The 60,948-nt window shown below is 44.5% G+C and overlaps 4 protein-coding genes across 6 annotated transcripts; 2 read left to right on the forward strand and 2 right to left on the reverse strand.

Annotated features, from left to right (window-relative positions):
• Window positions 1–29,635: 29,635 nt before the first annotated feature.
• On the reverse strand, window positions 29,636–36,386 carry TRIM72 (tripartite motif containing 72). Its single transcript, XM_077141154.1, has 7 exons — window positions 36,279–36,386; window positions 35,117–35,513; window positions 32,448–32,543; window positions 32,130–32,360; window positions 31,701–31,723; window positions 31,008–31,126; window positions 29,636–30,221 (listed from the first exon to the last, which is right to left on the reverse strand). Exons 2-7 carry the CDS (start codon window positions 35,504–35,506, stop codon window positions 29,656–29,658), a joined length of 1,425 nt encoding a protein of 474 aa, XP_076997269.1. The 5' UTR covers window positions 35,507–35,513; window positions 36,279–36,386; the 3' UTR covers window positions 29,636–29,655.
• On the forward strand, window positions 33,379–34,574 carry PYDC1 (pyrin domain containing 1). 2 transcript variants are annotated; one of them, XM_077141156.1, is made up of 2 exons: window positions 33,390–33,721; window positions 34,036–34,574. In XM_077141156.1, the coding sequence occupies exons 1-2, from the start codon at window positions 33,456–33,458 to the stop codon at window positions 34,037–34,039; spliced, it is 270 nt and encodes an 89-aa protein (XP_076997271.1). In that variant the 5' UTR covers window positions 33,390–33,455; the 3' UTR covers window positions 34,040–34,574. The 2 variants fall into 2 exon arrangements, with proteins under 2 accessions (XP_076997272.1, XP_076997271.1); XM_077141157.1 differs by lacking the exon at window positions 34,036–34,574 and having other exon boundaries at window positions 33,379–33,725.
• Window positions 36,387–41,568: 5,182 nt separating the features above from the next.
• PYCARD (PYD and CARD domain containing) lies at window positions 41,569–43,275 on the forward strand. Its single transcript, XM_077141160.1, has 3 exons — window positions 41,569–42,299; window positions 42,538–42,594; window positions 42,912–43,275. The coding sequence occupies exons 1-3, from the start codon at window positions 42,026–42,028 to the stop codon at window positions 43,166–43,168; spliced, it is 588 nt and encodes a 195-aa protein (XP_076997275.1). The 5' UTR covers window positions 41,569–42,025; the 3' UTR covers window positions 43,169–43,275.
• Window positions 43,276–49,787: 6,512 nt separating this feature from the next.
• FUS (FUS RNA binding protein) lies at window positions 49,788–59,630 on the reverse strand. Of its 2 annotated transcripts, none has more exons than XM_077141159.1 (15): window positions 59,506–59,630; window positions 57,901–57,925; window positions 57,655–57,809; window positions 56,832–56,973; window positions 56,497–56,681; window positions 56,099–56,318; window positions 54,468–54,502; window positions 52,986–53,018; window positions 52,141–52,244; window positions 51,596–51,725; window positions 51,300–51,401; window positions 51,044–51,167; window positions 50,559–50,659; window positions 50,285–50,432; window positions 49,788–49,994 (listed from the first exon to the last, which is right to left on the reverse strand). In XM_077141159.1, the coding sequence occupies exons 1-15, from the start codon at window positions 59,516–59,518 to the stop codon at window positions 49,955–49,957; spliced, it is 1,557 nt and encodes a 518-aa protein (XP_076997274.1). In that variant the 5' UTR covers window positions 59,519–59,630; the 3' UTR covers window positions 49,788–49,954. The 2 variants fall into 2 exon arrangements, with proteins under 2 accessions (XP_076997274.1, XP_076997273.1); XM_077141158.1 differs by having other exon boundaries at window positions 56,832–56,976.
• Between the last annotated feature and the right edge of the window lie 1,318 nt (window positions 59,631–60,948).

Below are 60,948 nucleotides of genomic sequence, written 5' to 3' on the forward strand. Positions count from 1 at the left end.
GCTAGATTAAGGGAGATGTGTCTCCACCCATTTGGGTGGGTCTTGATTAGTTTCTGGAGTCCTATAAAAGAGGAAACATTTTGGAGAATGAGGGAGATGCGGAGAGAGCAGAGAATGCTGTGGCACCACGAAGCACAGTCCACCAGCCAGCGACCTTTGAAGATGAAGAAGGAAAGCACCTCCCAGGCAGCTTCATGAAACAGGAAGCTAGGAGAGAAAGCTAGCAGATGACACCATGTTTGCCATGTGCCCTTCCAGCTGAGAGAGAAACCCTGACTGTATTTTCCATGTGCCTTCTCACTTGAGAGAGAGAGACCCTGAACTTCATCAGCCTTCTTGAATCAGGGTATCTTTCCCTGGATGCCTCAGATTGGACATTTCTATAGACTTGCTTTAATTGAGACACTTTCTTGGCCTTAGAACTGTAAACTAGCAACTTATTAAATTCTCCTTTTTAAAAGCCATTCTGTTTCTGGTATATTGCATTCCAGCAGTTAGCAAACTCTCTAAGCCTATGGATCCCCTCATCTACATTATACCAGGGCAATTCTGGCATTTTGACCTCAGGTGATGCCAGCCACCTTTTATACATATATATTTACTTTTTTATTGGCAAATCACACATATACATTCCATACATGGTGTTCAATCAATGGCTCACAATATCATCACATAGTTGTATATTCATCACCATGATCATTTTTTAGAACATTTGCATCACTCCAAAAAAGAAATAAAAAGGAAAAACTCGTACATACCATACCCCTTACCCCTTCCTCTCACCGATCACTAATATTTCCATCAGCCCAATTTATTTTACCCTTTGTCACCCTTATTATCTATTTATTTTTTATCCATATTTTTTTACTCATCTGTCCATATCCTGGATAAAAGGAGCATCAGACACAAGGTTTTCACAATCACACAGTCATATTGTAAAAGTTATATCTTTATACAACTGTCTCCAAGAATCAAGGCTACTGGAACACAGCTCAACAGTTTCAGGAACTTCCCTCCAGCCACTCCAAAACACCATAAACTAAAAAGGGATATCCATATAATGCATAAGAGTAACCTCCAGGATAACCTCTCAACTCTGTTTGAAATCTCTCAGTCACTGAAACTTTATTTTGTCTCATTTCTCTCTTACCCCTTTTGATCTACCCCCTTTCTCAATCCTTTGATGTGGGTCCCAGTTTATCCCAGGACAGGCAACCTTTTGATCCATGTTTCAGCCAAACATCTAAACAAACTATTAAATGCCCTTTCTAACCCCTTGAGCCATGACCCATATCAATAAATTCAGCTTGATCCAACTTTATATTCCTTCTACCATTATCCCACACCCTTAATAACCATTCCTACACACATATTTCCCTGATTTCTATCCATATAGATTGGAAAACTTATGCAGTTCTTTTGGAGTATAGCGTACCTTCTCATGGGTCACACTCTGAACCTCACCTTTCAGAGCCTGTTGGGATTTTAATCTAGTTATAGGTCTCAAAGAAAAGAGGGGTGGAGGGAGTGCACCATGAAAAGAAATATAAATGTCTTTCAAGCCAATTACCTCAGGGCATTCCGCTGCAATTTCATCTGGTGAAACAGGATTAGTTGCTCCGGATAGAGAAGTCAGGGCTGTTTTCTTAAGGGAGGTATACAAGGTTAGCAGGCACTGAAGGGTTAATTTCATTAGGTGGACGTTGGATGGCAGACTCCTCTGAGGAGACTGGAGGCTTGGAAGCTGTTTTCTTAAGGCAAGCTGGAGGTTGGGAAGCTCTTTCCTCAGGGCAGTCCATCACAGGTCTATCTAGCAAAGGCTCAGCTGATTCTGGTGATCCCATCTCCCCATCACCATCATTATCACGTCATACATCACCAGCTCATGTTTCAGGACCCCATTCTCCTTTTTAATCAAAGCCCTAACAGTAAACACCCAGCAAGATTGAAATTTCGGTTTATGCTGTGTATCTGCTATTCACACAATGAGGATTTGTGTCTGGATTTCAGAGATCTCAAGTCTGCTACCGCAGGAAATAAGATTTTTTTCAGGGCACACGTGGAAATTTTTGCATCATTCATATGGTGCTTAAGGTGCGAATTTGAAGCCTGCAGCTCATCCCTTTCCCTCATCACTGCGTCCAGCATATCTAGCAACAACCAGCCAACATCATTATACCACTTAATTCCACAAAACACTATAAAGATGTCAGAAACATTCTCACCCACAGCCTTGCTTCATATAAGGGTACAATTAGCAGAATCTAATGATAATATTTTGAGTATCTCTTTTGCCAACTATTGGTGTCATCTTGATTATTAGAAGCAGTCATTAGTGCCTCTGAATTAGAGTAGAAAACCAATTGTAAAAGCCCACTTTTAAGATTCGGTTTCTTAAGAACCATTCCCAGTACCAAGTTGTGTCAGTCAGGGTTCTCTAGAGAAACAGAACCAATAGAGAGATTTGTAAATATGAGATTTATAAAGGTATCTCTCGCAATCTTGGGAATGGATGAGTCCAAAATCCATGAGGCAGGCTGTGAAGCTGGCAGCTCCAAGGAAGAGTCTGGATGAACTCCTCAGGAAAGGCTCACTGGCTGAAGAAACAGTGAAAGTCTCTCTTCTTCCTTAAAAGCCTTCAACTGATTGGATTATATCATTGTGGGAAGCATGACTTAGTTGATCTCAGATGTAATCAGTCATAGATGCAAACAACTCACTGCAGATTTAACACACCAGCCTTCCTATTTATCAACAAGCCACGAAATATTCTTGCAGCAACCGTCAGGCCAGTGCTTGCTTGACCAAACAACTGAGCCTCATTACTTGGCCAAGGTGACACCAGAACTTAACCATCATGCCTGGTAATTAACAATATCTAGCCGAAGCTAGTGTAAGAGTAGCCTTCAGAACAACCTCTCAACTCTACTTGAACTCTCTTAGCCACAGATGCTTTATTTTGTTACATTTATTTTTCCCCTCTTGGGGAAGAAGGCATTGTCAATCCCACAGTGCCAGGGCCAAGTTTATCCCTGGGAGTCATGTCCCACATTGCAAGGGAGACTTTTGCCCCTGGATGTCATGTCCCACATAGAGGGAGAGTAATGATTTTACTCACAGAGTTGGGTTTAGACAGAAAGAGAGACCGCTTCTGGGCAACAAAAGAGGTTTCCTGGAAATGACTCTTAGCCGTAAGTACAGGTAGACTTTGCTTCTCTGCTACATAAATAAGCTTCACAAGGGCAAGCCTCAAGATCAAAAGTTGGCCTATTGACTTGGGAGTCCATAAAATTTGAGACAGTGTCAGGGTTTTCCCCAGTGGTAAAAATTAAGTTTTATATTTTTTCTCCCATCCCTCAAGGGACTTTGTCAGTACTTTTTAATTATCTGCCCAACATACTGTGAAATGTTTCTGGGAATTACATTAAGCTATACAGAATTACAAGCTATCATTCCCATTCTGGGCACCATGTGTTTAGGTTGCTTAAATGAGCTATCCAGACAGGTTGAGTTAGATTATGTGACACAGAAAAGTTAGGTTTTGGACAAAATAAACTCTCTTTGGTTTCATACAGCAGGTGAAGTTCTAAAATACAGACAATATCATCCTTTACCCTGTATTATAATTTACCTTAGTCCTGATCAGATTGGCCTCATTCTTATCTCTAATTGAAACCTGATCTCTTTTTTAGTTTCTTTAACTGTTGTTGTATGTAGAAATGCAAACTTTCAAAGCTGCAGAACTCCAATTCTGAGTCTTAGGTTTCACAGAGATAGCTGAAGTTCCAGGGAGATACCAAGTTATACTTATATAGCACAGCATCTCAAGATCTAGAAATGACATTTACAGCCCCGGACTAAATATGACTGCTATAAGAGCTTACAGTCTAGGCCCCAATATTCTTATAGGTATTTCCTAAAGGAGACCATACAATATCTGTTCTTTTGTTTCTGGCTTATTTTGCACCACATATTGTCTCCGAGGTTCATTCACCTCATTGCATGCCTCACTACTTCATTCCTTTTGGTAGCCAAACAATATTCTATCATATGTATACACCACAGTTCACCATTCTACTTCTGGGTCAATGTATCCTTCAGCCATTTCCTTCCATTCAGCATCATGTAGAATGGCCACAGTCGACAATCCAGTTCTCACATTATCCTCACTTAGTTGTACAACCATAAAAAACCTCAATTTTAGACAATTTTCACTGCTCTAAAGAGAAAAATAACAAGCACACACTCACCAAATAGAAAATCTAAACTTCCCCTTAACGCTTGTCCCTGGCCCCCAATTATTTACCCCTGATGTTTCTGTAGTACTGTTGATGTCTTCCTGTTAAAAATAAACCATAGCTGTATGTTGTTTTATTTTGTTTCTTTATTTTTTGATTAATAAATAATTTTTTTAAAAAATAGACCATAGCCTGCAATAGTAGTTTTCCCCCTATACTCCTTTATTATTTACTCTTTGTACAGTTGTCATACCTTTGAAGTAGTTCATGCAAGAACTTATTTATATTTGTAGTATTAGTCACTGGGATATGGCTCTATACAATCCATTTCTATCATTAGAGCTACTTTTCAAAACACAGACTTGAACATTATAACCTATGGCCCAGCTATTCCACTCTTAGGTGTATGCCCAAAATAAATTTCAGCACACAGGCACCAAGGGACAAATCAAGCTGTCCACAATGGCAGAAAACTGAGAACATCCCAAATGTCCATTGACAAAAGACTGGACAGAGACAATGGGTAAATAATTATACAACCAAATGAGATACCATAGACGAATCCTAGTAATATCATCATAAGTCAAATCAGTAGGTCCCTGACATTGGAAGATGCTAAAGAATTATTGTTAATTTTGTTAGATATGATAATGGTATTGTGGTTATGTAAGAAAATGTCAACTGTTGCTAGAGATGATACTAAAGTACATGCAGGTGAAATGATAGAATTTGTTTTAAAATATTACAGAGAGAGAAAAACATGACAGATGTCTTAATTTTCCAGAGCTGCTATCACAAATTCCACAAACTGGTTTTGGCTTAAACAGTAAGAATTGATTGGCTTGCAATTCTGAAGGTAGTTGAAGTCCAAAATCTTGATATCTGCAAGGCTTGCTTTCTCCCCAAAGACTGTAGTGTTCTGGGGCTGGCTTCCAGCAATCTAAGCTCCTTGGCTTTCCCGATACATAGCAATAGCCTCTCCTTTCTGTTTCCCACTGACTTCCAGCTTCTCCCTGTGGCCTTCACTAACCCTGGCTTCCAGTTTGTTCTCTTTATAAGGCTTCAGTTCTGGATGCATGGGTGGTTCAGTGGTAGAATGCTCACCTTCCATGCAGGAGACCCGGGTTCAATTCCCAGACCATACACCCTCAAAAAAAAATAATAATTTAAGACTTCAGTTGGCCACACCTTAACCAAAAATAACATCTTCAAAAGGTCCTAATTACAATGGGTTCACACCCATAAGGGCAGAGATTAAGATTAAGCACTTGTCTAAATTCAAGCACATAGATTCCCCAGAGCCCACCCTAATCCAAATGTCTGAATTAAAAACTTTAGGGATCTGTCTTCCCACAGAAGCTTTTTGCAACCAGAAAAAACTAGCACAAACATCTTTCTCAAAGTTAAAAAAGCAGCTAAAGGACTGCAGTAACAAGGCAAAAGCCAAATCAAGAAAAAGACAACTTAAAAGCAGGTCATTTGGTGTAAATCCACAACTGTGTGATGATTCTATGAGCCACTGATTATATACTTTGGATGGGTTGTATGGTGTGTGAATATATCTCAATAAACTTGCTTTAAAGAAAACAAATACAGTTCATTATATACTGATAAAAGGGCCAATTCAACAAGAAGACATAACAATTATACATACATATGCACCTAATAGCAGTGACTCAGAGTAGATGAAGCAAATATTATCAACAGCCCCTTTCAACATGAAAAAGTTAGAATGGGCGTAGCCCAAATATCCCTAAAAATTGGGAGAAAGATCAAAAGAGAAAGGGAGCACTAGAGACAGATAGGAAAAGACAGGAGAGAGAGGTGTGGAGAAGAGTGTAGAAATGAAGACTATCAGTAAAGGTAAATAGAAGAAAAATTAGATATGACATATAAAATCTAAAAGGCAAAATGGTAGAAGAAAGTACTGCCCTTACAATAATAACATTAAAAGTTAATGGATTAAACTCCCCAATCAAAAGGTATAGACTGGCAGAATGGATTAAAAAACAGGACCCATCTGTATGCTGTCTACAGGAGATGCATCTTAGACCCAAGGATAAACATAGGTTGACAGTTAAAGGTTGGGAAAAGATATTTCATGCAAACAACAATCAGAAAAGAGCAAGGGTAGCTATACTAATATCCAACAAATTAGACTTCAAATGTAAAACAGTTAAAAGAGACAAAGAAGGACACTATGTATTAATAAAAGAAACAATTCAACAAGAAGACATAACAATCATAAATATTTATGCACCAAGCCACAGTGCTCCAAAATAAATGAGGCAAACACGGAAAACATTGAAAAGAGAAATCGACACATCTACCATAATAGCTGGAGACTTCAGTTCCCCACTCTTATCAATGGTCAGAACATCTAAACAAAAGATCAATAAAGGAATAAAGAAACAGAGAATTTGAATAGCAGAATAAATGAGCTAGACTTAACAGACATTTATGGAACATCACACCCCACAACAGCAGTATACACCTTTTCCTCAAGAGTTCATGGATCATTCTCGAGGATAGACCATACGCTGGATCACAAAGCAAGTCTCAATAAATGCAAAAAGATAGAAATCATACAAAACACTTTCTCAGATCATAAAGGAATAAAGTTGGAAATCAATAATAGGCAGAGTTCCAGAAAATTCACAAATATATGGAGGCTCAACAACACACTCTTAAACAACCAGTGGGTCGAGGAAGAAATTATAAGAAAAATCAGTGAATATCTCGAGGCAAGTGAAAATGAAAACACAGCATATCAAAATTTATGGGATGCAGTAAATGCAGTGCTGAGGGAAATTTATTGCCCTAAATGCCTATATCAAAAAAAGAAGAAAGAGCAAAAATCAAGGAATTTACTGTCCACTTGGAAGAACTAGAGAAAGAACAGCAAACTAACCGCAAAACAAGCAAAAGGAAAGAAATAATGAAGATTAGAGCAGAAATAAATGAAATTGAGAACAGGAAAACAATTGAGAAAATCAACAAAACCAGAAGTTGGTTCTATGAGAAAATCAACAAGACTGAGGAACCCTTAGTGAGGTTGACACAAAGAAGAAGAGAGAGATGCAAATAAATAAAATCAGAAATGGAAGAGGAGATATAACCACTGCCCCGCTGAAATAAAGGAGCTAATGAGAAGATACTATGAACAACTGTATGCTAATAAACTAGACAATGTACATGAAATGGACAACTTCCTAGAAAGGCATGAACAACCAACATTGACTCGAGAAGAAATAGACCACCTCAACAAACGAATCACAGGTAAAGAAATTGAATTAGTCATTAAGAGGCTCCCAAAAAAGAAAAGTCCAGGACCAGTAGACTTCACATATAAATTCTACCAAACATTCAAGAAAGAATTAGTACTAATCCTGCTCAAACGCTTCAAAAAAATTGAAGACGAGGGAAGGCTACCTAACTCATTCTATGAAGCCAACATCACCCTCATTCCAAAGCCGGACAAAGATATTATAAGAAAAGAATACTACAAACCAATCTCTCTAATGAACATAGATACAAAAATCCTCAACAAAATTCTTGCAAATTTAATCCAGTACCACATTAAAAGAAATTTACATCATGACCAAGTAGGATTCATCCCAGGTATGCAAGGAAGATTCAGCATAAGAAAATCAATTAATGTAATACACCATATCAACAAATCAAAGCAGAAAAACCACATGATCATCTCGATTGATGCAGAAAAGGCATTTGACAAAATTCAGCATCCTTTCTTGTTGAAAACATTTCAGAGGATAGGAACAGAAGGGAACTTCCTCAACACGATAAAGGGAATATATGAAAAACCCACAGCTAACATCATCCTCAATGGAGAAAAACTGAAAACTTTCCCCCTAAGATCAGGAAGAAGACAGGGATGTCCATCATCACCATTGTTACTCAACATTGCATTGGAAGTTCTAGCCAGAGACAAGAAAATTAATTAGACAAGAAAAGAAAATACAAGGCATCAAAATTGGAAAGATAGAAGTAAAACTCTCACTGTTTGCAGATGATATGATACTATATGTCGAAAACTCCAAAAAATCCACAGCAAAACTACTAGACTTATCGACAGATGAGTAAAACATATGGATTAAAAATAAATGAATAATAGGGGGAACAAATATTAAAATAAATTTAGTAGATTGAAATGCTAGTGATCAATGAAAGGGAGGGGTAAGGGGTATGGTATGTATGAATTTTTTCTGTTTTATTTTTATTTCTTTTCCTGAATTGATGCAAATATTCTAAGAAATGATCATGATGATGAATATATGACTATGTGATGATATTGTGAGTTATTGATTATATATCAAGAATGGAATGATCAGATGGTAAGAATGTGCTTGTATGTGGTTATGTTTAATAAATGAATAAATTTTTTAAAAAAAATACTAGAGCTAGTAAATGAGTACAGCAAAGTGGCAGGTTTTCAACACTCAAAAATCTGTAGAGTTTTAATACACTAGCAATGAACAATCTGAAGGGGAAATCAAGAAAAAAATTCCATTTACAATTGCAACCAAAAGAATAAAATATTTAGGAATAAATTTAACTAAGGATACAAAAGACCTATACAAAGAAAACTATAAGAAATTGCTAAAAGAAATCACGGAAGACATAAATGAATGGAAGAGCATATCATGTTCATGGATTGGAAGACTAAATATAGTTAAGATGTCAATTCTACCTAAATCGATTTACAGATTCAATGCAATATAAATTAAAATCCCCAAAACTTACTTTTCAGAAATAGAAAAACCAATAATCAAATTTATCTGGATGGGCAGTGTGCCCCGAATTGCTAAAAATATCCTGAGAAAGAAAAATGAAGTCGGAGGTCTCACGCTACCTGACTTTAAGGCGTACTACGAAGCTACAGTGGCCAAACAACATGGTACTGGCATAAAGATAGATATACTGACCAATGGAATTGAATAGAGTGATCAGATATAGACCCTCTCATCTATGGACAATTGATCTTTGATAAGACAGTCAAGTCAGCTCACCTCGGACAGAACAGACTCTTCAATAAATGGTGCCTAGAGAACTGGATATCCACATGCAAAAGAATGAAAATTTTGTATAGGATGTGAGCATGAAATTTTGCAGGTTTGTCCAGAGTGATGCCTCGATAAATCCCAGAGTGCTTTGAGCAATGAATAAAAATGTATTTTCCAAGTCCCCATGAGGGAATGGTGAGAAAGGGGGGAAATTCAACTTCCCCATGTGGAGAATTCCTGAAATTCTCGCAAGCAATGGGGACAACCAAAGCAATAGGTCAAGCCCTCAATCTAGGAGTCTGTTCATATGAAACTCCTACCTGCAAAGGATAATGTTCTAGTTTTCAGCTGATGGAATGCAATATACCAGAAATGGAATGGCTCTTTAAAGGGGGAATTTAATAAGTTGCAAGTTTACAGTTCTGAGGCCGAGAAAATGTCCAATTGAAACAAGTCTATAGAAATGTTCAATCAAAGGCATCCGGGGAAAGATACCTTGGTTCAAGAAGGCCGATGAAGTTCAGGGTTTCTCTCTCATCTGGAAAGGCACATGGCGAACGCAGTCAGGGCTTCTCTCTCAGCTGGAAGGGCACATGGCAGACACGGCGTCATCTGCTAGCTTACTCTCCTGGCTTCTGGTTTCGTGAAGCTCCCCTGGAGGCGTTTTCCTTCTTCATCTCCAAAGGTTGCTGGCTCATGGATTCTCTGCTTTGTGGTGCTGCAGCATTCTCTGCTCTTTCTGAGTCTCTCATTCTCCAAAATGTTTCCTCTTTTATAGGACTTCAGAAACTAATCAAGACCCACTCGAATGGGTGGAGACATGTCATCCCCTAATCCAGTTTAACAACCATTCTTTTAGGGAGATGATCTCATTACAGTTTCATATATACAGTATTGAATAAGGATTATTTTACCTTTAAGAAATGGGATTTATATCAAAACATGGCTTTTCTTAGGGGGCATATATCCTTTCAAACCAGCACAGATAGGCTAAGCCTACTTAAAATTAGGCCCAAGAGTCACCCCCAGAGAACCTCTACTGTTGCTCAGATGGCCTCTCTGTCTCAGCCAACACAACAAGCAAACTCACTCTCCCTCCCCTCTGTATGTGAAACATGACTCCCAGGGGTGCAGACCTTCCTGGCAATGTGGGACAGAAATCCTAGAATGAGTTGGGACTCAGCATCAAAGGATTGAGGAAAGCTTCTCAACCAAAAGGGAGAAGAGCAAAATGATACAAAATAAAGTGTCAATGGCTGAGAGATTTCAAACAGAGTTGGGAGGTTATCTTGGATGTTATTCTTACACATAATATAGATATCACCTTTTTAGTTAAGGTATAATGGAGAGGCTGGAGGGAACTGTCTGACAATGTCGAGCTGTGTTCCAGTAGCCATGTTTCTTGAAGATGATGGTATAATGATATAGCTTTCTCAATGTGACCATGTGATTGTGAAAACCTTGTATCTGATGCTCCTTTTATCTATGGTATGGACAGATGAGTAAAACATGTGGATTAAAAATAAATAAATAATAGGGGAACAAATGTTAAAATAAATATAGTAGATTGAAATGCTAGTGATCAATGAAACGAAATAATAAGGGGTATAGAAAAAATAGGGGAAACGAAGGCTAAAATATATTGAGTAGATGGAAATACTAACAATTAATGAGAGGGGGGTAAGGGTTATGGTATGTCTGAGTTTTTTCTTTTTCCTTTTTATTTCTTTTTCTGAATTGATGCAAATGTTCTAAAAAATGATCATGGTGATGAATATACAACCATGTGATGATATTGTGTGTTATTTATTATATACCAAGAATGGAATAATCATATGGTAAGAATGTTTGTCTTTGTATGTTGTTATATTTTTTTTAAAAAAATTTTAAAAGATCAAAGGAGAAGGAGGAGTTATATAGAGAATATAGGATTTAACAAATAAGCATGACTGCTAAATCATTACACTGATATTTCTTTTAGTCTCCAATGTCTTGTAGCAGCTAGAAAAAAAACCTAAAATTGTGGAACTGTATCCCATGCCAAACTCTGAAATCTGTTCTATAATGAATTGTTACGGTGTGCTTTAAATTTATTGCATTTTTGTATCTATGTTATTTTTCACAATAAAAGAAAAGAGTCGGAGACTTTAATATACCACTTTCAATAATGGACAGATTATTAAGACAGAAGATTAAAAAAGAAATAGGAGTTGAATAATACAATAAACAAACTAGACCTAACAGACATACCTAGAACAATTCACCCCATAGAAGCAGAATATATATTCTTCTCCTGTGCACATGAATCATTCTCCAGAACAAACCATAGGTTAGATCACAAAACAAGTGTCAATAACTTCAAGAATATTGAAATCATACAGTGTATCTTCTCTGACCACAATGGAATGAATTAGAAATCAATAACAGAGGGGGGGATGTAAAATTCACAAATATGTGGAAACTTTAAGCGATGTACTCCTAAATAACCAATGGGTCAAAAAGAAAGCACAAGGAAAATTAGGAAATATCTTGAGGTGAATAAAAATGAAAACACAGCATGCCAAAATGTATGGGATGCAGCAAAGGCAGTGCTCAGAGGGAAATGTATAGCTCTAAATGCTTACATTGACAAAGAAAAGCAATCTCAGCTCAGAAACCTAACCTCAAAACTGAGGATCTAGAAGAAGAAAAACAAACTAAACCCAAATCAAGCAGAAGGAAAGGAAACACAAAGATCAGAGTGAGGATAAATGAAATAAAGGCTTAAAAAATAGATTCAACAAAACCAAAAGTTAGTTCTTCAAAAATTTCAATAAAATTGACAAAACTTTAGCTAAACTGACAACGAAAAACAGAGAAAGCATGACTAAAATCAGAATTGGAGGGGGAACATTATTCCAACCCCACAGAAATAAAAAGTACTATAAGAGGATATGTTGAACATGTGTAGCCAACAACTTAGGTAACTTAGATGAAAAGGATAAGGTCCTAGAAACATACAAACTACCTACAATGGCTCAAGAAGAAACAGAAGATTTCAACAAACTAATAATGAGTAAAGAGATTGAATCAGTAACAAAAACCTTCCAAAAAAGAAAAACCCAGGACCAGATAGCTTCACAGGGGATTTTTACCAAATATTTCAGGAAGAATTAACACCAATCCTGCTCAAACTCTTCCAGAAAATTGAAGAGGGTACACTCCCTAACTCATTCTATGAGGCCAACATCATCCTCACATCAAAACCAGATAAAGATATGCAAGAAAATTACAGACAAATATTTCTTATGAAGATAGATGCAAAAATTCAGAACAAAATACTAGAAAACAAATCCAAGAGCATATTAAAAGAATTAATTATCTGAGATCTTCAAGACCTAGTAATAGGAGGTAGTTTTCTAAACTTTACACCCAAAGCACAAGCAACAAAAGAAAAAATAGATAAATGGGAACTTTTCAAAATCAAATGCTTTTGGGTCCCAAAAGACTGTCAAAAAGGTGAAGGGGTAGACAACTCAATGGAAGAAAATATTTGGAAATCACACAACGGATAAAAGTTTGATATCCTGCATACATAAAGAAATCATACAACTCAACAACAAAAGAACAAACAACCCAATTATAAAGTTGGCTAAAGATGTGAATAGACTTTTTTTGGCGAGCAAATACAGATGGCTAAAAAGCACATGAAGAAATGCTCATTGTCATAAGCTATAAGGGAAATGCAGATCAAGACTACAATGAGACACCACCTCACACCTATAAGAATGGCTGCTATTAAACAAACAGAAAATTACAAATATTGGAGAGGATATAGAGAAATTGGGACACTTATGCACTGTTGGTGGGAATGTATAATGGTATAGCAGCAATGGGAGACAGTTTGATGGTTCCTTAGGAAACTAAATATCAAGTTGCCCAATGACCTGGCAATACCACTACTCGGTATATACCCAGAAGAACTCAAAGCAGTGATACAAACAGACATTTGCACATTGATGTTCAGAGTAGCGTGATTCACAATCATCAAAAGATGGAAACAATTCAAGTGCCCATCAACAGATGAGTGGATTAACAAAATGTGATATACAAATATATGATGGAATATTATGCAACTAAAAGACAAAATGACATCCTGAACCACAAGACAAGATGGATAAGCCTCAAGGACATAATGCTGAGTGAAATAAGCCAGACACAAAAGGATAAATACTGTATGATTCCACTTTTATGACCATGGTAAAGGTAAAATCAAAGGCTTATAATACAGAATACAGGAGACCTAGAGATACAGGGACGCTTGAGATGGGTGAACAGGTAGTTAACGAGGTTGAACTTAATAAGCAAATAGAAGTGAAGGCGGTTCAGTAGTTGGTCTGTAATATTACCATATGGAAGGTGACCTTGATTGGAAGGGGTTGTATAGACTCATGTGTCCCACTGATTAACACTACAAATATAAATAAGTTCTTGCATGAACTACTGCAAAGGTATGGATCTTGTACAAAGAATGTATAATTTGGAGGAATAGAGGGAAAATGCTATTGCATGTTATGGGCTATATTTAATAGGAAAACCTCAATAGTACCACAGCAATACCAGGGTACATAATGGGGGGAGGGACAAGAGTTAAGGGGAGATTGGATTTTCTATTTGGTGAGTGTTCTAGTTTCCTAGCTGCCGGAATGCAATATACCAGAAACGGAATGGCTTTTAAAAGGGGAATTTAATAAGTTGCTAGTTCACAGTTCTAAGACTGAGAAAATGTCACAATTAAAACAAGTTTATAAAAGGTACAAATTTAAGAAGTGTTTTTGTATGAGAAAGAACAAAGGAATGTCATTACTGCAGGGTGTTGAAAATAGATGGTAATTGACAATTTTAAATTTTTACCTTATGTGTGAGACTAAAGCAAAAAATGTTTATTTGGTACAAAATTTATATTTTGACTAGTGCATTGCCTAATATGACTTATGTAGATAGCTTACTTGAACACCATAAGTACATGGAACCTTGAGTAGCACATGAGATTTTGTTGCTTTGTCCAGAGTGATGCCCCAATAAATCCCAGAGTGATTTGAACAGTGAATAAAAAAGTATTTGCAAAGTCCCCTTCAGGGAATGGTGAGAACGGGGGAAAATTCAGTTTCCCCAAGTTGAATTCTTGATATTCTCACAAGCAGTGTGCACAACCAAAGCTATAGGCTGAACCCCCAATCTTGGAGTTTGTTCATATGAAACTTAACCCCACAAAGGATAAGTCAAACCTACTTAAAATTAGGCCTAAGAGTCACCCCCAAGAGAACCTCTTTTGTTGCACACATGGGGCCTCTCTCTCCAGCCAACACAACAAGCAAACTCACCACCTTCCCCCTGTCTGTGTGGGACATGACTTTCAGGGGTGTGGACCTTCCGGGCAACATGGGACAGAAATCCTGGAATGACCTTCTCGACCAAAAGGGGAAAGAGTGAAGTGAGACAAAATAAAGTTTCAATGGCTGAGAGATTCCAAACAGAGTTGAGAGGTTATCCTGGAGGTTGTTCTTACACTTTAAATGAATGTCACCTTGTTAGTCAAGGTGTGGTAGAGAGGCTGGTGGGAACTGCCTGAAAATGTGGAGCTGTGTTCCAGTAGCCATGTTTCTTGAAGATGATTGTATGGTGATATGGCATTCATGGTGTGACTGTGTGATTGTGAAAACCTTGTGTCTGATGCTCCTTTTATCTACCTTATCAGCAGATGAGTAAAACATATGGAATAAAGATGAATAATAGGGGGAACAAATGTTAAAATAAATTTAGATTGAAATGCTGGTGATCGATGAAGGGGAAGGGTGGGGGTATGGTGTGTATGAATTTTTTTCTGTTTTCTTTTTATTTCTTTTTCTGAATAAATGCAAATGTCCCAAGAAATGATCATGATGATGAATATGCAACTATGTGATGATATTGTGAATTACTGAGTATATATGTAGAACGGAATGATCAAAACTTAGGAATCTTTGCATTTGTTTGGTGTTTTTTGGTATTTTAAAAAAAAATTTTTAATTAAAAAAAACACAAGTCTATAGAAATATCCAATTTAAGGCATCCAGAGAAAGATACCTTGGTTCAAGAAGGCCGATGAAGTTCTATGTTTCTCTCTCAGCTGGAAGGGCACATGGCGAACATGGTGGCATCGCTGGCTTTCTCATGGCTCTACCAAAAAGGACTCTCCAAAATGTTTCCTCTTTTAAAGGATTCCAGCAAGCAACTCCACCTTCAATGGGTGGAGACACACCTCTATGAAAATCATCTAATCAAAAGTTACCACCCATAATTGGGTGGGTCACATCTCCATGGGAACAATCAAAATGCTCCCACCCAGCAATATTGAATGAGGATTAAAGGACATGACTTTTCTGGGGCCCACCACAGATTCAAACCAGCACAGTGAGGGTATGTTTTATTGGCTATTTTTCTCTGGGGAACAATGAAATTATGTAAAATTGATGGACTGTTGACTTCAGATGACATACATAAGACCCAGCAGATGGAGGTAGCTGAACAACACACTGACTGAGAAGTAGATTGGCGAATGGTGGTGTATACATGTAATCGAACAGTGTGCTCCCACAAAAAGGAATGAAGGAAAAAAAAGGTACAAAGTTGTGAGGCATGCAGTGATGTGAATGAACTTGTGGGACATTTGGTGAGGCAAAATGAGCCAGAAACAAAAGAGCAATTATTGTATGATCTCATTTAGAAAATATTTATTTAAAAAAATCGGGGCCAAGACAGTAAGCCCTCATGGCAGTCATATCTAGTCTAGCGTGGTAATTGTTATTTCTGGATTTTGAGGGGCTGATTTATATATGTATAACCTGGTATTTAGAGATAAGGACGAAGTCAATCAGGTCAGAATTAAGGTAATTCAGAATACAGGGGTAAGGAAGACATTGTCTGTATTTTAGAACTTCACCTACTCTTTGAGACTAAAGGAAGGATGGTTTATTTTGCCCAGAACCTGAATTTTCAGTAGCACATAGTCTAACACAACCTGTCTCAATAGATAATTTAAACAATCCAAACACAGGAAGCCCAGAATAAGAATGAGAGCCTTTAATCCTGTATAGCTTAATATAATGCCTGGATACATCCCAGAGTATATTAAGCAGATAATCAAGAGGTATTGGCAAAGTCCCTTGAGGGATGGGAGAAACAATATGGAATTATTAAACTTTACCACTGGGGAGATCCCTAATACTGTGTCCAACATTAGGGACACCCAAATCAATAGGCCAAGCCTTTGATCTTGAGGCTTGCCCTTGTGAAGCTTATGTAGGTAGCAGAGAAGCTTAGCCAACCTATAGGTACGCCTAAGAGTCACCTCTGGAGGATCTCTTTTGTTGCTCAGATGTGGCCTCTTTCTCTCTAAATCCAACTCTGCAAGTGAAACCATTGCCCTTCCCCCTATGTGGGACATGAGATCCAGGGGTGAAAGTCTCCCTGGCAGCATGGGAGATGACCCCCAGAGATGAGTCTGGCCCTGGCACCATGGGATCAACAATTCCATCCTGACCAAAAGAGGGGAAAGAAGTGTAACAAATGAAGTATCAGTGGCTGAGAGAGTTCAAATAGAATCAAGAGGCTACTCTGGATGTCATTCTTATGCAAGCTTCAGTTAGACATTGTTATTATCATAACTTGCCAAACCCTGATCAAAATCATTCCTGCCAATCCTAAGAATACCTAGGGCATTATATAAGATTCTACAAAGGTTCCATGCACTAGGGTAACTTTCCAGAAACCAACAACCTCCAGATGGGTCCCTCGACCAAATAAGTCCTGAAAGGCAGAGGGGTCAGCCTTTCCAGAACATTAACTAATTCCATCTCCTTATCCCATATTATCGACAGCCCCTTCCAACATGAAAAATTTAGAATGGCCATAGCCCAAATACCCCTAAAGAGTAAGAGAAAGATCAAAGGTGATGATGTAGTTATACAGAAAAGGTCAGGTTTAATAAATGAATATGAGTGCTGAATCAGTATATTGATATTTCTTTTAGTCCCCAGTACCTTAGAGCAGCTAGAAATAAAAAGCCAAAATTATGGAATTGTAACCTATACCAAACTCTGAAATCTCTTCTACAATTAATTGTTGCAATGTACTTTTGATATTTATTGCTTTTTTGTATATATGTTATTTTTCACAGAAAAAAAAGAGAAGGAGGAGCAAAACAAAGAGGATAGGATATAACAAATGAATATGACTGCTGAGTCAATATATTGATATTTCTTCTGGTCTCAAGTGTCTTGGAGCAGCCAGAAGGAAAAATAAAAACTCATGGAACTGTAACCCATACCAAACTTTAAAATCTGTTTTATAAATACGTGTTAAAATGTGCTTAGAAATTTATTGGTTTTTTTGTATATATGTTATTTTCACAATAAAAAAAAGAACTACCCACCATGATCAAGTTGAATTTATCCAGCTTAAGGGATAGTTCAATATAAGAAAATCAATTCATGTAATACCACATTAACAGAATGAAAGAAAAAGACCCAATGATCAATTGATGCAGAAAAAGCATTTGACACAATCCAGCATCACTTCTTGATATAAACACTTAGAAAACTAGGAATAGAAGCAAACTTCCTCAACATAAAAGGCATATATGAAAAATCTGCTAACATCACACTTGATAGCGAAAGACTAAAATTTTCCCTTGATTTCAGGAACAAAACAAGGATGCCCATTATCACCACTGTTATTCAACATTGTACTGCAAGTTCTAACCCATGCAATTAGGCAAGAAAAAGAAATAAAAGGTATCCAAGTTGGAAAGAAAGAAGTAACACTTTCCCAATTTGCAGATGACATGATCTTATATACAGAAAATCCTGAAAAATCACAATATAGCTACTAAAGTTAATAAATGAATCAACAAAGTGCAGGCAACAAGACAACACCCCAAAATCAGTAGTGTTTCTATATACTAGTAATGAACAATCTGAGGGAGAAATCAAGAAAAAAAAAACATTTACAATTGCAACTAAAAGAATCAAATATCTAGGAATAAATCTAACCAAGAATGTAAAGGACTTGTACACAGAAACTACAAAACATTGTTAAAAGAAACCAAAGGGTGGGCCACGGTGACTCAGCAGGCAGAGTTCTCGCCTGTCATGCCGGACACCCGGGTTTGATTCCCAGTGCCTGCCCATGCAAAAAAAGAAACCAAAGAAGATCTAAATAAACGGAAAGATATTCTCCAATAGCCTTCTTTGCAGAAATGGAAAAGCCAATTATCAAATTTATAGGGAAGGGTAAGGAACCCCAAATAGCCAAAGCCATCTTGAAGAAGGAGAGTGACTATTGAGCCCTCCCACTTTCTGATCTTAAAATTTATTACAAAGCCAGAGTAGTCAAAACATCATGGTCATGGCACAAGGACAGACATACAGACAAATGGAACTGAACTGAGAGTTCAGAAATCAACCCTCACATTTATGGCCAACTGATTTTAACAAGTTTTCCAAGTCTACTCAATTCGGTATGAATACACTCTTCAACAAATGTTTCTGGGAAAACTGGATATCCATACACAAAATGATGAAGGTGACCTCTACTATATGCAAAAAAAAAGACGTAAATATAAGAACCAGAATTATAAAACTCCTAGAAAAAAATGTAAAAAATCATCTTCAGGACCTTGTTTTTAGCAACGGTTTCTTTGACTTTATACCAATGCCCAAAGAACAAAGAAACAATAGATAAATGGGCCTTTGTCAAAATCAAAAGTTTGTGTATCAAAGGACTTTATCATGAAAGTAAAATGACACTCTGCACAATAGGAGAAAATATTTGGAAACCACATATCCAATAACATCCAGAATACATAATAATATCCCAAATATATAAAGAAATCCTTCAACTCAACAACAAAAAGACAAACAACCTAATCACAAAGTGGGCAAAAGACTTGAGTAGACACTTCTATAAAAAAGATATACAAATAGCCAAAGAGCACATGAAAAGATGCTCAACATCATTAGCCATTAGATAAATGCAAATCAAAACCACAATTAGATACATTTCACACTCACTAGAATGGCTACTATTAAGGAAACAGAAAATTACAAGTGTCAGAGAGGATGTGGAGAAATAGGAACACATTCATTGTTGCTGGAAATGTAAAACGGTGCAGCCACTGTGGAAGACAGTTTGGTGGCTGCTCAGAAAGTTAAATACAGAATTCCTATATGACCTGGCAATCCCACGTCTATATATAAATATGTATATACCCTAAAGAATTGAAAACAGGGACTCAAACATATTTGCACACCAACGTTCACAGTGGCATTATATTCACAATTGTCAACTATGGAAGCAATCCAGGTGTGCATGAACCAACGAATGGATAAACACACATGCAATGGGATTCAGCCCTGAAAAGGAATGAAGTTCTGATACTTGCAACAACATGGACGAACTCAGAGGCACCATGGTCAGTGAAATAAACCAGACACAAAAGGACAAATGTTTTATAATCTTACTGATGTGAAATAATTAGAATGGGCAAATTCATAAAGTCAGAAATAAGAATACGGGTTACCAAGATCAGGTAGGGTGGAGGTAAGAAATGGGGTGTTAAAACTTAAATTGTACAGAGCATTAGATGAAAAAGTCTTAGTAATGGACTGCAGTGATGGTAGCAAAACATCGTGAACATAATTAAGAGCACTGAAATACGTATTTGAATGTGGTTAAAAGGGGAAATTTTAGAATGTATATATTACTAGAATAAAATTAAAAATATATATATCCATTGGACTGTACAACCCAAACAGTGAACCCTAGAGTAAACTATGGAATATAGTTAATAGCACAATTATAAACTTGTTCATTCATCAATTGTAGCAAATGAATCACACTAACACAAGGTATGTCTGTTAGGATGGTATACGAGAACTCGGTATTTTAGGTGTGATATTTCTGTAAATCTATAAGTTCTTTAATAAAAATAATTGTTTAAGTTAATATTATGGTAAAAAGAAAAGTTAATGTTATGGCAATATCATAAATGGAAAACCAGTATCACGTACTATAAACCGTAGGTATTAGTACAAATAAATATAATAAATACAATAAATACAAATACAATTAAATTGTTCCTAGAATAATTTGTTCTTTCTGAACCTGAGATTTGTTCTTTCTCTGTTAAAAAGAGTAGTAAAGGTGCACGGGTGGTTCAGTGGTGGAATGCTTGTCTTTCTTGCAGGAGAGACCTGGGTTCAATTCCCAGACCATGCACCCAAAAAAAAAAAAAAAAAAAAATTCAAAAAAGAGTAGTAAGAAAACTTCCAGAGGGTTCCTAGGCCAGATAAACCCTGAAACCCAAAGTTACCAGTCTCTCCAAGAGCATCCATTAGTTACATCCCCCTGCCCTGTAACGTCTACACCTCTTTTCAGTTAGAATGGTCATTGCCCAAATATCCCTAAAGATTGAGAGAAGGATCAAAGGAGGAGTTATAACAGGGAAGATAGGATTTACTATATGAGGATGACTACTGAATCATTATGTTGATATTTCTTTTTGGTCTCCAGAGCAGCTAGAAGGAAAAACCTGAAATTGTGGAATTGTAACCCATACCAAACTTTGAAATGTGTTCTATAATGATTTGTTAAGATGTGCTTTGAAATTTATGGCTTTTTTTGTATATATGTTATATTTCACAATAAAAAATGTTATTAAAAAAAAAAAAAGAAAGAGAGAGTAAGGGTCAGAGAGGTGCTAAGGACCTAAAAGTCTCAAACGGAGACTTCTCAACTGAATCAGGAGGTTTATGGGAGCACCGAAAAGAGATTAACGTCCTCAGGTGTGAGTCACTCATGAAAACCAATCCTGCAAACTTCATTGCTAGAACATCTCACCCAGAGACAGAATTCACCTCACGGCCCTGAGCTGTGAGCTAGAGCTGAATTAGATGGAACTAGCTTTGCCACTTCCTAGTCATGATATTGAGCATCAGTATCATTTGTTTGAAAAATAAAATATCACTGGTAAACCCTGCTTAACAGGGCTTTTTTTTATTATTACTTTTTTTTAAAAAACATAACAGCCATACAAACACAAACATTCTTACCATATGATCATTCTATTCTTGGTACATAAACAATAACTCACAATATCATCATATAGTTGTATAGTTATTACCATGATCACCTCTCAGAACATTTGCATCAATCCAGAAAGAGAAATACAAGAAAAAATCCATACATACCATACCCCTCCCCCTCCATCTCCCCAATCACCAGCATTTCAACCTACTAAATTTATTTTAACATCTGTTCCCCCTGTTGTTTATTTATTTTTAATCTATATGTTTTACTCATCTGTCAATAAGACAGATAAAAGGAGCATCAGACACAAGGTTTTCACAATCACACTGCGAAAGCTGTATCATTATACAGTCATCTTCAAGAAACATGGCTGCTGGAACACAGCTCTACATTGTCAGGCAGTTCCCCCCAGCCTCTCCATTACACCTTAACTTAAAAGGTGGTATCTATTTAATGTGTAAGAATAACCTCCAGGATAACCTCTCAACTCTGCTTGGAATCTCTCAGCCATTGACACTTTATTTTGTCTCATTTCTCTCTTCCCCCTTTTGGTCGACAAAGTTTTCTTGATCCCTTGAGGCTGAGTCCCACCTCATTCTAGGATTCAGGGTTTTTAGAAGTGCAGTCTGTGGGGCAGCTCCCTCTGAGTGCTCATTCTCCTCCCCCTGGGCCATTCGGACAGCACCAACTTACTACCAAAAATGGGAAGACTACCTAACTGTAATACGATTTTGTTAAAACACTGAATGAAGCTGCATGTGAGAATGATAGAGGGAGGAGGGCTGGGGGCAAAAATGAAATCAGAAAGAAAGATAGATGTTAAAGATTGAGATGGTATAATCTAGGAATGCCTAGAGTGTATAATAATAGAGACTAAATGTACAAATTTTAAAAATATTTTTGCATGAGGAAGAACAAAGGAATGTCATTACTGTAGGGTGCTGAAAATAGATGGTAATTAATATTTTAAAATGTCACCTTATGTGTGAGACTAAGGCAAAAAATGTTTATTTGGTGCAAGAAAAAAAAATGGGAAGACTGCTGAGAAATATAAAGAAAAGTCTTCTTTTCAGAGAATGTTTTTCTCATCCTTGCAACCACGGTGGGGATATCATTTGATATGATGATTTGTTTGCTGTTTCTCTTATCCTGAAAGCTTCCCATTTCATTAAAAATTCTTTAACAATTTCATCTCATATTATTTGGTTCACAAGTTTCACAATGGTTTAAAGGAAAAGGAAAGAAGTTTACATGGCAGAAGCTGCCTCTACACATTCAGCCCAGCCTTGTGTAACTGAGCAGGAGGTGTTTCTTAGCTCTTGAGTTCCTGAAACTCCCAGCTCCACCCCAACCTTGCTAAATTCTCTATTCACTCTCTACTCTAGGGGAAAAAACAGAAAAAAAAATATTTTTAATTAAAAAAAAACAATAACAACAATTTACACTGGCTCTACTTGCCTTCAGTTTTACTAACACAAGCCTTTCTTCAGAGGATCTCAAAGGATCTATCATATCCCCCTAGGAAATTCTTCTGAATTCTTTTAGGATGAGGATTAAATAAGACTCTGTGCGGGAGACCACACTAGGAGAAGCCAGGATTTGGAGAGGGACGGACTTGAATTCCAGGCCTGGTCCCAACACTCAGTAACTGTTGGGGAACTGGTGAGAGCCTCAGTTTTCTCCAGGAAAATGGAGACATAGTTGTGACCCTTCCCAAGAGGATCAGATGATGAGGTTGTGGATTTGAAGGCATCATGTCGTATCATAAAGCTCTACTTATGTAGACTATGATTACACTGGAATTTGGATATTCTAAATGAGTTAGGGTTCAAATTTCAAGCTCCAGTTAGAAATATTTTAGGGACTAGGAATTTTTCAGCCAGGTAGAACAGTAGGAGAGTTGATACAAAGAGCTTATGCTCAGGCATTAGAAGTCCTGTCCCACTGCTGTGAAGTGGAAATTGATAGAGAATTTTTGTTTAAAGCCTCAAAGCTGAGGACAATAGATAATAAATACAAGGTGCCTCATTCTAAAGAAAGTGCAGACACACCCTGCATTACTTCCTGGTGAGAAAGCAGGTCTGGCCCTGCAAATTTCCACCCTCATCACTCACCTCCCTGTGATAGAGAGTTTTCCCCTCCCATCCAACACAGGGGTTTCCCCCACCTCAAGACAAGTAAGGAGTTGCAACAAAATAATCCATCCTGATGAGCCTGGCCCTGGCACCATGGAACCTACAATACCTTCCTGACCAAAAGAGGGGAAAGAAATGAAACAAAATAAGGTATCAGTGGCTAAGAAAGTTCAAATAGTGTCTAGAAGCTATTCTGGAGGCTATGCTTATGCAAGCTTCAGTTAGATATTGCTAATTGCCATAGTTTGCCAACCCCCAACCAACATCATTCCTGTTAACCCTAAAGAACATCCAGGGATCTAGCTCAGATTCTACAAAAGTTGCACACACTAAATTTACTTTTCAGAAACCTAAAACCTTCAGATGGTTTCTAGGACAGATAAATCTTGAAATCCAGAGGTGCCAGTCTCTCCAAACCACTTCCATCCCTCTACTCCATGAACTTTTTTCAACATGAAAAAAGTTAGAATGGGCATAGCCCAAACATCCCTAAAGATTGGGAGAAGGATTAAAGGGGAAGGAGGAGTTATAACAGAGAAGTTTGGATTTAACAAATGAATATGACTACAGGATCATTACATTGACATTTCTTTTAGTCTCCAGCGTCTTGGAGCAGCTAGAAGGGAAAACCTGAAGTTATGGGACCATAACACATACAGTAACCCATACTGTAACTTTGAAATCTGTTCTATAACTACCTGTTAAAATGTACTTTGAAATTTATGGCTTTTTTTGTATAGAGGTTATATTTCACAATAAAAAAAACATGTTTAAAAATTTTTTGAGAAAATGAAGCAGAGATGTGAAAAAAAAAAAAAAAAACTCCTAGAGATTGGAGGTACCAATCTGGAGGTACCAATCTACCAAGCTGGAGGCTTGGTAGAGTGCAGGAACTGGAAGGCCCAAATGGAGGCCAATGAGAAGGTTCTTAAGAGAACGATATGAACAGGGAAACTAGTGGTGGCTTTCCTGATGCGAGGATTCTGGAGGAGGTACAGACTTCTTGGAAGAGCCCAAGATGCCAGGCCAGGAAATAAGAGTGTGTCCTTCTGGCTGGTAAAGGATATATGCGAAGCCCTAGGCCAAGTGAATGCCACCAAAGGGAACTGGACTCGAGGCACTGTGATTGGCCCTTGCCCAGGACAGTTGCCTGCCTTGGCAAAGGGGGGGTGTCCGAGGGTGGGGTGGGGCAGGAACTGACAAGAGGTCAACCTGAGATTATCTCCCCACATCATCTCTGAAGAACCCAAGAACATCTCCCTGAAAGCAGCAGTATTTGGAGGCCTGTCATGACACCCATGACGTGTCATTCTGTCCTTTCTCCTCGAAGTCGTCTTAACCCTGAAGGAGCCAGCAGAGCAGGGGTAAGGAGGGTTCGGGTAGAAGGTGGAGCAGAAAGAGAGAAGAATGAAAGACCAGATCTCCCTACCTGCACTCCAGGTTTTTTAAATCGGGGATAATGCTAGCATTTTGAATTTTGCTGGGTTGAACTTTTCCATACCTGAAAATGACACCATTCTGAGAGCTGAAGATGACCTGAAAAGCTATGTGATTCTCTAGAGCCTGGCTGAAATCAGTGATAAAAGATGCAAGCTTTCAAATCCAGCCACTTTAAGGAACTGGTAACACCATTAAAAATGTAAAGGCCTCAGGACACAGAAGCTCCACCATTCGGTTCCTACCCATACAGAGGCACAGAAGATGTTCGCTGTAGCATTATATTTTTGTGAAAACTCTGCCTAATCGGAGTATTCCTTGTTGGATAGTGCCCTCCTGACCCAGTCAGCGTCTCTCTGGGGATGGAGGAAGATGAAATGTGAGTAGAGAAGCCATTGCCTCCAGGACTTGCATCCCAAAGGACCAGAGCCTCCTCCTTGATGCTGGAAACCCAGAGTAACTGGCTCCCGAGGCAGTTTCCTGTACCTCCTAACTTCCTCGCATAGCACGATACACTCTCACCTGCCAAGGCCATGCTAAAACTGCAAGCAAAAGCATTGATTGAGGGCTTGTTATGTGCCAATAGCTTTATATTCAAAATCTCGTTTGACCTTACAATAGCCTTGGAAGCTCAATATTATTATTCCCGTTTTACAGGTGAGGAAGCTGTGGCTGTAAGGGGCAAGTAACTTGTCCCAGTAGCACAGCTTAACTTGAGGCTTTCATGCCGGGCCCCACTAGGCTGTGGCCTCTTACACCAGGGTTTGAGCCACCCCTGGGTGCACGATGTATCTTGGAGTATCAATTTTACACCAGGATTATTGTTGTTGATGGTGGAAAAACAAAAATCAGAAACAAGTCCCCATTAATTGGGAAATGATTCAATAAGCAATGCCACATCCAAAAAGTGGAATACTACGCTGAAGTTTAAAAGTACAAGAGATTCCCTGTGAAATACATATCACATATCTGCCTCTGTGGGTGTGTATGTATAGATACAGAAATACGTGTATGTAAGGAGACATACGAAAAAATCACAAAGAAGACTCTATGCACAAAAAAGGAAAGATCTCCTGAATGTACAGCTAAATGGAAAAAAGCAAGGTAGAGAATATGTCATACCCATGTAGAGTATGAAACCATTTATACAGAAAGAAAAACACAATATTATATATTTTCCAAGGGACATACATATGTCCAGAGAGTCTTGGAAAAGTACTTACTTCTGAGAAAGGAGGAAGAGAAGAAATCAGGACTGGGGGGGCGGGGGGGGGGACTTGTAAGATATTATGAAGTATATTCATAATATACTCATTTATAAACAAGCCTTGTTTATATTACAAAAATTAATTTAAAAAAAAGTAACTTCAGAGCTCACATTCCTGAGGGTCTAAAGGCCTGGATACAAATGTCCAGCACCGTTGCAAACCTTCATAGGCATCTCTTGTTTTATTACAATGATTCATGCACATTCTGTGCTCTCCTTAATAATACGTTTTTTTAAATAAGAACATGATGATTTTGATTTTTACTTACTGGTTGTTCTAGTTTGCTAGCTGCTGGAATGCAACACACCAGAGACAGATTGGCTTTCAATAAAAGGGAATTTATTTAGTTGACATATAGTTCTTCAGAGGAAAGGCAGCTAACTTTCAACTGAGGTTCATTCTTAGGAAGGCACAGGATGATCTCTGCAGGCCTTCTTCCGGGCCTCTGGGTTCCAACAAGTTTCTCCAGGGAGATTCCTTTCTGCATCGCCAAAGGCCCGGGCTAAGCTGCAAGTGCTGAGATGAGATATGCTGAGCTGCTTTGGCTGTGCTACGTTGAGCTCTCTCATTTAAGCACCAGCCAATTAAATCAAACATCATTCATTGCAGCAGGCACGCCTCCTAGCCAACTGCAGATGTGATCAGCAACAGATGAGGTTCACATGCCATTGGCTCATGTCCACAGCAATAGAAGTAGGCACTTACACATAGCCAAGTTGACACCTGAATCTAACTATCACACTGGTTAAATGACATCGCTTTCCCACCATCAACAACAATAATCCTGGTGTAAAATTGATACTCCAAGATACATCGTGCACCCAGGGGTGGCTCAAACCCTGGTGTAAGAGGCCACAGCCTAGTGGGGCCCGGCATGAAAGCCTCAAGTTAAGCTGTGCTACTGGGACAAGTTACTTGCCCCTTACAGCCACAGCTTCCTCACCTGTAAAACAGGAATAATAATATTGAGCTTCCAAGGCTATTGTAAGGACAAACGAGATTTTGAATATAAAGCTACTGGCACATAACAAGCCCTCAATCAATGCTTTTGCTTGCAGTTTTAGCATGGCCTTGGCAGGTGAGAGTGTATCGTGCTATGCGAGGAAGTTGGGAGGTACAGGAAACTGCCTCGGGAGCCAGTTACTCTGGGTTTCCAGCATCAAGGAGGAGGCTCTGGTCCTTTGGGATGCAAGTCCTGGAGGCAATGGCTTCTCTACTCACATTTCATCTTCCTCCATCCCCAGAGAGACGCTGACTGGGTCAGGAGGGCACTATCCAACAAGGAACACTCTGATTAGGCACAGTTCCCCACAGCATCCCTCACCTAATCAGGCATGGACAAGATCACACGGTCCTTTTCTCTCAATGCACACAGGTCAAGCCAGGGCAAGTTTATGAAGGAAGAACCTATACCGGCTGTGAAAAGAAATAGTTTCCTGACATATCTCCAATGAGGGAGGGGAATGACTGAGCAAGGGCCAATACTGAAAACCTGTGAAATCTATCACTGCACATGCACCGAGGCCACAACTCCCAGGGGCTGCTCTACCAAGAAGAGGCAGCAGCAGGCCCGATCCTGGGAGACCCAGGATTCCTCGGATGGGCTTCGTGACAGCCAAGGAGGCTCCCACCCACCCTTCCCTCCCTCTCTCCATTTGGCATCAGATCTGCGTCATGATCTACATACAGACAATTCAATACTGTGGGTGATCATTATAAAGGAGATGCTGCAGAGTAACTAACTCTACTTGGGGAATTCGGGGTCAAGGGAGCATAAGAAATAGTGGTCTTTTAGGAGAGTGGGAGGGAGGAGGCATTCCCAGCAGAGAGAGTTGCATGGGGTGGAATGGCGGCAGAGGTGCCCCAAGAGTTCAGTACGGCCAGAATGTGGCCAGGGGAGTAGGACAAGATGAAACTGGAGAATGCAGGGTGCTTGGAATACCAAACCAAAGACTGGGTGCTTTATCCTGTAGGAGTCATTGAATGGATTTCAGCGCTGAACCACCCAACCACATCTGTGTCCTTAAGATTAGCTGGGGCAATGCTGAAGGTTCGGAGGGCAATGAGGGGGCTACTGCCTGGCAACCGGCACTTGTCCCTTTACACAAATTGAACAAAAAGGAGTCAAAACACCAGCATTCTCATCAACGGTGCTGGACTTGACAACCACAGAGTCCTTTTGTTTTATTGTTTTATTTATTTTCTATCAAGAGCTACTCTCCGAGGGCCAGGGGCCCAAACAGGCCTTTCTATGCGAGACATACCCAGGAGTCCTCCACCCCCAAGACTGGGAGAACTTTCTTCCCTCACCCAAGAAATCCTTTGCACCTGTATCGCTTAGTCTCATCTCCACCATCCCCCAAGAATATCCTCGCATTGATACAACTCGCCAGGGACCACTGGGCCCTTTCATGCATTATCGCCCCTTAGGACAGGAGAGAAGGTACCTGAATCCCCAAAGGCCTCTCCCTCTAGGAAAGAGGGACCCTCCCTCCGGGCCTCAGTGGCTCCTCCAGGGCTCAAGAAATGGGCTTTTGAGCTAAAAGCAAAGGAGATTCAAACCAAGGAAGCAGTGAGGGGCCAACTCAGCAGGAAGGAGGACTTCTAGCCCCCTCAAACATCAGGGCCCAAGGTGGAGTCAGCATTAGGCTCTTTCTCTTGGTTGGCAATCTCCCCAACATCCAAGACACTCAGTAAACAGAGGCAAAGGGAATAAGTTGGGATCGCTTTATCCACTTCAGGAGCACTCAGCATAGGACCCAGCAGTTCTAAGGAGTCTGCCGATTGGAGAACTACGGTTGGGATTTTCTACATCTGGATCTACACTTGTCATCGACTAGACAGATGAGCTGCTCTGTGGCTCTTAAAGGGTCATCCCAGGCCCAGCAGCACCGGCCATCACCTGCGAATGTGCAGCTTGTCCCAGACGCCCTGAATCAGCAACTCAGCAATCTGGGCTTTAACAAGTCCTCCAGGGGATTCAGGCCCAGGTTGGAGAACCACTGAGGAAGACCTAAGTGAAAGGACTTCTAGCGTGGGGAGCTGAATTCCCTACTCTACCCCCACCCCATCCCACTCCACCCAAGGAGGGTAGACTAAGGCTGAAGATCCCCTTATTCTAGAGCTCTCTAGCTCCTCCCCTCTCTGCTCCCTTTCCCCTCCTTTCCTCCACCCGACTTTCCTCCTGGAACCTTCTATCCCCTCATTGAAGGGCTGATTTCCTCATTGACCACCCCTGGCATCTCCTTTCCCCTCTGACTCCTGGGCATAGCGTCACCCTAACCCCTCACCCAGAGCGCAGCCCACTCTTCTCAGAACTCTTGGAGAACCCCGGTCCCCTCCACCCACTCTTCAGTCCTGCAACCCACATGCCCACTTGCCCCCCACGAATGCGAGGCCTGAGCCCCACCCACCCCACCCCGGCCAGCCAGGCGCTGCAGGCCTCCTAGCCATCGTGCCCCACAAGTAGCAGCGGCTGCACGTTTTTGCCCTTGTCATGCCAGCACACGTCGAAGAAGGGGTACACGGGCCCGGGCAGGCGCTCGCGGAAGGCAAACAGCAGCGCGAGGTCGTCGGCATCGCTGGCGTCGTAGAAGGCGAGGACGCCGTCGGCAAAGCTGAGGTAGAGGCCGATGCGCGACGGCCGCGTCTCGCGGCCGTGCAGCACGCGCGGCTCCTTGGCCTCGATGTGCGCCTCCAGGATCTTGCCTTCGCGCAGCCCGAGCAGCCAGAGGCCCTGCGAGGGCACGGCGTGCAGCCGGCCGCGGCGACCAGCCTCGGCAGCGATCACGCCCAGGGCCCAGCGCGGCTTGTCGCCCACCTCCACCTCCCAGTAGTGCTCGCCTTCCGACAGCAGCTGGTGCGCCACCACCGCCACCGCCTTGTCGAACTGGCGCGGGTCCTCGCCGGCGGGCGGCGCCTTCTGTTCCGAGCACTCCACGCGGCAACCCGACGGCGAAAGCACCAGGCTCGGGTGCGCAGAGCTCGGGTCAAAAGTCAACTCCTCCAGTGCTGCCAGAGGGACAAAGGTGAGGCCCCTACAGCTTTGTCTCCAAGGAACCGTCCCCCACCCCACCCCACCTAACCTTTACTCTGCACTTATGGACCTCAGGGAGCTGAAGGCCTCACCACCTGCTGGCTGGGGCCAGAGGCTGCACTTCTCTGAAATGGGCCACAGTCTCCTTCCTCCAGTGATGTGGGGAGAAAGTTGATTCAAGGCGTTTACCTCAGCTGGTCCAGAAAAAGCCCAGGACCCGAGGTCACAGAGCAGGAGACTTGCTCCACCTGGCTGTGTGCCCTCAGCTTATCTTGCCCCAGTCTCTGGGTCCTGGTTTCCGCTCAAATAGAACCTGGGGACTCTCCATCCTCACCTACCCCCAAATCAGCTATGGCTGCACAAGCCACATGTGAATATGGGAAGCACTGAAGTCCAGAGCAGCACCAGTACCAAGGACCCCAGGAGTTCTGCAGATCCCCAGCTCCCAATTTGCAGGGGTTATCATTTTCCCTCTTCAGAGAGAGGCAGGGCCTGACCAAGGATCACACATGGTGCAAGAGGCTCACACCTAGGCCCTGGCCTCCATGCCTTAAATTTCAGCAGCAGCAGCACTGCGGGAATAAATAAAGTCTTCTCCATGCCAATCACTCATCTGTAAATCCCATACCCTCAAAGGTCTCTTTCCCCTAAATACTGCCATAGGTTACAGGGACAAAGCAGAACCCCAGAGAGAAAGGGACAATGGGCACCTTCCATGGTGCCTTCTCCAATTGGGAAAGGGTGTCAGCCCCTCCCAGTACCTGGCATCAGAGCCCGGAACATCTTCCTCCACACCTGGAATTTGAAGTCATCTGAGATGATAGGCAGCTGGATATCTAGGCGGGCAGGTGGTGGTGATTCTGCCAGAATCTTCTGCAGCCTGAAAGCGGGGTGGTAGGGGGAAGGAATCTGTAGGAGCATTCCTGGAGGAGGTGTGAGGTGAGGGGAGGCAAGAGGAAGCACCCCAAGGAAAGGAAGACAAGGGCCATGGTGTAATTCCAGGATCTGCCCACATCATCCCCAGTTTAAAACCCTTCTGTTGGGATCACAGGCAAGCTCCTCAGCCCCTCACAGTCGTGACCCCCTACCTGCCATGCCAGCTCCACCTTCCCTCCTACTTAACCAGTTGTTGCACTTGCTCTTCCCTCTACCTACAACACTCTTCCCCCAACTCTGTACCTAGCCAGTTCCTATTCATCCCTCCAGGGCCCAATTCAAATGCCCACTCTTTTGGGAAGCTTTCCCTCCACAACAGCATTGAGCACACAGTGAAGCCCATGTCCCTCCCATATCTTTCTCTAGCAGAGAGGTCCCTGAGAGTAAAGACCAGATCTAGCTCATTTCTGTGTTCGACACAAAGCCTGGTTTGGTGAAACAGCAGTGGATTAAATGGGGGAGACAGGCTAAAAGCCCAGGGCAAGTCGGGGAAAGGGACAGGGCCAGGTGGATCTCACCTGCTGGTCACCAGGCAGTATTTCTGGAGAGAGAGAAAGAAGGAGTAGAGGTGAGGCAGGCAGGGGTACACTGGAGACCCCCAAGGATAAGGTAAATGCTGAATATGAGAGAAACCAAGAGACCCAAAAGTCAAGGCCACCCCTGGCTAGCCCTTCATCTGTGTGAATTAGAAAAAAAAGGGGGCTCCCTCCCCAAGAGACTCAAATGCTAGAAGATTGTCCCAATAAATACACGCCTGTGACTTCCTTGGTGCTCACTCAGGACTAGTGTCCTTGGGCAGTGCCCAACCTAAACAATCAGAACAGTAGCCCTGGGTCCTGACCCCCTCCTCAATGTGTGACCCTGGCCCATCCCTGTCCCTTTCTGGGCCTCAGGGTCTTACAACAGGCTGAAGTCTCCTCTGGAGAGGAGGGTCATCCATGGCTCACCATGAGGAACTCGGTCTGCGGCTTGTCGGCCACCTCCTCCAGCACCTTCTCCATCTGCCGCAGCTGCTCCAGGTAAGAGCCCAGGCCCCCCAGCTCCCGCCGGAGTGCGGCCCCCGCCTCATCCTGCACACGCTCTGCCTCACGCTCCAACGAGGCCTCCAGGGTAGCCAGGAACACCCGCATCTTGCCCAGCTGCTCCCCCACTGCCCCCCGGAACCGACGCACCGTCTTCTGCAGGGGCAGATAGGCAAAGGCACTTAGCTCGGAACCCCCAGCCTGGACCCCAGTGCCTAGGCTCCGGCTCGCCATGCCTCTCACCTCCACCTCCGTCAGCTGATGCTCCAGCACAGCCTGGCTCTTCTCCTTGTGCATGCGTGCCTCCTGCAGCTGCACCTTCTGCTGTGGGAGCTGTGTCTGGGGGTGGATCGTGAAGAGGTGAGGGGGACAACGCCCCCTCCCCAGCCTCACACATCTTCACCTAAGTGTGCCCTCTCTGGCTCACGCTCGATGCCAGTTCCTCCCCAGACCCACTCGCCTGTCCCCAGGCCTGTGTCACTTTGGACGCCTGGAATGGCATATTTTGTTGACTCCTCTCTAGGCTTGCCTTCCCTCCGCCCCTCCCCTCAGCAGCCAGCAGCGTCCCCCACCCCACCCCGCCCCCGCAGAGGTCCACAAACACAGCCCTGGGGTTTCCTTACTAGACGGGCGAGCACAGGCCCTGGCACCCAGTAGGCTTTGGGATGTGTGCAAGGAGGAATAAAGCCTCCCTATTCCTGACTTTGCCCCCCATACTTAAAAGCAGAACATCAGCAAAACATGGCAGTCAGCCTCCCTGCACTCCCATCGGCTCCCATTGGGCAGACGGTTTCAACAAAGCGGGCTCTGTGCATAGGAGGCCAGCCTATGAAGGGCTGTTCCTTTGCGACTCCTGAAATGCATGTACAGGGGAGCTCCTAACAGCCCCCGCTGGAGGGGTGCAGCCCCGGCAACACGCAGTGCAGAGTTGGGTCTGCCTCCATGGCTTGCAGCCTCAGTTCCCTCCTCTGCGAATGGGAACGGCAGTCCCCACCTAGCCTTCGGTTGTGACAACTTGGCGTCCCCACCCTGCTCTTGGGAGAAACCAGGAAACCCCAGCTTGCCTCCTCGAACGGTTGTCTACTGGGCCAAGTCCCCACCCTGTCGGGGAGCCACAGAGTTGGACCCAGGGCTCCCCTGGCGGGCCGCCAGATCAGTCTCCTCCCTGGTTTGTGGGAGGGCGCCCCAGGGCGGGCCAGGTGGCTCTGTGCGCGGCTGCCCTCAGAGATTCAGAGGTGGCAGAGCTGAGACATGGGGAAGAAGCGGGACGCCATCCTGGAGGCACTGGAGAACCTGACCCCTGATGAGCTCAAGAAATTCAAGCTGAAGCTAGGGGTGGCACCGCTTCGCCAGGGCTTCCGGAACATCCCGCGGGGGTCACTCGGGCCGCTGGATGCCGTGGACCTCACCGACAAGCTGGTCAGCTTCTACCGCGAGGACTATGCTACCGAGCTGACAGTAGCTGTGCTGCAGGACATGGGCCTGCAAGAAGAGGCATCACGGCTGCAGGCGGTCGCGTGAGTCCCCAGAGCCCGGCTGAACCCCATTCAACCATTCTGAGTAGGGTGCATGAGCTCTGGTCCCAGCCTCTCTGCCTTGCCCAGTTCCCAGATGGCCAGTCCCACCCCAGCACCCTCCCTGCCTGCCTCCCTTCTCCAGGGCTTCTTCCTGGGCTTCCCCCTTCCAGAATTCTGGCCAGGCTTTCCCTACCACCAGGTCAGAGCTGATGTGGACCTGGTGGCCTGTATTCCCCTATCTCCTCTCTGTTCCCTTGAGACTCTCAGCTGTCTGGCACCTGTCCCATTTTCCCAACTCTAGTCTCTCTTCGCAGATAAAGACAAGAAGAAGAAGTCAATGAGAGTGGCGCCACAGCAAAGACCTAGAGGCCCTCTGTGCCCCCAGACAGCCACCCTCCCACCCCTGAACCGATCCTTTATTCTTTAACAACCCAATAAATATTTCATAACACCTAGCTAAACCTGGGTGGACCCATACCCGCCAGGGTCTACACGTGTGTACACACATGTCCGCCTACATTTGCCACACATGTGACAACATATGTGCCAGTGTGTGGCTGCATGTTCTTACAGGCCTCTGGAGATTTGGGAGCACGTGGCTGCCCGTGTTTGTGGCGTCTGTCTGAGGCACTTATGAGTGGGTAGGCCCAAGATAGCACACCTGGAGATATGTAGAGAGGAGCCAGTCTGTCTCTGTTTGCCCATGTCTGGGTGTCTTTGCCCCACCCCCATGGAGATCGCAAGCCCCCAGGGGTGCACCCCGGTGTGTGGGCTCTCCAGGCGTTCAGGACTACCTCTCAGCTCCAGCTAGTAAAGCAACCCAGACTTGGCTTTCGGGGCTACCCTGGCATGCCCGTGCACAGAGGTGTGGGCCCAGGCGTGCCCTTACCTCCCGGCCTCGGTTTCCGTTAAGCCCCACCTCGGGACGGCCAGGCCCGGGCGAGTTCGGCAGCTTCAGGGGCGCCTAGATCTCTGCCGAGCAACTGTGCAGACCCGAGGGCCCTTCCCACCACCGCCTGGCTACGCCCCGCACCCCAACACCTCTAGGATTATATGGACCCACGCCACGGCAGATGTGTCAGCCTGGCAGGCCGACCCCGGGGGGTCCTGGACCGCGTGGGCCGCAGGCCCTTTGCCTCGCGCTTCCTCTCGGCTTCCAACTCTAAGTGCGCTGGAGCGTCTGCGGCGGTTCCTGTAAGTTTACCGCAGACCCGGTTCCAGCCGGCTTCCCGCTACTTCAGGCGCCCACGTCCCTCTCGAAGGCTCAGGATCCAAGTAAAGGCAGTGACCATCGTCCCCCGACCCCCCAGGGCTCCGTCCCCGATCGGGCGGGCCCCACCCTCTCCAACAACCTCATGCGACCCTACCCCCGCCTCGGCCGGCGCGTTCCCGCACCTTGAGGCGCGCGTGGGCCTCGGCGGCCGGCAGCAGGCGGTGGCCGCGATGTGAACCGAGCGAGGCGCACACGCCGCACACGAGCGTGCGGTCCTGTTCGCAGTAGATGCTGAGCGGGTCCAGGTGCTCCTCGCAGTGGCCCTGCGGCACCTGCGCCAGCCCCTCCACCAGGCGCGCCAGCTGCAGGTTGGTGCTGAGCGCCTGCGGCCGCGTGGGAGCCTGGCAGCTCGGGCACAGCACGGTGCCGTCCCCCGCGGGCTCGCCGGCCGCGCGGCCCAAGCAGGCGCGACAGAAGCTGTGGCCGCACTCGGCTGTCACGGGCGCGTCGAACAGCTGCAGGCAGAGCGGGCAAGACAGCTCCTGGTGCAGGAGACGTGGCGCAGCCGACATGGTGGGCCTGGGTGGAGGAGGGGTGGGTCGGTCAGGGAGACAGAGCCAGGGCACCGCGCTCCGGCGGCCGGTCCCCAGCCTATAAAGACCTCACACACACACACACACACACACACACACACACACACACACACACGGCTCAGGCCAAACGGGAAAGGGAACTCCGTCTCGGTCCCCAGCCTATAAAGACCACACACACACACACACACACACACACACACACACACACACACACACACACACACACACACGGCTCAGGCCAAACGGGAAAGGGAACTCCGTCTCGGTCCCCAGCCTATAAAGACCACACACACACACACACACACACACACACACACACACACACACACACGGCTCAGGCCAAACGGGAAAGGGAACTCCGTCTCGGTCCCCAGCCTATAAAGACCACACACACACACACACACACACACACACACACACACACGGCTCAGGCCAAACGGGAAAGGGAACTCCGTCTCAGTTGCAAAGGCAGCGGCAACTGCGGCCCTCAATCCCAGCCCCCCCCCCCCCGCCCCCAACCCACCACCCCCAAACAGCCTCTGTGGCCCAATTCCTAACACCAGCCGGGTTCCCAAACTCAGTCTTGCCCAGAACTTAGCCCTAGGTTTCAGCCTCTGATCAGGCCTTGGCCCCAACCCCAATTCCCTAGAACCCCCACCCCCAGCCCTCCTCACACTGCCTCTCCAGGATCGCCAGGCCCCCACCACCCTTGCCCCACTTTTCCCCACATCTCCAAGCCCGCAAAACTCACTCTGGTTGGGGATCTGAGGCCAAAATAAACTCCCCAGAGGCCCTCTCAAGGTTAGACCTATCCTTGGAGGATTGAAGCTGTATCCCACAACAGGCAAGGGGCAAGCTGCAAGCTCAGAGCAGGAGGAGATGGGTCCTAGAGGACAAGGGCTCACAGGGACAGCTGGCCACCACAGGTGATGGGCACACAGTGAACAGCAGACAGACCCTTCCAGCCTGAACCCTGGCCCCAGAACTATATTTAGCTACCGGTCTACCTCAATACCACCACCGCTCCATCACTTCTGGAAAGTGTTCTAAAAGTGAAAACTGAGTAGTCATCACATGTCAGGGCCACCTGTCCTGGCCCATCTCACTGTCCCCTCTCTGGGCCAGCCTGGAGCCAAAGCTCAGAGCCAGCCAAGAGACAGCCTGTCACACCACAGAATAGACAGACACAGAAGGGGAAGGGGTGCGTTCTCCTCTCCTCCCCCCACCTCCAAAGTCTCCAGCCTTCTTCCTCCTCCCTGCAGTCCCTACCCCCTTGTCACTCACTCATTCCCTAAGTTTATAGTGCCCCTTAAATCACATGGCAGTCATAGCCCCACCTGCTGTAGGCAGGACCCCACCCTGAAAGGATTTCTTCCCCCAGGGGAAGATCTTTTCCATGTTGGTCCCCCCAGTACAAGCCTGCTGGGAGAAAACGTGTCTCCTTAATCACTTAGAGAATGAATGATCAATGGATGATTGAATGAATGAATTAATGAATGAACCAAATCCAGAGCCTGCAGCCCAGAGCTCATTCCTGCCCTGGGAGCCTCAGGCCTTTCTGTAGGTTTATCTTTCAAAATTCAGTTTAACTTTCATTCAGAATAAAAAACAAAATCCACTCTGTGTTCTCCAAGGCCCTCCCCAGTCTGGTTCCCTTCATCTCTCTGACCTCGTCTCTCACCCCTCTCCCTCTTGCTCACTCTTCCAGGCACCCTCCAGCCTTAGGGCCTTTGCACCTGCCACTCCCTCTGACTTGAACACTCTTGCCCCAAATATTGCATGGCTCCCTTCCCCCCACTTCAGATCTTGACTTAACATAACCTTTTCAGTCAGGCCTTTGCTAACTTCCTGATCTCAAATTGTGCATCTCCCCAGCATCTCTCTTTCCTGTTTTCTGTTTCTCCCAATAGTTATCAGCACATGACATCCAATATAGTTTACTTCTTTATTGGCTACCAGAATATAACTTGTTCACTGCTGGTCTCCAGCTTAGAATAAATTATGTGGCACACAGTAGGTACTCAATAAATATCTGAATGAATAAACACAGAGACTCGGTCCTTCTTTTGCCTACTCAGTGTCTGGCTTTCATCCTCTCAGCTTCCCTCAGCCTTTACCTGGGTTTGCTCATTTCTCTCTCCGCCTCTCTCTGTCTCTCTTGATCTGAGTTGGTGTTTCCTCTTCGGTCTCTTAAGCTGTCCTATGGATGTTCTCTTGGCCTCTCCACTGGGGCTTTACTATGCATTTGTATTAATTTTATCCTGAATGTGCACACGAGGTGCTCTGGATCAAAGACAGATTTCTTATGCAGGCTTACCAGTAAATAGTAAGTGCTTAGGCCCCCCTGTGCTCTAGAATTAACATAGACCACTTTTGGGGGGAAGGGGGGCATCACACCCAGAAGCCACTGCCCTCCACCAACTACTCTGGCTCCTGTCCAGGAGGTAAAGGTGAGCCTCAGGTGAGGCGTTCTCAAGGTTCTCTCCTGCCAGGGGTCAAAGCTCAGGGCTCTGAGCGCTTCACCCAAAAAGAGGGGGGCAGGGAAAGAGGGATTACCGTGGCTCCTATGTCCCACCTCCCTCAGGTGGAAACCAGCAGGTTCAGCCTGCACCTCCCTGGGGAACCCTGGGTCCTCTGTGGGGCACTGACTTCTGTATGGATGGGGGAGGTGGGGCCATCATCAGAGAACCAGACTCAGAGAGGGGCCGGGGCTTCCCTAACTCATAGCTAGGAAGAAGAGGGTCTGGAATCAGACTCCCACTCATTGCCCGCTTTTCCCACTATTACCCAGTCTTTTTAATGTGTCTTGTAAATTCTAGAGTGTTCTGTGAACAGGAGGAACTTAATATTATAAATAATTATTAATGCAATATCTGCCCCCCAAGTATATTTGGACAGTCTGTAGGACGCATATATTTCCTGTATAGAAGACATGGCATCAAATGGACGTGGGTTCAAATCCATGTTTCATCATTTACTAGCAGTGTAGGCCTCAAAAGTAATTTCTGAAAACCTCTCTCGGTTTTCCCTTCTGTAAGGTGGGGATATGTCACGTATCTTTGGGGTTGTTGGGAAAATTAAATAAGATTATGCCTAAGTGCTTAGTACGGTGCCTGGAACACAGCAAGATACAAAAAAGAGGAGCTCTTGGTAGTATAATTACTATATTACAATCTCGTTACTATTATTACTATCTCCCACCAGAGATGGGCCTTATATAGAACCTTAATATATCCATGTTAGAATAAACAGATTCTCCAGAAACGTTGTTCCCTTCGCTACTCATCTGAGTTCAGCACTTACAATGTGCTCCTAGAGCACATCCACCTGCCAAAAGGTGTTGCTTGAGAACACTGAGCTCCAGCCAGAAACAGCTGCTGGACTGAGGGCTCCAGTTCTCCAAGAGGAAGGGATGTGTTCCCCAGCCCCAGACCCTGGCCTCACTGTGAAGTCACCCCCAAAGCACTAGCACTTGCTCTGCGGGGATGTCAGAACAAAGTCACAGCCAAGAACTCGAGTGTCTCAGTCTCAACATGTGTGGGAGTTGGGTCGGTCACCAGGTGCAGCCTGGGCCCAAAAGGAAGGGCCAAGGGAAGGACACAGTATCACATCCATCAAAACACACATCCTCACTTCCCTCGCACCCAGGAAGCCGGGATGTCCCTTGCTCCTCCTCATCGTCCCACACTCACATGCAACCTTGGGTGCAATTTCCTGCAGCCCCCAAAAGATTCAGTTGAGATGGTTTATATTAAGGGTTTTACTTAGAGGTCACCCCAAGGGTTTGAGAGATACAGTCAGATAGCTGCTTGGAGACGGAGATCCCTGCTCTGTGTAGGGGTTGAATTAGGTCATTATTTTTTATTTATTTTTATTTAAACTCCGTGGAGCAAACACCTAGAGTTTCTAGGATTCTAGAAAATATGAAAAGTGCAGGTTTCTATGATTCTAGATTCTAGGATTCTTCTGCCATTCTGTAAAGGCTTACTGAGGCCAGGCTCATGCCACACCCTGGACTGTATACTATGGACCAGGGAGGGTCCTGGTTTCTGCCCTCGAAGGGAAACAGGTAAGCAGATAGACACATTATGTGATAAGGCCTGGGGTAGAGGTGACATAGAGACATCTGGGGACATGGCCAAGGAATAATTCATTTTGCAAAGGACAGTCTCAGAGGCTATACCACCCCCAGCTACGTGACTGAACAAGTCCCTCAATCTCAGTATTCCCTATCTCAAAGGGATTGCTGAAAAGCTTAGACATAATACATGTACAGGACAATGGCCTAAAGAGGGGCTCAAATTATTCTATTATTTCTTAGAAAAGGTGAGTGTCAGAGGACTGATTGGCAGAAACTCACCAAACAGACCAGGTGGGAAAAGAGGCTAAGCAGAAAGCGGGTGCCAAGAGTGCAAAGGCACAGAGACCAACAGGGCACAAGGTGCAGCTGAGGTTTGCAGGGAACTTGACCAGGCCAAGGACCATGGACTTGATTCCGAGGGCACTGCGGAGCCACAGGATATTTACTGAATAGGGAAGGGCAGGATCATACATGTGGGTTAAGATGTGTCTTTCTGGCTGCAGTGTACAAAATGATTTGAAGATTCTGGAAGGATGAAGATCAATGAAGAGGAGGCACAATAACAAACATGAGCCAAGGGACACTGACTGTTGGACAAGTGCCACCCATGGTGAGGATGTTAGCACATAGCACTGCCCAACCTGTGTGGAGCAACACCGACAAGGTTGGAAAGCAGGGGCCTGCGACCCTGCTGGGAGCTCTCGCATATGCCATGCAGTATAGGCATCACAGACTCATTCGTTCCTTCACTCAACAAATTTTTACTGAATACCTACTCTGTTCTCTGCTCATGCTGGGGATTCAGCAATGAACAAGACAGACAAGGTCCCTGCCCTCGTGGAGCTTAGGTTCTAGTGGGAGAACGGATGCCCAATAAAGAGATAAATATATAATACATTATTATATATTTATAATAATAATACATCGCTACAACCCAGTTGAGAGGGAAATATAAAGGATTCCCAATTCTCACCTAGGAAGTAGAGTCAGGATTCAAACTAGGGACTAGTTGGCTTCAAGTCCATGGTCTTTCAGTTCCTGGAAGTGATCTCTCTCTGAAGATTTTGCAAGTGAGGCACTCCTTCCAGGTACTGGTCTCCTCTGAGCTACAAAGCCCATTCATCCATTCTTTACTTCACGAATGTTTATGGAGCACCTACTAGAACACTGATCTGGACAGGCATGATTTACAGACTGACAGGAAAGGCAGATGTCAAACAATTTCATTACAATTTAAGTCCACCCGCTATGGGCGCTACAAATAAGCAATGCTGGTGGTGAACTAGTCTAAGAGGGACCCTAAACCTGCTCTCCCAGAGGAAGTGACATTTACCTGGAGACTTGAAGTCTCAAGAGTTTGTCAAGTGAAGAGTGTGGGAGGAGAGTTCCAGGTTGGGGGGAACAGCATGTGTGAAGGCTCAGAGAGGCAAAGGAGCCTCGATTTGAGGAACTGAGAGGCAGATGTAGCTGGAACTCAGGGAGGGTAGAAGAGAGAATGAGTTGCGACACAGGCCTGGGGAAGTCCACAGGGGCCAGGGCAGCAAGCCTTCCCTGCCATGCTATTGCTCATAGCACCAGCTCCACTGCATCCACTCCACTTTTCACCTGCTCTCCTGGGCCAACCCTCCTGATCCCAGAGTGGCTCTCCTCCATGGCTTTTGAGAATTTTCTCAACCATTACACGCAATTTTTGGCATCACTTGTCCCCCAAACTCAGCTCCTGGGTTAGCCAGGAAGCATTTAACACGGTTTCGAGAGCCCTCAGAGAGCCCATGTTATGTTGGAATATTTGCTAAACGGCTATGTTATTATTCTCACTTGACAGAGGAAGAAACTGAGGTTCTGAAGGGTGAAGTGCAGGCATCTGCTCTACCCTTTTATTTTACACCTCACTGCTCCTTAGTATGTGGAATTTGGGGAGCACCATGGTTCTGGCTGTTATGATTCTATGATTCTAAGATTCTGGGACCCACCTCCAGAGAAGATGTTAAGGTACAGGGAAACGTGGAGATTTCAGGGTTCTGGAATTCCCGGATTCTAAGCCTTGTTAAGCCAAGAAACTCAGTGACAGCGAGCCCAGATGCCCATCTATGCGAGCTGGTTCCAAGCCCAGAGGTACAGGTGCCATCCACGAGCTCCTCTTCGGCCCGAGCTCCCGGGTCCAACCTCGCCGACCAGCCGGAGAACGGGATCCTGGCGCCCCCTGATGGCCAGGGGACCAAGTCTGGAGGTCTCAGTGGGCGGGCACGAACAGGGTAATTGGGATAGCCCTTTGCCCGAGGGCTACGGGCTAGGGCGGAGGCCCCAGCTGAGCGAAGGCAGGAAGTCTTACGTCCCGCCCTGGAGCAGACTTCCTCGTCGGCGGCTAGCAGCAGGGGTGAGCGCCGGCGGCGGCGGCGGCGAGAGACCCCAGAGCCATGGGGCGCGCGCGCGACGCCATCCTGGAGGCGCTGGAGAACCTGACCGCCGAGGAGTTGAAGAAGTTCAAGATGAAACTGCTGTCGGTGGAGGTGCGTGACGGCTACGGGCGCATCCCGCGTGGGACGCTGCTGCCCATGGACGCCGTGGACCTCACCGACAAGCTCGTCAGCTTCTATCTGGAGGCGTACGGCGCCGAGCTCACAGCGATCGTGCTGCGCGAAATGGGCATGCAGGAGGCGGCACAGGAGCTGCAGCAGAAGACCGGCAAGAGTGAGCGCCCCCTTCAGGGCCCCCGGCCTCTCCCGGCTTCCTATCTTCTCCCGCTGATTATTTCTCCCCTGCCGAAACTACACGTCTGTCCCTCCTCGGGCACTTTTGCTTTCTGTTCCTCCTACCCTCTGAAAAAGGCTCCTCTTGCAGCGAAGGAAGCTTCCTGCGCTTGACCCTGACTCTCATCCCCAAGGGGCCTCGACTTCGGCGAGGCTAAGGGGGTTTCATTTCCTTGTAGGCTCTGTTGCCGCGCCAGCCGGGATCCAGGCCCCTTCTCAGATGAAGGCCAAGCCAGGTGAGCCCGCCACTCCCAGTCTCACCTGCTTCTGAGCCACCGCACCCCTGCATCCCTGCCGGGAGCAACAGCATAGAGCAAGGCGGGGCCAGTTTTCTCCACGCACCCGCTCACACAGCCCCTTGGGGCCCAGCCTGGTGGGAAGGAGAAAGACAAGTTTATACCCATCCCAGTATCTCCGGAGTCCTGGTAGGCTGTCCCCCTTGAGCCCCACCCCTTACGGTTGTATTCTCAGGAATTTCTGAAGAAAGCAGTTAGGCAGGGACAGGCACTTGGCCTGGGTGCTGGCTCACCTGCTCTCTCCCTCCCGCCTCCAGGACTGCACTTTATAGATCAGCACCGGGCAGCCCTCATCTCACGGGTCACAGAGGTAGACGGGATGCTGGATGCCCTGTATGGGAGAGTCCTGAGTGAGGGGCAGTACCAGGCAGTGCGAGCAGAGTCCACCAATCCAATGAAAATGAGGAAGCTCTTCAGCTTTGCTCCAGCCTGGAACGTGACCTGCAAAGACCTGTTCCTCCAGGCCTTGAGGGATACCCAGCCTTTCTTGGTGGCCGACCTGGAACAGAGCTGAGATGTCTTCCCCAGCAGCGGCCCCACATCCAACCTCAGGTGATTCTAACCAACTCATCCTGAGTCTGTTTTTTTTAATATACACAATATATACAAAACCAGCTTCTATTTGTTGTGTGTTTCTTCCTAGAAGCATATGTAGAAACAGCAAAGCTGAATTTGCAAAGGCTAGGCTCAGGTGAAGCCTTGGTTTCATTGCCTGTTCCTAGGACATCAGTCCACTAATCATGCTGCTCCACCTAGCCTGCCTCACAGTCACCAGGGAAGATTTCCTCCTCATTCATCATTTGGTGATCCCTCCAGTGCCACCCCAGTCTGCCCTGGAGATTACAGTTTCATGAGCTCTGTAGCCCAGGCCTAAAAGATAAGGTGGGGGCATGTTTAGAAGGGCCTGGAACCATGCGGTGCAGATTTGGAAGAATTTATAGTCTACATGGCTTCTCTACCTTTAGCTTTTTCAGCGGGAGAAGTAATTCCCAGACTGAAGTAATTTTCACCGAGAGTATTATCTAAATGCAGCACAGAGGTCACAAAGTGTAGTTCCAGGGCTCCTTCTGACCCTAGACTCCAGTGCTTAACTGCTCCCTTTTCTCCACCCCCACCCCCCAACCAGGAGGAAGAGGTTATAGGTTCCCGTCTGCCCAGAAAATACACCACCTGCAGCAAAGCAAAAATTTCAGGAAATGGGTTTGGGAAGCCGTACTTTTTTTTTTTAATATTTTTTATTTAAGAAAAAAAAACCAATATACTTAGAACCACCAACAATGGATATCTTAGTTAGCTTAACCATAGGCATATTTAAATAAAGTATCCATACAATCATTGTAAAGCCTGTGTTTGCACAGTAAGTTTCATAAACCAACTTAAAATTAAGGCAAGGAAAAAATCTACATATTCAGATAGCAAAGTTCTTAAATTCTAATTATCAAAAACTTAGATACCATTTGATTGTAAAACTGTGAATGTTCTCAAAATGTCAAGTAGAAGGTCCTTAGAAAATTCATACACACCACACCCCTTGTCCCTTCCTTTCATTAATCACTAGCATTTCAATCTACTAAATTTATTTTAACATTTGTTGCCCCATTATTTTTAATCCATGTGTTTTACTCATCTAAGGTAGATAAAAGGGGCATCAGACATAAGGTATTCACACACAGTCACATTGCAAATGCTGTATCATTACACAATCATCTTCAAGAAACATGGCTACTGAAACACAGCTCTACATTTTCAGGCAGTTACCTCCATCCTCTCCATTACACCTTAACTAAAAAAGGTAGTATCTAATGTGTAAGAATAACCTCCAGGATAACCTCTCAACTCCATTTGGAATCTCTCAGCCATTGACATTTCATCTCATTTCACTCTTCCCCCTTTTGGTTGAGGTTTTCTCAATCCCTTGATGCCGAGTCCCAGCTCATTCTAGGATTTCTGTCCCACGTCGCCAGGAAGATCCACACCCCTGAGTTATGTCCCACGTAGAGAGGGGGAGGGCAGTGAGTTTGCTTATGTTATCATGTTGGCTAAGAGAGGCAGGCCATGTCTGAGCAACAAGGGGTTCTCTTGGGGGTGACTCTAAGGCCTAATTTTATGTAGGCTCAGCCTATCCTTTGTGGGGTTAAGTTTCATATGAACAAACCCCAAGATTGGGGACTCAGCCTATTGCTTTGACTGTCCCCACCGCTTGTGATAGTATCAAGAATCTCCACTTGGGGAAGTTGAATTTTAGTACCATGCTGTTTTTGACCACTGTGGCTTTATAGTAAGTTTTAAAGTCAGAAAGTGATAGACTGCCTAGTTCACTCTTCTTTTTAGGACGTACTTTTCTATTAATGTAATTTTTGTCTAGAAGGCAAATATTCTAAGAACCAGCACATAAGGGGCCTTTGTGGGAGGCTCTGTGGGATCAGGATCTAGAGTAGCTTGCATCCAACCCCTTTCTGGCCTTGAATGGAGATGGGTATGTGAGGGGAGCAAAGCAACAGGCAAACACCAAAGAGGACCAGGACCCTAACCTTAGGAGTTAAATATCATCACACAAGGTAAGGGATTCAGGTGAGGATCAAAGGTGCTTGGCTCTGTGTCCTTCGCAATATATCAGCCCACAAAGAAAGCAGCTGTACAAAGACTTTGCCTTGCACACCTTCACCTGGTTCACACCAAATGAGCAAATGCAATGTGCCTGAAGACCCCACCACTTCTTCAAAGCTGCATGTTGTCTCATTCTGTGCAGGGGCAGTTAGTCTATTGTGTATCAACTAAATGAAGAGAAACAAGTAGCTTCCTACAGAAGGCGCTGCAAAGAGGCTAAGAAGTGGCCACTGTCGAAACCACATGACAGCTCCTAATGCCATTTGAGTGTCCAGGAACAAAGCTGAGCTTCCCCAATAGGGGATCAGCTCCAGCACTCGGCATCCTACAGGGTCATTCCTTGTTTAGCCAGCCCTCTTCTCCTAGGCAGTCTTGAGTCACTCAAAACACCTCCCACCCCATTCAAGATATGTTCACTTTATGTTCCAAGGACTCCGCCTATTTCTAAAACTTAAAAATTTTAGATCTATGGCAACAACAGCGTAATCAGAGACCCAGAAGTAACCTGGCATCCTCCATAAAGCCCAGTTCTAGCCACATCTTGCTTTCCAACTTAACACTACCACTTTCCTTTTCAACTTCACTGCACCCACCTTGCTTACACCTCTGGAATACCTACAAGGGCCTAAGCGATCAAAACTCATTAAATGAATTAGGGTCCCTCAGGACAACAGGACACAAACTTTCCCTCCAGCCTGGCCCTTAACGACCCTCTTCCAACCTCTCCTCCCCACATCCTCCCCATACCCTGCAGTCCCAGCAACAGTATTTGCTCATCCCCATGCCCTGGTTCATGCTGGTCCCTTAGCTCTGCAAATCTTGAAATCTTTGACCTGTCCCAACAGGTGTCCCAGAAGCACTTTCCAGAGTGTCTATGGCAAATAATATGGTCAGTCTTTCACGAAGGACACCAGACTCAGCCCCATAAAAACACATCTTTTCAACGTCTGTACACCTGTTATGCATGTAAAGAATGATCAATAAAATGATACAGTTCCTATGTGTCACTAGTGTGTAGCAGAGTTTTAAAAATAAAGCTTCACTGGGACCTAACAAATCTCATGACATGGGGCCAGAGGTTAACATACTGACATGCATGCCAGGACTCCTACAAAACCAGTGCAAACTGAGGCCCAAAATGGTTCTAAGAGTTTTCCTAAGGGAAAAAAATCTCTTGGAGGCTTCTTTTGGAGCAGAACTCAAGAGATTTACCCTGTGTCCTCACTTTATGTGAGCTCTTAAGAGCATAACACAGTGAGTGGGCAAGGGCAGAAGTTCCACATCCAAAGAATATAAATTCAAATCCCAGCTCCACCCAGCTGAGAGATTAGGCATTTGTGCCTCAGCTTCCCCATCTATTAAGTGGGGATAATAGGACACAGCTCATCACCTGACAGGAAATAACCCATACAAGTAGTGTTAGCAGCTATATCCATGGGGTGTTCTCATTCCTAGCTCTCCCCAATGGCTTAGAATAGCATCTGAAATGATAAAACATTTGACTCAAACCTCCCATCTGAGCTTGACAAGACCAAGAAAAAGAAATGAAGCCAATGCTGGCTGGAAAAATTCATACACAGGACCCAGCCTCCCCTAAATGACCTTTCTTGAGTATTGCTTTCATAGAAAGTCAAGTTCCCCTTCAGGGGTAAGATGGAGGAAATGAACAGAAAATTAAATCTCTCCCAAGCCCTAAGAGCCTTGTTCCAGAAGGGGTGGTGTTGAACCAGCAGCATCAACATTACCAGGAAGCCTGTAAATGTAAAATCTTGAGACCCATCCCTCTCACTAAATCAGAATCTGCATTTAGAACAAAAGTACCAAGTGATCCGTATGTATATTCAACTTAGATATACTGCTATAGAGAGTTGGCTCCAGGCATCTCAGAAATCGGCAGAGGCATGGTAAACATCCAGATGGAGGTTTGCAGAGGTCACCCTATATATGGTGACACTGTTTTTTACTCAGAGACAGTGTTTCATAGGGGCGAGTTTTGTCCCTTCTCTGGAAAAAATAGCAGAAAAAACCCTGTCAGTCTAGGATCAGCGAGGTCCCTGAACCCCTAAGGACACTACATTAAACAGCGACAGGATTTCTGTGCAACTGTGTATCACAGCCACCCTCAGTGAAGGGCATGCGGGCAGACAGCACCCAGAAAACTGCTCTCCTGCTTAGGTCATCTTTCCCACACCCACTCCAGACTGTTCACTCCCTTGGCTCCTCGCTATACCAGTCCTTAAGGGAGTACAGCAGAACCCCTCTTCTACAAGATCTTCCCTCATTCTCCAGCACCCCCACTGGAGGTTCTCATTATTCTACCAGTACAGGAGTCTTCACTCTGGAATCTCTCTCCAGGATGTAGGGCTAAAATCAAGCCGAAGAGCTCAGTTTTCCCAACAGCAGAGAACACACTTCCAGACCCAAACCTATACTCATAACCAGCTTCCTTCCTCCAGGCCTGTTTCTGCATCAAGGATACTGGGAACTTGGGAATTTTAGAATCAATGATCTTCAAAAGCTCTTCTAACTGCTAACACCCTAACATCGAGGATCCAGTAACTTCAACAAAAATGCCCTAAACCAGACTGCTGACAAGTTTAGGGTTTCATACTTTCTCAGTTCACCACCCCAGCACCACAAAAGATTTTTGGCGTAGAAAGGTGACTAAGATTGTACAGAAAATGAAAATGGGTTTTTATAATTGTGCTAGCTAAATAAAACTAATAATTGCTGGGGAAATGGTGCATGGGAACTCCGTTTCATTTTAGAAACTTTCCTAAATCTAAGATTATTTCAAATAACAAAGATAAATAGGGAAAAAGTTTCCCAGGTACTGAGGGACCAAAACTAGGATAGGGAGTTGGGAGCTTGGAGTGAGTGTAGTTGCAAATGGGATCCCACATTACAGAGTTTATTTTCTCCTATAAACTAGTACAGGGCGTGACATCTGTTAACAGATCCCACCATGGAGGTAAAAAACTGAAGATGGGAAGAAATGTCTCAAGATGAAAAGGAGCATGAACATCTTGGGCCTCACTGGGGTTCATTCTAGGTTTAAGGACTCTAGACCCAACTCATTCACTCAGCCCTACATCCAACTTACTGAAACCCAGGCAGGCCTAGGACGTGATGGCAACACTGCCATAGCCTCTGACCCCTAGAACTAAATCAAAGGACTAGGCAAATGACTCCAATACTAGTCTCTCCACCCACAATACACCATTCTCTTTGCCTGTCTCAGTCTCAAACTCACAAAAGCCACCCACCTAGTACTTCGAGAATGCGTTATTTTGAATAAACATGTCCAAAATTCTTAAAACTTTTGAAACTCCTGGCCATTATTAGGAGATACAGCAAACACAAGGTCCAAAGTACAAACCCCAGGTCTCATTTTTCACACAAGACTTCTCAGACACCAAGACATCCCAGGCTACTTGTCTTTATTCATTCTCCTGGAAAGAATCCCCACCCCACCCAACTGATGTACCCACTACATCAGTCACCAGACCATTTCCTTTAAAGGCAATCACTAGAGCCCTTTAAGTACCTGACATAACAATCCCAGTAATCAGGTCTACAAGCAGCTTCAATCTCCTTTAGTCTCTCGGCAGGAGGGGATCAAGGCCCCTGGACTTAAACCTGAGAGTCTTGTGTGTACCAAGCTTAATGAGTCAAGTCAAAGCTTTATGTGGAAGTATCTCCACCACTCTCCATCTCCTGGCTCAAGCATCCCCACTCCCATTGGCAAGTAAAGTAACTACTCCTTTTTAACACCATAGTTGCCTGCCTCAAATCACCAAAGATCCGAGGGTCAAGTTCTCTAGGGAACTTCAGCATACATGAAAATTTTAAGAGGCAAGCACTTTCCAACTATGGGTGGTCCCAAGCATTTGCAAGCTAAGCTTCTAATGGTTTATCTTGAGAACTGTCACTACAGACTTGTCTAGTCACATGACCAGCTCATTTTTGTTCATCAGTTCCATGTGACTAAAATTCATACTAAACAATTGTCAAGTATGGGTAAGTTTCCAAATCTCAGTTGAAAAGTCTTTGAGCTGAAAAAAGTCTGAGTCTAGTATGCTTGTAACTACCACTGGCCAGACTCGTTATCTCCAACACTCCTAAAAGACCTCTTTGGCTGTGTACTTCCTGTTTGCTCAGGTTTGAATAATGACACAAAGCCAAACCTAAGTTGTTTAAACTTTTGCCAAAGATTTTGTACAACAAAACTGCTAGAAATAGTTAATTCACTAAAATCAATACTATATAAAAATGGTAAAAGAAAAACTCCCAGTTGGGAAACAAGATATCCTTTTCATTTATCCCTTTTGTATATCCAAAAAAATAATAAAATTGTTCAATTTCCACTTTCAGAGATATCAACTTAAATCTTTTTCCCCCCTGGACCAAGTATCAAACACTTTCCCCTCCACATTATTATTACAGTTTCTGCCAGACAGGATGATCTGAAAGATTCTTGACCCAGACCTCAATCCTCCAAGAGTGAAAGGAGGAGAGGAACCAAGTTTAACTAAAACAATGGTTTTTAATGGGAACCAGAAGTATGGTTACAATTACATAGTCCGACACAAAAAACCCATAGGTGGATCAGGAACTGGAAGGTTACAAAATAAAGAGGGTAACGCTGGGTATACAGGAAGAAAAGCTGTTCCAGAGAGCCTCGGAATCCAGGCTAATACGGCCTCTCCCTGCGATCCTGTCTGTGCTCCCCCCTGAAAGAAAAGAACAGCCATAAGGACTGAGTTATTACCACACCCCCTTGCCAGACAGCTTATCTGCCCCCCCTACCCAACTCCAAGAACTGTCTCCCTCACCCTTGCAGGGTAAATCCACAGGTAGGTAGTTTCCCCAAAACAATCTCCCTTCCCTCCCTCTTCTCTACCTACCATGGTTACCATCTTCACAGCTTTCCAACCTAGCCCTCAAAATGAAACCACGTTCTTAACCTCATTATCCCATTACCTCTGTTCAACTTTTATTTCAATTTAAAGTCTTAACTCACCTCGAATCCATCTTTCCAGGACCAAAGCCACCTCTGTCTCCACCACCCCGGCCCCCACGGAAGCCCCCACGGTCCCCACCGCGGCCTCGGTAGCCGCCCCGATCATAGCCTCCTCTGCCACCACGACGATCATCTCCATAGTTACCCCCTAGGACAAAAAAACAAAAAAAATGGGGTTTATGTGTACCCATATCGCCCCCCAAAATCCCACCTTCCCCCTAAGCCTCCCTACTTAAAAGATTAAGGATACCTCATCACTAGCCCGGCCCCTTACCCATGTGAGAGCCTCCTGGACCCCCTCCTGGGCCCTCAGGTTTTGGTGCCTTACACTGGTTGCATTCATTCCTCCAAGAGAAGTTCATGTTCTCACATGTCCTGAGGAAAAATAAGACAGGAAAAGCAGGCAAGGCCTAGAATTAGGAGCTTCTTGAATCTAGTAATCAGAAAGACAGTTTAATTCTTCACACCTCAAAATGAGGAAACTGAGGCCTCAGATAGACAAAGTGGATAGCTTCTCAGAAGCAGAGACCGGAACAGAAACTGCAATTATTGAAGCTACTCTGCTACCTTTCCCACTCTCTCACTTAGATAAGCTCTCAGCTAAATCAGCCCAACAGTGGAACAGTGGGTACCTTTGATGATTAGTCTGTTAAACACATACAACTCTACCTTAGTAGCAAAGGACACACATTTCAAATATCAAAGGATTCAAGGTTTAAGATGAGGGGAGTAAGAAGACAGAAGAAAAGTTCCACTCACGGATTAGGACACTTCCAGTCCCCAGCTCGTTGCTGTCCTCCACCACCACCACCTCCACTGGGGAATCCTCCGCGGCCACCGCCACCACTGCCACCACCTCCATAGCCTCCGCGACCCATGGGTCCTACATACAATGAAGATGGGTCTGTTCTCCACCCAAGTTTGATTGATTTCTACTTCCTTTCCATGCAAGCCCTTACCCCATCCTGCCCCTCCCCCCAACTCCACTATACCACCATCAGAAGTAACTTCTTACCTCCCCGCCCTCGGCCTCCACGGCCATTGCCACCACCCCGATTGAAGTCTGCTCGCCGAGTAGCAAAGGAAACCTTGATGGGATTTCCAGAGAATTCTTTACCTAAATAGAAGTATAAAATTAGATTTAAAAAAACACCACCACTTGGTGCAACAAAGAACAGGTTCTGTCCTCTTAAAACAAATAGTGACAGAGCAATAACGTTTTAAGTGTTGGAAGGCACAAAATTGTCTTCAAGATGTTTACCTACAACTAGCTACCCAGTCCCTTCCTCCCTACAGCCTTCCCATACATACCATCAAACCAGTCAATGGCAGCTTTAGCAGAAGGAGGGTCATCAAATGAGACGGTTGCTTCTCCCTTCAGCTTGCCTGTTTCCCTGTCTGTGTACAGATTAATCATTGGCTGCCCGGTTTTCTTATTTGTCTGAAAAATAGCACATGAGATTACATCAATATTACAATACAGCACTATGTACCTTCTCCCTTCTTCCTCCAGATCCTGAGATCTGTTCTTCCCAAACTTCAGCTCCCTTCCTCTCAGTTCTGTTTCAGCCCCTCACGTGTACCCTGTATTAAAGCTACAGCCTACAACAGCTTCTTTCTCACTTCAATACTGGAAGACAAGACGTACTATCATATAGACTGCAAATTCAAACTTAAAATATTCCCTTTATCAATCATGTCTTTTTGTGTTAAAATGCAGTTTCTTTTAGACAATGGTAAGTAATGTTCTTTCCTCAACAAATTAAGCAGGCAACAATTAACTTTGTTTTTATTAATTTGTGAAATTCAAAAGCTTCCAACACTGACAGAGCGACCCCACTCTATTCCCCAAGTACCTTAATAATACCAATCTGCTTGAAGTAATCAGCCACAGACTCAATTGTAACATTTTCGCCCAAACCTTGCACAAAGATGGTGTTGTTGTCTGAATTATCTTGTTCTGCTTGTTGAACACAGGAAAACAAAAATTTGGAGAAATAAGGCAAGAAAAAAGTCAATAAACTTTGTATTAAGATTCCACAGAAATAAACTCTCAAGTACTTAATATCAGTCAGAGAGGCAAAAGCCCACACTCCTATTTCAGTATTTGAATGAATACAGAATGCCAGCCACTTCATCTATTTTAGTTTTATGATTACTGTCTGAAACATTAATGCCCATTATGGATACCAGGTCCTAGGACTGTTAATCACCCAATATCACACAACGAACGAAGCATACCAACAGTGTTCATCAACTTTCCATTGAAGACCTCAAAGCAAACTACACACTAAAATCTGGTACACAGACAAAACAAGAGCTTCACTAAATTTTCCCCTTATATAACCTAGTATTTTCTATTTTATTCACTGATTTAGTTATAATCTAAATGAGAAAACAACAACACACTCCTTATAAACCAGAATTTCTGGAATGGGGTTCAAACAAGCAGCATCAGTTTCATCTGGGACCTTGTCAGAAAGACACCTGGGCCCCTCCCAGCCCTACTAAACTGCTAAGAAACCCATTAGCCAGGTGGTTAGATATACTTTCCCACTGCTAACTACAGTTACACCTAAACTTCCCTCCCTTCATTTCCCTACCCTGCCTTTTTTCAGATTCCTTATGCTTTAGTTTCAGAAAACCTTCAGACACCCTGATCCCACTTTAGCTGCTCTTTTTTTGCCACTTATGAACTCACCAGAGTCATGACGTGATCCTTGGTCCCGAGGGCCTAAAGTAACATGGGGAGGAAAAAAAAACAAGGAAAAAGGAGCCCGTTAGCAACAGAAGGATAGATGGGGGGGGAAAAATAATTCCAAATCCCAACTCTAGCAAAATATCAAGTGCTCACAGCCTCACTTCAAACCCTGTCCTGGGTTGTCTGCCCAGGAGAAAAACCTAGGAAGGGCCGGGTAAGACAGGCCCCTTAAGATCTGTAACCTGAGTCCACACAGGGACAACTCCACACTCCAGAAAATGCTGCCTCCCCCAGCTCAGGCTAGGAAATGTCCTAAGCACAGGCGGGGGAGGGACGGGCGGGAGACCCATTGATGTTAAAGAACCAATTCATAGCTTGGCCCTGTACTCTCACCCCAGAGAGAGGGGCTCACCACCAGCCACCAGTAATGTGATGTGCATCCATCCAGTTTCTCCAACCAGTTTCTCCAAAGTTTTACATCAAGACACTTATCCCTTGTGGAACAATTTTTAATTTCATCTTTAGAAACCATTCTCTTAAAAGCACGTTAAGATTCCCCAAAACCACATGAAAATAAAAATATACATAACAGCTATTGTATTTTTAAAGAAAGTCCCAGGGAATAAACCAGAAATCTTATTTCCATAATGCAGCCTCTATTTTTTTCCGGAGACCATCTTTGACCAATGTTTATCTGAATTCGCCATGTATAAATATTGTACCCACACACAATGACACCTAAATCATGAACCCAAGCCTTTGGCTTTATAAATGTCGAGCAATCAAGAAACCTTGTGTTAGTTAACCAAACCAGAAAAGTTCCAGCTTACTGGGAGACTTCTCAAATTTGCCACTTATTTCCATGAATTCAGTTTGTGCTGTTATTTCCCATGAGCCACATGCTCCCAACCTTTCTTGTGATCCACACCTTCCTTCCCAGAGCTAGTTTCTATTTTCCCATTTGAGTTTAAATAGATATAAATAAAATTGCATTGACACCACTCAGAATAATATATATATATACCAACTTCATCATCCTCGGAGTAGGGCAAATTTTTCTCGTCCCTCTCCCAGAATTAAAACATATGGAGGTTGTTACACACACACACTAACCTTGGACACACTGATCAAAAGGATCCTAAAGCCAAATTGGCACCATGTGTTCCAGCACACACTCTCCAGTTTCTCATGATGGTTGTCACTAAGTGCCAGGTGTGGCAACACCCCTGTCAGAGGCCTACCAAACACCTATTAACCTGGATCAAACCAATTTGGTACCAGATGACTACTGAGTCTTACGCTTGTCTGCCTCCAGGTTAGCACACATCTGGCAGCAGGTAACATTCTATCCCACCCCTTTCTGGAGGTGGTTCTGGACACTTCAAAACCTTTGCCACTTAAAACACGCTAAGACATCTGCAAATGAACAATCAGACAAAGCATTGCTGGGAGTTGGGAATTTTGGAAACTCTGTTCACTTACCACCAAATTTATTGAAGCCACCACGATCACTTCCGCTGGAGAAGACAAGTTAGAAGAAAGGACATGAAGCTTCCAACGGCTACAAAAGGGTGTATTTTTTTTTTAACGTTCCCCAAACACGGGTAGGTTTTGGGAAAAAGATACAAGTAGCTACTAAAGTACATTCCTTCCTGACCACCCCTTGCCTGACCTTTGAGCATGTCACACACACGTGTGCAATTTCTCAGACACAGTTTTTGAGGATTTTGCTTGAAAAGGTTTTATAATATTTCCTCTAGAAAAAAAAAATGACCCATTTTTCTTGGTCGTTCTTCCGATGTGCAGATGTTTTTTTTCCTCTTGTCGTGGGTGATGACAACCCAATAGTTGGTATAAAAATTCTACCCCCAATTTACCCAGAAGACATTTCACACCAGGCTGGGGTAGCCCTGAACACATTTTTGTGGTTTTTGCTTTGAAAGCAGCAAGCAGACCCAACCCCATTGCATAAAAAGTCAAAACCAAAGGCAATTTCCCCTTAAAGCAAGACAAACTTAGCTAAGCCCTACCCTAACTACTGAGCTGTTTTATTCATCTCCCCCCACCCCCGGGGTCACCCCTTCTACACTGCGAGAAGAGCGGAGTATTTTGCAATGTCACCTTTCATACCTGTGGCACATAAAATGCAGAGCAAGTTAACAGTCACATAACAGTTGTTTTTCTTTTTAAAGTTTTGCATTAAACACAGAGTTTTCCTTTTGTATGGCTTTTTAGATTGCCCCCGCCCACCTCTGAATACTTACCAGATGCAAACTCATTTAAAAAACCCAATTAAAAAAAAAAAGAGTAACACACTGAACTTCCTCCCCTTTTCAAGGGAGACAAAGAAAGTAAGGTCCTTCAGATCATATTTACCAACAGATTTGACAGTTGCTTTAACATCAAATCTAAGGTTTTCCTTCAAATCAACTACAGCGGGAGGTGGAGGAAAGGTCCAGTTGGGCAAGCTGATTTTTTTTAAGTAGCCAGGGGAAGTGGGACAGTGGAGCAAATATGCGGGATACCACTGTCAAGCATATTTTGTCCAAAAGGCCTGTACAGTTCATTCAGATAATTCCATAAACCAAGTCACACACAAAATCATTACTGCCAAATTAGTGCAAATCAAGCTCGTGGATTCAAACGACTACAGAATTCAGGAAGAGCAGTCAATTCCTGGAAGCGGAAGTCAGGTTAACCGTTACCAACTCCCTAAGAAGACATGGGAATATGAGTAACAAGTTACCCACTAACTCTGAAGAGAGGGCTCATCAGTTGCCTTGCAGAGAAAGAAGCCTTTACTTTCATGTTTCTGGCCTACAACATCATTGACTCCAAGTCATACACACCTACTTTTTCTTTTTTCTCTGAAAATATAGGTGTTGATAATCTCTACCCAGAGGTGTGGGTTAGAATTCTGGCTCTCAAGTTCTCAAAAAAATAATATGGGTATGTATGAGGAAAACAGCCATGCCCCCAAATCAAAACCCTCAAAAATCCCTAGGTAACAAAAAAAAAAACTAACCATGCACTAGAGCCTGGACTTAAAGGGATATTCATGCAACCCTCCAAACTTCCCACTGAAAATACTCCCTGGCTCATGAAACACCTACCCCATGCCGCCTCTGCCTCCACGTCCACCTCCACGACCTCTGGGTTCATAGCCACCACTGCTACGGTTGTAACCACCACCACCGCCGCCGCCGCCCCGGCCACGGCCCCCACGGTCCTGTTGGCCTCCTCCATAGCCACCGCCACCACCACTCTGGTCCTGACTGCCATAACCGCCGCCGCCACCACCACTCATGGGTGACTGATCTTGTCCATAGTTACCTGTCAAGAAAAGGGACGCTTAAAAAAAAAAAGGCTGCAAAGTAGCCCCAAATTCAACAGGGATAAAGGACAATGAGCAGAAGATAGCTAGGGAACAAAAAATAGGATTTCTAAGAAACATTTTAAGGTAACAACCAACTCTCAAAAAATATACATAAAGCTAAATACATCATCTCACCTCCACCACCCCCGCCGCCCCCACTGCTACTGTTGTACTGGCTCTGCTGTCCATAGCCCTGGGGAGGATTGTAGGAGCTTTGCTGCTGTCCATAGCTTTGCTGCTGTCCACCATAGCTGGACTGTTGCCCATAGCCCCCACTCGGGGGCTGTCCATAACTGCTGCTCTGAGAACTGCCGCCATAGCTAAAGGAAAGGAAAAAACCAAAACGAAAATGTCATAATACCCAAAACTTTCCTTCACTTTTAGCACTTCCCATTTCTTTTAATTGTTTCATTATCACTCCTTACCAATTCAGCCCCAATCTTCCAGGTCTTCCCCCAACCCCTCCTTACCTTCCAGAAGTGCTGCTGGGAGCTGGCTGCTGCCCATAGCCGGGGTAGGAGGACTGCTGCCCATAAGACGATTGGGAACTCTGTCCACTGCCATAGCCACCAGTTGAGCCATATCCCTGGGGAGTTGACTGGGTGCCATAACCTGCTACAAGGCAAAGAAAAAGGGAGCCACAAATGCTATGAGAGGAATGGGCAAAGAAGAGGTTGGAAAAAAGCCACTTCGTTCTTCCTAATACAAGTTACCCTTCTCTTCTACTCTAAGGCTAAGGTACCAACTCCTTAGGACAGTATATCTCAGCCTCCCAAAACCCAGTCTTCAGGATCATGATCTAATTTAAGCCCACACGAATCCTACTTAGTAACAGCATTTTAATGTATGAGCAACGAAAGTTATATGCTTAAAGGCCCCAGGGCAAATTTCAACTCCTACCGTATCACATGAAGTTTGAGAGCCTAACTTAAAACACCTTCAAGCAAGCCATTTCCTCCCTATTAAGTACCAAACCTAAAATTGTTTTTCTTTAGGTGACACACTCCCCTCTTATTTTACTTTCATGCTGAAAATGGGAAAAAGTACAACATAAATAGAAAAAACAGTCGAAGAAAAAGGAATGCATAGAATTACAAAGCAACATTAAGCATTTTTGTTTAAAACAAAAGTTTTTACTTTCAAAAGTTTCTAAGAAGTTATAAGTTATAGACCGGATAAGAGAAAAGAAACATGGAACAAATGGCACTAACATTTTAGCACTACTGCGATTTAAAAGAAAGGCAACATTCAGAAAGAGCAGGGACAGGTGAGGTGACCCACTAAAAGACTCACTGTTCTGGGTCTGCCCATAAGAACCACCATAGCTGCTTTGGCCATATCCTGAAGTGTCTGCCGACTGGCCATAACCACCATAACTCTGCTGTCCATAGGGTTGACTGCTCTGCTGGGAGTAGCCCTGCCCAGGCTGGGTGGGGTAGGCCCCGTAGCTGGGTGCAAAACAAAGCAAAAACAAATACAATGAGAAAAATACACCTCTGCCACCCTGCCCTCAACGAACTGTCCAGAATTGACACTCACCTTTGCGTTGCTTGTTGAGTATAGTCTGCAAAAAAAAAAAAAAAGATTCACATTACCTTCAGCCAGTCTTCCCTGAGAGTGTGACAGAGCCCTAAATTCCCTTAACTCCAGCACTTGGGGCCTCCAAATCAAGAAAATGAGCAAAAACTATGGTGCAAAAAAGGCCATAAATTTTCCCCTATAAGACATTAGTTGGAAGGAAGGAAAGGTAAGCTGGTAGATGATCATCAAAGAAAGATGGTCATGCCAAAAAAGTGTGTTTATGCGAAGACCAAGGAGTCTTAATCCACTACGCAAGAAAAAATTCCAGGATCAAGTTACAATTTTCTGCAAACTTAATTCAGTTCAGAAACTGCACTAAAACATTTTACATACAAAATTCATTTTCACAACTACCCACAACTCAAGATATGATAACCTGCCAAGGGTCACAGAGCTACCTGGGGCAGGTTTGAATTCAAGCCCGAGGAAGCAACCTCCATTCTCTCAACTGAGATCCAAAGAACAAGAACGTGTTCAATAGAGACCATTTTCGCCCTCTGGCCAATCATTGAGAATGGCAAAATTGGGGTTTTAGCGCAGTCAAGAAAACAAAAGCGATCCCCTTTGATACCAAATGAGAGAGAGATCGGCCTTCGAGAAGCTTGCTCAAAAGGCAAGACTCAGGCCTGAGGCGCCCAATGGCGTCCGTTTTCTCATCTACTCTGCTTTCCAGGGAGCTGCAGAAAAAATTCGGCGAACCCAAGCTAGTGAGAGCGCTTTTAAAACGCCACAGTAAAGGTACAGTATCCAAATCGACTCAACTGCTTAGGACAGGAAATGAGGTGCTTCCCTCGCTGAGAAAGGAAGAAAGAGGTGTGGCTAGGGGCGGATGTTCCTTTCCATCCCCATCTCAGAGAAAAGGAATTTAGGCGGGAAAAATGTCGGGCCAGATTCCGTAGTCCGTTGGTCAAGCCCCCATGCTGCCCCCTCCCACAGACCGTTAAGCGGGCGCGCGGCCTAAGCGCCGAGCCTCCGCCCCCGGCCGCGTGGCAACCCAGGCGGGAACTGGGCGGTTCCACCCCCTCCCCAGGGGCCTGGGAGGGCAAAGCCCACACCGGACGCGCACTGCGGGGTCTCCCGCGGAGGGTCTCGCGACAAAAAACGGGGCCAGCACGAGGCGGGCAGGAGTACGCGCCGCGAGGAAGGGGAGGGGCCAGAAGAGCGCGTGCGCGCGCGGAGTACCCGGATGCAGTACTGCGACAAAGCGGGCCCAAATGCGAGGCTGGGAGCGAGGGAAAGGAAGGAAGGCTATGGAGACTAAGCACTTCCACCTTGGCTCACGCTCCAAAACGCAGAGAAACGTCCCCTTCCATTCCCCACCTCAAGTAAAGAAATGTTAGGAAATATCTCCTGCCCTGCGCGAGAAGCGCCAGGGAAGAGAAACAAAATGGCGACATCAGCCCTCACCTTCCACCCTTTCAGCTGCTTCCCGCCGGAATGGTCCGTAGAGACGACCCCACCACACGCGATCGCCATCCCGGTCCCAGAAAAAAACTAAGGCCCAGCAAGAAAGGAACGAACTCCCAGGCTAGCATGCCACCCCCGCCACGCGCCCTTACCTACCGTTTGAGGCCATGTCCGCGCACGCGCAAACGGCCCGACAAGCAACACAATTCCAACACTACAGAGCACCGACGCCTCGAGAACTGAGCGGCCCCGCCTTCTTCGTCGAGGTTTATGTACGCCTCCCCGCCTACGTACCGCAGGGGAATGTACCAAATGTGGAAAAAGAAAGGGGGAAGCACGATGGGGCGCCTACCAAGCTCCAGGAAATATATGGGATCCGAGCAGACGAAGAGGGAGAAGATTGGTCATAAATGTGCAACTCATAATACACAATCTTATTTTTCTGGTGGCTACCACAGATTCCCTCGGGAGGCCTAGCCGATTATTCAGTTTCACCCCTAAAAGGCCAAAATGGTACAGCCTGAGGCCCCCCGCTGGGGGCGGGGCGAGGAGCCCGAGGCGTCTGAGAGCGGAAGTACAGTCGGGAGTGGCCCGGCAGGAACCGAAATTCTGCCTTGCCCATTTCACTGGGCCGCACTTTCACTTAGGATAGCGAGCTCCTTCTTGCAGCTGCATTTTCGCTTCTCCCGACGCACCGTCCCTCCGGCCACCCGCCTCCCCTGCGCTCTCGCACTCTCACTGATTCTAACGATCCTCCCCCAGTAACACCCACGGACCCTTTCCCTCCCGGCCTCTCGGTTTTCACTTCATCCTCTTTCAGGGATACCTTTTGGTCACCCCTGTGAGGGCTTGTGAATTGTGACGTTTGACCTGAAACAAAGCATAGATGATGTTTGCCAGACCCTTTGGTCATAATCTAGTCCGGCGTTGAGTTCTCATCCTGTTGCCCCCAGCCCTTCCGGTGACATTGCACTCGCAGATTCTACATCAGGAGTTCCCGGCCTCTGCCCTTGACTGATACGGAGCTACTTTTTATTTTCTTGAAGGCCCACCACAGAATCAATTTGGAGATCCCAGTAATAACAGCCATTTTGTATAACGCTTAAGTGGCTTCAAAATGCGCAAAAAGTTGTTTTCCCATCACAGTGTTGGGAAGAAAGGGAAGGTATCTCCATTTTCTGATAGATAAGAAAAGTGTGACTCCTGCCAGATACAATCAATGATGAAAGTACACCTAAGGATCAACAAGTCGTGATTCGAACCCAAGTCTGTGTAACTGCAAAACACTCCTTTAGATGGTTACAAGAACGCTCTGGAGGGTTGGGAAGCCTGTTCACTCACCATGAAAGCAAGGGCAAAAAAATTAACTTGAAACTTGTACTTTAATCAGCCTTGCCTGGAAAAGGCAATTTGAAACTATTGAATAAAATAGAAGACGTTACTCCTGGGTATGCGTGCCAGGCAGTTTCCTTCGCAACTTACCTTTGGCCTGGGTTCTAGAAATTTCTGGGTAGAAAGTAGGCGTTTTCCAAGAGAAACAGTGAGGGCTGTGCCCCAGGCCTGATTAGTGATCTGTTAGCCCTTGAACACCCCACCCCA

The sequence above is a fragment of the Tamandua tetradactyla genome, chromosome 23 (genome assembly GCF_023851605.1).
Source record: "Tamandua tetradactyla isolate mTamTet1 chromosome 23, mTamTet1.pri, whole genome shotgun sequence".
Taxonomy (NCBI): domain Eukaryota; kingdom Metazoa; phylum Chordata; class Mammalia; order Pilosa; family Myrmecophagidae; genus Tamandua; species Tamandua tetradactyla.

What these genes read in the sequence shown, in the direction of transcription:
- FUS (XM_077141158.1), bottom strand. An exon ending in ACTCAACAAGCAACGCAAAG is followed by an intron (nt 57,810 to 57,900) that starts GTGAGTGTCAAT and finishes TTTTGCACCCAG; the next exon opens with CTACGGGGCCTACCCCACCC. An exon ending in GGGCGGCGGGGGTGGTGGAG is followed by an intron (nt 56,319 to 56,496) that starts GTGAGATGATGT and finishes TTTTCTTGACAG; the next exon opens with GTAACTATGGACAAGATCAG.
- PYCARD (XM_077141160.1), top strand. Translation starts at nt 42,026, where the DNA reads ATGGGGCGCGCGCGCGACGCCATCCTGGAGGCGCTGGAGAACCTGACC. An exon ending in GCAGCAGAAGACCGGCAAGA is followed by an intron (nt 42,300 to 42,537) that starts GTGAGCGCCCCC and finishes ATTTCCTTGTAG; the next exon opens with GCTCTGTTGCCGCGCCAGCC. An exon ending in TCAGATGAAGGCCAAGCCAG is followed by an intron (nt 42,595 to 42,911) that starts GTGAGCCCGCCA and finishes TCCCGCCTCCAG; the next exon opens with GACTGCACTTTATAGATCAG.
- TRIM72 (XM_077141154.1), bottom strand. Translation starts at nt 35,506, where the DNA reads ATGTCGGCTGCGCCACGTCTCCTGCACCAGGAGCTGTCTTGCCCGCTC. An exon ending in ATCAGCTGACGGAGGTGGAG is followed by an intron (nt 32,361 to 32,447) that starts GTGAGAGGCATG and finishes CTGCCCCTGCAG; the next exon opens with AAGACGGTGCGTCGGTTCCG. An exon ending in GTTCCGGGCTCTGATGCCAG is followed by an intron (nt 30,222 to 31,007) that starts GTACTGGGAGGG and finishes TCCCTCTGGCAG; the next exon opens with CACTGGAGGAGTTGACTTTT.
- PYDC1 (XM_077141157.1), top strand. Translation starts at nt 33,456, where the DNA reads ATGGGGAAGAAGCGGGACGCCATCCTGGAGGCACTGGAGAACCTGACC.